Genomic DNA, 72,089 nt, shown 5'->3' with positions numbered 1-72,089 from the left:
ACCCTGAGACAATGCATGCATACATCTCAGTTATTTCTATTTTCACTTGAATTTAACTTCCGTTGTTTTTTTTTTTATCTTTAGGACTTTGAATCTTTTTTTTTTTTAACTGATATTCTGTTCAACTCCTGTCGGGCTCCAGTGCTGAGAGACTTGTTTCTGGTTCTTATCTGGTCCACTGCATTTCATTGCAAGTTGGCCATGAGTTAACATAAAATGAGCAATGAAAATGAACTGAACTAAAAAGCTGACTGTTCTCACAACACCAGGCCAAAAGTGGGCCGGGATGGCCCAATCCATGTCTAGCCACTGAGTTTGTGGCAACACAATCAGACACTCTGCCCTTGGGTGGTGGAGTGTTGCGATAGTGTAGTGGTTAGCACTCTGCATTATGACTGCAGCAACCCTGGTTTGAAGCTGGGTCAAGGCATTGTGTTGTGTGTCTCACTATTGAACAGTGACTAAATGGAAATTTGTATGTAGTTTAGATCTCATTTATCATGGCTCTGCTTGGGTCAGTGGTGCAATGGATAACAGGGCTGACTACAAATTAGAAGATTCTCTGTCAGATGCTTGGCTGACCACAAAATGCTTCAACCAGCAGCTGATTTTCTGGTAGGGGAACACAGATAACTCAGAGTCTGGAGAGCTGTAATCAGAGAAGTGATTGGATTCGGTTCTGGCATCTCCGTAACCCTGGTCAGAATCTGGGTTATATCATTGAATTTTCAGTTTCACTGAGTCACTCTTCATCTCTGAGTTTATCCATGGATTGCAACTGTTAGCATGGCTTGTGAGGGATAGCAAAATGAGAAAGGATCACCACTGCTTGAAACCTTACGTTGGCTTGGTGCACAATGGTTGGTGCGTGTGGCCTCAGATCAGATGCTTCTCGTCAGACGCTTCTCCGGTAACTGTTGATTGGTCCTGCACACCGGCTTGGAGGAATTTTAGCCCATTCCTCCATACAGAACAGCTTCAACTCTGGGAAGTTGGTGGGTTTCCTCACATGAACTGCTCGCTTCAGGTCCTTCCACAACATTTCCATTGGATTAAGGTCAGGACTTTGACTTGGCCATTCCAAAACATTAACTTTATTCTTTAACCATTCTTTGGTAGAACGACTTGTGTGCTTAGGGTCTTGCTGCATGACCCACCTTCTCTTGAGATTCAGTTCATGGACAGATGTCCTGACATTTTCCTTTAGAAATCACTGGCATAATTCAGAATTCATTGTTCCCTCAATGATGGCAAGCCGTGCTGGCCCAGATGCAGCAAAACAGGCCCAAACCATGATACTACCACCACCATGTTTCACAGATGGGATAAGGTTATTAGGCTGGAATGCAGTGTTTTCCTTTCTCCAAACATAACGCTTCTCACTTAAACCAAAAAGTTCTATTTTGGTCTCATCTGTCCACAGAACATTTTTCCAATAGCCTTCTGGCTTGTCCATGTGATCTTTAGCAAACTGCAGATAAGCAGCAATGTTCTTTTTGGAGATCAGTGTCTTTCTCCTTGCAACCCTGCTATGCACACCATTGTTGTTCAGTGTTCTCCTGATGGTGGACTCATGAACATTAGCCAATGTGAGAGAGGCCTTCAGTTGCTTAAGAGTTACACTGGGGTCCTTTGTGACCTCACCGACTATTACACACCTTGCTCTTGGAATGATCTTTGTTGTTTGACCACTCCTGGGGAGAGTAACAATGGTCTTGAATTTCCTCCATTTGTACACAGTCTGTCTGACTGTGGATTGATGGAGCCCAACAATTTAGAGATGGTTTTGTAATCTTTTTCAGCCTGACTAAATAAAATAAAAAATAACAGCTACTTTTCTGGAAAATGCCTGAGTTCTCAACAAAGGCCTAAGCACTTCAAAGGTGGCCTTTACACATCAAGGCTGTCCCATATGGTCTAGTGGTCAGGATCCCTGGTTTTCACCCAGGTGGCCTGGGTTTAATTTCTGGTATGGGAATGTGTCTTTGTTGTGTCACTTGAGTTGCAAGTCACATGACCTTGAGTGAAATCTTCATTCTATAGACTCTTGCTTTCATGAGTCCTTTTGGTGTCATGATGGGACAAGAAGTCTCATGACAGTGCAGAAGATTCCAGGATTCACTCTTGGCTTACTCAGCTTAGCTCTCTCTTACCCCATCTAAGATCCTGGGCCTGGCTTTTTGTTAACTCCAACAAAGGCTGTACTCTGAATCTGACCACAGCAGCTGGTGTTCAGCATTACAGCTATTTTTTTAACATCATGGGCTCAAACCTGTACAGAGGGAAAGGGTAAGGGTCCGGGTTTTCACTACACCAGGCCAAATGTGTGCCAGTGCATCCAGCTGTTCTTCCAACATCTGATGTAGGGGTGGCTACCATGCCCATAAGCATAGTAACCCTTTCACAGTACATTTTGAACACACCAATCTCTGTACTCGACGCCATGTTCTATCTCTGCCCATTCTTCTGAATCCCTGTAACGGTATTGGACAGAGACGATACCAGATACCAAATACAGTGAGGTCACGCCTGCTTTAAACCAGTGGCTCACCGAATTTCTGTTTCTCTGGCGGTGGATTTCCTCTCTGGGGGTGGATTCCACACGTGAAAGAGAGACCGTGCATTGGCGCTACAGAAGGACAGAGAACGAAGAACCAGCTATTGATACCGGACTTTAGCCAAATTTCAATGTATTTGACCTTCGCAGAGTTGTAATAATAATTGAACTTGTTAGTTACTGCAGCCCACGCAGTGTTTCAAAGAGGTGACCGGATTCCTTTTCCCTTTTTCAACATCGACAAATTATAAACAAGATTCCTTCTAGATCATCGGACAGCCAACGGGACACCGAGGACCTTCAGCTGACAAGCTGTAAGGAACAAAACCGTCTTCATCCTGGATCTGCATCCCGGGCTATCTTCAGAGAAGGCACACTTCAATCGCTAACAAGAGCAATCACCCATGTGAGGCTAGCATCTGGGCAAAATGTTTCAGTTTTTACTTGCAGTTAGTTAACAGTGTTCTTTATTTGAATTCATTTATGATTTAAATGTACACATTTTGATTCACAAGAAAGTCGGTCTTAGACCACGTGTTGTTTGATTTACTTTATTTACGATCTGTATTTAGTTATTTTGTGCATGCGTTCTCTCTCTTTTTAACTCCCTCCATCGTACTTCACTCCTGAGTAGAATTTGGGTTTCAGGCCGAGCCAAGACTCGTTTTAAATACAGATTCCTTTGTTCAATTTCGCACGCCCTTTCTCCTCTGACCATCCACTTTTTGGGCACGGTTGCATTCCATTCGCATTCCACACACACACACACACTCACTCACTCACTCACTCACTCTCTCTCACACCCACCCACAAACATGTGGTTTCCCGATCACATTTTTAACATCCACTCACCCCTACACTGCAAACTTGGATATAGCTTATTACTTCTGATCACCATTAGTGCCTTAGTTATCATCATATACACTACTGATTCTTATTTGTACATATTTATCACCAGTTATATTGAACTATTCCTTGGCTGCTATCGTTGCTATATCCGATCAGTATTAGTTCGATAATTTATGTCAGCTATTTCAATAAATGGTATCTTTGGAATAATATCTCTCTCATATATATATATATATATATATATATATATATATATATATATATATATATATATATATATATATATATATATATATATATATATATATATATTTGCTAGCGGGTGGCATGGTGGTGTAGTGGTTAGCGCTGTTGCCTCACAGCAAGAAGGTCCTGGGTTCGAGCCCCGTGGCCGGTGAGGGCCTTTCTGTGTGGAGTTTGCATGTTCTCCCCTTGTCCACGTGGGTTTCCTCCGGGTGCTCCGGTTTCCCCCAAAGACATGCAGGTTAGGTTAACTGGTGACTCTAAATTGACCGTGAGTGTGAATGGTTGTCTGTGTCTATGTGTCAGCCCTGTGATGACCTGGCGACTTGTCCAGGGTGTACCCTGCCTTTTGCCAGTAGTCAGCTGGGATAGGCTCCAGCTTGCCTGCGACCTTGTAGAAGGATAAAGCGGCTGGAGATGATGATATATACTATAAAAGGGTCAGTTGACACCACGACCTTACACCATGAAGGCAGGCTTCAACTTGCACTGAAAAGAACCCCAGTGCATTTCAGGTCCAATGCATTAATCCCTGAGCGGTTGCCAAAATGGAGCAAAGTCAAGGCTGAAAGTGTCATTCCTTGTCTTGGGGCTTTTTTATTACTATTATTTTTATTCGTGGTGAATAAGAGAAGATACAAAGATGAAGACCATCTGTCAGTGATTTTGCCACAAATGATACCCTAAAAATGTCTACGACTAGATGGGCTAGTGTGTCCTCCCTTGCTGTCTCCTGTAGTCCACTATCATCTCCTTAGTTTTACTGACGTTGAGAGAGAGGTTGTTGTCCTGGCACCAGCTGGCTAACGCCTTCACTTCCTCTCTGCATGCTGTATCATCGTTGTCCGTAAGGAGGCCCAATATGGGTGTGCCATCAGCAAACTTGATGATGTTGGCGCTGTATTTAGCAGTACAGTCGTGGGCGAACAAGGAGTACATGAGGGGACTGAGCACACAGCCCAGTGGTGCACCTGTGTTCAGGATCAGTGAGGAGGAAGTGTGGCTACCGATTATCACCACCTGTCCGATTATCTGCCTGTCAGAAAGTCAAAGATCCATCTGCAAATGGTCATCTGCTGATGAAATCATGAAATATTTCGTCATGATTGCATTTTCTCTGCTCATACCAAGGCAGTTTGTACTTATTAAGTGCAACTTTGCACCTAAATCCTTTCAAGATCTTACAACCTGATTTGATTTTGGTTGCTGGTCACAGCCCATGGTCAGACTGTGAGCAGAAGCTTTTTTTGAAGAAGCTCATTTGGGTGATAACAGATAGCGTGATTATAAAATTTTTAATATTGAGTCTGTTTTGTTGATGTTATAAACTGTTCATTGATGGAAACTTGAGTGCAAAACCGTTCATGACAATTGCAGTCCGAAAGTTAGCCAGTCAACTGTAGTCCTCAGCCATAAATGCATCCCTGTACCGACCATTTCCATCCTTTATTGGATGTGTTGTTTTCAGGACAGGAAGAAGCCTTTCCCTTGGTGATCTTCAAGGCTCCAGTCTTTTAAAACTACCTAATTTCCTGACATGGGATCCTTGGCCTGCTTCACCTTCTTTTGATGCATGTTTCAGGAAGCAGATGTTGCTTTATTGTTCACTGAGAGCAATTGGGTCGAGGTTGGCGAGAAGTGGTTCTTTAGAGCACATGGTAGCTTTTGGACCACCATGTTGAAGAAGGGAAGTAGGTGTAGGTTATATGTATGTGCAATTGGTCTTAAGTGATCAATGTCATTAAATCAGTCTCATTAATAATACCATTAATTTTGGTGCTTAATAATAAATTACCAAACAGCTAAATTATGGTATATTCCGAATTGTTATGATCACTACCGTATTACCTAAATACTGCAACCAATGGCGTTCATATACACCTTGGAATTCTTTGAGATTGGATGACTTCAAAAATATGGGAACAACACAGACACAGTTTAACAATTCATTGAATTTATTATAACAAAGATAAAAATGAAAAATAGCAGTTGAAATCTTCAAATGCTCAGCAGCAAACAGTGAGGTATGTTTATGTTTGAGAGCGTGTGTGTGTGTGTGAGAGGAGAGAGAGAGAAAAAGTGTGTGTGAGTGTGATAAAAAAATTGAGTATTGCAGTTGAAATACATTCAAATGGTCATCAGTGATATGTGTGGGTTTGAATGTGGGCGCGGGAAAATGCGCTATAAAGTGTGAATTGAATCAGGGCTTGGAATGTTATCTAAAGTTGAGACAAATGACCTCATGGTAAAGAACGAAGGAGGAGGGGTCACCACGTGTTTTAAGGAGAACAAAGGGTGTGTGTGTGGGGGGGTGACCACGTGGCTGAGACAAAGGTGACCACCTTGTGGTATTCTCACCCACTAGTTATAACGTTACCAAAATCACTGAAATCTTGATGAGGTCAAAATATGTGTAATAATGAAATTAAAGGTTAGAAAGGATAGCAAGAGCATGCAAAAGCCTATCTATTAACCTATCTATCTTTTTTTCGTTTCCGTTTCCGGTTGAGAGTACGTCGTGCGCATTCTGGCTGCTGCTTCTCACCAGAGCTTTTTTTTAATTTAATTTTATTTCTTTTTCAATTTTCATTTTATTTATTTATTTATTTATTTTTTCTGTGTTTGTGTAGTTTGATGTTTGTTTGAGTGTTTTGTCTGCCAGTGGTGGTGTAGCTCCGGACCCAGTTCTGGGCGTTGGTTCCCTCTAGGCCTTGGTTCACTGTGGGTGATGCCTGCGCTCTCAGCTGTGGACTGCAGCGAGCTCGCTGCTCATTTAACATTCGTGGTTGTCCAGTGCTCTGCGCTTTAGTGCTTGGCGTGATGTTCTGAGCGATGTTGCTCGGTGGCGTCGCGGCGGCTGTGCAGGTGGTTTGGGACACACCAGCGCTCTGCGTCGTGGAGCTTCTGTGCTCGCTTTGTGGATCCATGGCGTGGTGTTCGAGCGATGTTGCTGACAGCGTCATGGCGGCTGTGCTGGAGATGTGGGACTCGTTTTCATGCGCCTTTTCGTGGGACTATGGCTGCTACACCACTGGAATTACATCCTGACCCCTACTTGGTGGACTTTTTACTTTTATTTTTTATTATTTATTCATTTATTTATTTTTTATTGTTATTTTTTTTCTTTGTCTATAATTGTAAAGCGTCCTTGGGTTTCTTGAAAGGCGCTATATAAGTTGAACTTTATTATTATTATTATTATTAACAATTGAGAGATCAACACAAATAGAACAATAATCGATTCAACACCGTAAGTAAGTAAGTAAGTATGCCCTTTATTATCCCACAATGGGGAAATTCATGTGTCGCAGCAGTACATCACACAATCAACATGTATCCAAGGATAGACAACATACGTACAAACACAGGACCAAAGTTAAAACTAAAAGGATATATACAAGATAGATACAAAAGGGGGGATGTTATGAAAGTAAAAGTGTTGTTACTAATCGACTAAATAAATAAATAAATACATAGATAAAAAGTTAACAGTACACAGACAGTGCAGTCATATAGCAGCATAAGAGGGGATAAAAAATCCTAGCAGCACAAGATCATCTTCATCACCCTCATCACAAACCCCCTCACCCCACCACCCAACCCCCCCCCAACACACACACACACACACACACACACACACACAGCATCATCATCACCATGGCTACCGCAGAGAGTTGTTAAACAGTCTAACCGCAGAGGGAAGAAAAGACCTGCGGTACCTCTCAGTCTTACAATGTGGGCGGAGAAGCCTGCTGCTGCTCAGTGGGCTCTCCAGGGCTGCCATTGCTCCATGCAAGGGGTGGTGGACATTACCCAGGATTGATGACAGTTTTGTCATCATCCTCCTGTCCCCCACCACTTCCACAGGGTCAAGGCCACAGCCCAGGACAGAGCCAGCTCTCTTGACCAGTTTGTTTAATTTCTTTGCCTCTGCCACTGTGATGCTACTACACCAACACACTACACCATACATAACAACAGATGCGACAACAGAGTCATAGAAGGTCTTCAGAAGGGTGTCTTGCACCCCAAAAGACCTCAGCCTCTGTAGCAGGTGGAGTCTGCTCTGACCCTTCTTGTAAAGTGCCTGTGTGTTAGCAGTCCAGTCAAGTTTCTTGTTGAGGTGGAAACCCAAGTATTTGTAAGAGTCCACAATCTCCATTTCGGTAACGCTTCATATTAAGGTCCTTGTAATAAGCGTTAATAATCAATAGTTAGTAGCTAATAAGGCGTTAATAATCAATAGTTAGTAGCTAATAAGGCCCTTATAAGATATGAAGGTCCTTGTAATAAGCGTTAATAATCAATAGTAAGTAGCTAATAAGGCGTTAATAATCAATAGTTAGTAGCTAATAAGGCCCTTATAAGATATGAAGGTCCTTGTAATAAGTGTTAATAATCAATAGTAAGTAGCTAATAAGGCCCTTATAAGTGCATATAAGATGCTTACTGACATTATGTGGTAATAAGATTATATATGTATTAATAGTTTCATTATAATATAGTTAATAGCAGACTATAAGAACTCATAAGAAGCTTGTTAACTGTGTGTTAATGCTTAAGAACATTAATAACATGCTCGTGAGTATTTAATTATTGTTCATAATAACATACAACACATATTTTGACTCAACTAGTCCAACCATTATGTCTTTGTCATGCCTTTATTAATCTTTATTGTTTGATTTATAAACATTAATACATACTTTACTGCTCATCTAGTATAAGTTAACTCTGCACTTGTTTACAGTTAACTGTGCTTTTTGCAGGTACCAGATCTAAAGCGAGAACAGTGTCTTATGAAGACTGATAAATCTTTTATTGTGCATTATTATGCCTTTAAGAATACGTTTTTGATTGTTTTATTAAAATAAAATGTACTTTATTATGCCCTTATTAGCAGTTAACTATGCACTTGTTAGCAGTTAACTATGCTTTTTGCAGCTACCAGATCTATAGCGAGAACAATGCCTTATTAAGTCTAGTACATCCTCTATTATGCATTTATTTATGGATAATGATTTTCACAAATTCCACATCTGGAACAAACAATACGGATATCATGGAAAGAAAAAAAAAATTACACAAGACATTTTCAACCGTGAAGCCCAATTTTTCATTTATTTATTGCTGTGGCACATTTTCTTAAAAATGTCACAAAAACATCACAACTGACTTTTGAAAAAAGAGAAAAAAAAAGTACATTTTCTAACTTTAAATATTTGGCCACATTTTGTAAAACATCAGTTAAAATGGAAAAGTACAATTTTGCAAAGTGAAACATTAATTTTTATTCCTAATAATTTAATTAAAAAATACAAATCTAATAAAAACAAATATAACAAAGATTACAAAGTACACTCGCTAGAACATATCCTACCCTATTATACCAATCATCAATAAACAAGTGCAACATACAACTTAGGTAGTTTTTAATTCCACTGATCATTTTAGGTTTAAACATTTCACGAAGTACTCTGAAAACATTTGCAATTTGGATCAAAAGGAATGAAAACGACCCCTTTCTAACAGGCAACAGTTTCCCTGTTTTTCCAGAACCTTACTTCTAATATCTGGACAGTGACTATGTGATCCACTCCCACTACTTAGACCTCATTTTAGCCTACCCTGTATCTTTTAGCTATGTCATACAGAAGCCGACCAAGAGGACCATGCTTGTGTTTCCTGCCTAGCCAGTCACTCCACTCAATGAGACAAAGATGGTCAGACAGTAAATTTTCAGTTTGGTTACCTCTTTGCCTCCAAACTTGCTCCTTAATACTCCGCCATGCTCTTTCTATGTGCTGTGTATGGGCACCAGTTCGTGGATCTACATACCACCTTGCATGATTTACAGTCATGTGATTGTAGCCAAGTTGAGGGAGGGAACGATAAGCACGCCATTTATCACTAATGATGTCTGATCCTATCCTGACATGATGTGCAATCAGGGGGATAAGATCTTGCCTTCGTCTTCTCTCTACAAGACGCAGCACTGGCTTTCCTCTGTTGCCTCTCTGCAACTGCACACCAAGCATACCGAAGACCCATTTCCGTCTTTGCCAGGTGCCTCCCATTCTTCCTCTGCCATACTGTTGTGATGATGACCAATACAAAAAGAGAAACAGAAACAGCGCATGGAGTGTGATAAACAACTTACAAGCAAACTATATGATGTTACACAATGATGACCTATAATGAACTAAATTTAAAGGAGCCGTATACAAGATTGTGACCAAAGCTGGTATTGCAATCACATTCAAATTACTGTACAGCGGTATATCCCCTCCCCCTCCTTACTGACTAGAGCACCACCCCTAGAATTTTGCCCGTTTTCATGAATGTCTCGCTAGATTTGAGTCTGTGTTTTCCAGGCTAGTCTAGCCCACTAATTGAGATGCTGTTTTATATTTTACCAATCACTCACTTAGCATCACAAACCATGTACAGCAAACCCATTGGTGCAGTTCACATACCTTTCTCTTATGGCGGAAATGACTCTCATCAATAACAACGAATTCACGAGGTCCACCAATGAGCTGTCCTCGTCGTTCTCTCATTCGCTCAATAGCCCTTCTGCAGACCTTCCTCAGTTTTTTTGCCATCTTTGAGAGGGTTGCAGGACTTGCAGCAATTCTGTCCTCCATCATATCTACCTGTCTGAGACGTAGGCCCTGTGCAAATCTATAGAAAATAACACAAAGTTTTACATTTTCTTTATTTATGTTTTCTTCAAAACAATTTTCCAAAGTAATTATCTAACACTTGTTTTACTGTTGTATGTAGGCTATTACCTATAAAGGAACTGCATCCACTGAAAGAGTGAAAGTCTGGACTTGCTGAAAAGAGATTTTTCCCTAATTGATTTCACTGTCCTAGTCCCTTGGTGGTCTACTCGTTGGCATGTCCTTAAAAGCAGAGTTAGGATAATATTTGATTGGTGAAAATATTTAACAGATTATTGATATTCAGAAAATATTACTACAGTGCATCAATCACTTAACATACACAAAGGCCTAAATCTGGAAAGTGAATATTCAACTTTACAAGGCATTCAACAGACGACTGTAGTCTTTAGGTTGGTAGGTGAAAGAAATCTACTAGTCACCTGTATTATTTTACCAGCATTTTTTTTGTTTGTTTGTTTGTTTAGGATCCACCTGAATAGCTACATTTTGCATCCCTTTTAATGCCTGCTAAATAGGCCTAATTAATATTATGCACAAACCTGCTTAGTCAATAGCTCTAACAGACATTAGCCGAGGAAAAAGTTCTTACCAGCTGTAATGGTCCCTGCCCCTCTTCTTAGTCATCTTCATCTTCTTGTGACAGATGCGGCATTTGATTTTTTTCATGAGGAGTTTTTTTTTTCTGAAGGAATTTAATTAGCTTTAAAGTTTTTCTGGTTGAACTACCTTCAAAAATCAGTTTTCTCACTTCGTTTTGCAGTGTCATCCTGGTAGTCACTTCTCTTTTTTCTCTTCTTCCTTTGCTTTTCGCGGGCAGATCAAAATAAAACCTCGCGAGAAGCGCAAACAAGACAAGAACGTCGTGTTTGCGCTTCTCGCGAGCTTTTACTTTGAAGACAGACGGTAAAACCGACACTTCCAGTTTAACCTAACGACTGAGCCAACTTCTAGACATTCTCTGGCCTTACGTTGAGCGTCAACATTCTGGTCCCGCATGCGAAATGGAGGGAAAGGAAGAAACATCTTCGTCCTCCAGGAGAATGCAAACCCGTTCTGGACCTCTAAAAGATAATGCTGGCAAGAGGGGCCATTGTGATACAGAGGATGACTCTTCTGGTAAGTTTTAACTGCAGCTAACTAGTTTGTGTACATCCAAACATGCAGAGCAGTAGATATGCTAGTTAGCCAAAGCTAGCTAGGCTATATGGAAGTAATAGCTTCTCTCTTTATGTAAATAATATAGCTTCTCTCTTTTCTCTGATATGTTTTTTATGCTGCTGTTTACATTTTAATCAACAGCATGGTGATTTGAATCAAATACGACGGCTGTTATTTGTAACAAAAAGTACCACATGGAAATTAGAATTGGAAGTCTTAGATTACCACTGTATAGTCTAGATTAGAATACACCCTCCTGTAAAGCATAATCCGTGACTAGTATTAAGTTTTAATTTATGTTTTTGTTATTTCTGTCAGGTACTGTGCAAATGGCCCCCACTGCCAAACTCCAGAAGCACAAACATGACCTGGAGCTGGCTAAAATGAAAATAACTTGTCAGGAAGACTTGATCAAAGAGCTAACCAAGGGGAGAGACTTTTTAAAAGACCAGCTGTCTCAGAGTAAGTCAGTGGTGTTCACCAATATGTTGAGTATTATGCTAATTTATTTTATTGCTCAAATCATGGCGTTTTGTTTTTTAGTTGATTTTTTTTCTTAACTGATTTTTTCATACATGTGAATGAATGTATGCGCTCCCTTTAATTTTTGTTTTTAATCTTTACTTTGTCCTATTTAACCTGTGACAATTACATAACGACTCTCATGCTGCTATACAGTGCTGAGTCCAGTACATCTCATCTCATTTAAGTGTAAATAAATATGTACATTTTGTGTCCTAAACAACCGATACCTTCCTGTTATAATAGTTCAGTTGTACACAATCTATTTCCAAACAGTTGAACCTGTCTCCTAACAATCTATTGTGATCAATATTTCATTGTGTTGTCTTCATACAGTATCAAGAAATGTGAGAAACCCATCCCCTGAAGCATCCACATCACATGCTAATTTTTCTGCATCCTCTAAGTCAAGTTCAGAGTCTACCGACCCATCCACAGACACTTCAGACTCATCAGTCTCCTCAAGTTCCTCTACTTCTGATGATAGAGGAAGAGGAAGAAGAAGAACACAAAGAAGAAGAAGGGGAAGAAAGGAACAAGGGAGAGACGAAGCAAACGGAGCAGTATTTTAAGAGGTAATTTTATTCATGTAAATAAAACTAAGATTTAGAAGATACAGTAGTTACTGGCTATTTATTTTTTTGTTGTGTGATTTAATGTTATCTGTTCCAATGATGATGAGTGAACTTGCAGGTAAAGGTGAAGTAACACTATGAAGTCCAACTATGTGCAAGAAAGCTGGTACACTGTTTTGCCTGTTAGAAATGCTGTTAGTTTGTGTTACATAGTAAAATTCATGAATGGTTTAAGGTTATTCAATGGAAGATCCTTTATGTCACAGAGACTAATATCTACTCTCTTCTTTCTCATGAGCTCGTGGACCAGATGAGGTAATTGCACGTTACCGGAAGGTGTTGAAGGCCTATAAGAAGAAGAGCATCACTGCTGCTTGCAAAATAGTGGGAGTAGATCGCAACACAATTACACTGAATGCACCAATTGCAGAGCTTTCCATTGCTGCCCCTGAGAAGTTTGCTGAATTCAAAGAAGAGCATTCCACAAAGCAGAAGCTTGGTGATTTTGCTGGGAAATGTTTGGATGGCATCCGTGACAACCCAGATATTGAGCGTAAAGTGCAGGCACTTAAGAAGGCAAGGCAACTGTTGCCTGTTGGAAAGGGGGACTTTTGAATTGTTTGATACACATGTGAAACATGTTCATGTTCAGTGAAATTAAAATCTACCTCAGATTTATGGTCAATTTAAATGTTCAATCACCTGTTTTAGGTGATTTATGTTTTTGTACATTTTACCTTTTCCTTGTGCATGATGAACCTTTAATTTTTTCTTGAATCGGCTTTGAAAGATTTACCCCCACAGTGTTGCCTTAAATGACTGACCTATTATGAAAGATTAATCAGCAGTAGCCAAATAGGACTGTTCATCATTCATCACCTTATTTCTTTAATTACTCCAATGTCCATCCATTTTGTTGTGCAAGGCAGGTAGTTGGTGTGTTGGGGTGAAAAGAAGCAATTTTTTTCATTATTATTTTATATTTTTAGGAAAATATGCTATAGCAATAAATAAAGACATGTGGCTTCACTGTTGAAAAAATGTTGTCTTAAGCTATTTTTCCTTCCATTATACAGTATCAGCCTTGACCACATGTGTTGTTCGTTCCAGATGTGGAATTTGTGAAAATCATTATCCATAACTAAATGCATAATAGAGGATTTATTAGACTTATTTTAGTAAAACAATCAAAAAAGTATTCTTAAAGGCATAATAATGCACAATAAAAGATTTATCAGTCTTAATAAGACACTGTTCCTGCTTTAGATCTGGTACCTGCAAAAAGCACAGTTAACTGTAAACAAGTGCAGAGTTAACTTATAATAGATGAGCAATAAAACGTATATTAATAAATCAATTAATAAAGATTAATAAAAGCATGACAAAGATATAATAGTTGGGCTAGTTGAGTCAAAATATGTGTTTGTAATGTTATTATGAACAATCAAAATACGAGCATGCTATTAATGTTCTTAAGCATTAACAAACAGTTAACAAGTTTCTTATAAGTTCTTTTAGTCTGCTTTTAACTATATTATAATGAGACTATTAATACATATATAATCTTATTACCACATAATGTCAGTAAGCATCTTATATGCAGTTATAAGGGCCTTATTAGCTACTAACTATTGATTATTAGCGCTTATTACAAGGACCTTAATATGCTTTTAACTATATTATAATGAGACTATTAATACATATATAATCTTATTACCGCATAATAATGTCAGTAAGCATCTTATATGCAGTTATAAGGGCCTTATTAGCTACTAACTATTGATTATTAATGCTTATTACAAGGACCTTAATATGAAGCGTTACCTCAATTTCTACACCCTGAATATTCACGGGTACAAGGGGAGGGGCTCTGCGCCAGCGAAAGTCCACCACCAGTTCTTTTGTCTTTCCAGCATTAATCTGGAGGTGGTTCTGTTGGCACCATGACACAAAGTTCTGGTTTAATTCCCTATACTCCCTCTCGTCTCCGTTGTTAATGAGACCAACCATGGCTGAGTCATCTGAGAATTTTTGTAAGTGACAGTTTGCAGTGTAGTGTGTGAAGTCAGCTGTATAGATAATGAAGAGAAGAGGGGCCAACACGGTCCCCTGCGGTGCCCCCGTGTTACAGACCACAGTGTCGGACATGCAGCCTTTTGTCCTCACATACTGCGGCCTGTCACTCAGGAAGTCCAGGAGCCATGCTGACAGGTTGTGGTGCACTCCTGCTCATACCAGCTTGTCCCTCAGTAGGTCTGGATGGATGGTATTAAAAGCACTAGAGAAGTCGTAAAACATGATTCTCACAATGCTTCCAGGCCTCTCCAGATGAGACAGGGCTTTCTGTGTGAGGAAGATGACGGCGTCCTCAACCCCGATGCCGGGCTGGTAGGCAAACTGCAGTGGGTCTGCAGGTGAGCTCACCAGGGGGCGCAGGTGGTGAAGAACAAGCCTCTCCAGGGTCTTTGCCAGGTGGGCTGTCAGGGCCACCGGTCTGTAGTGGTTAAAGTCACAGAGCCTAGATATTTTGGGCACCGGTACCACATAAGAGGTCTTCCACAGCTGCGGTACTTTCTGCTGTCTCAGACTCATGTTGAAAAGATGCTCAACAATCCCACTCAGTTGTCTAGTGCAGGATTTGAGGAGCCTGGAGCTGATGCCATCAGGACCTGTCGCCTTCTTGACCCTGAGCTTGGCCAGTTCCCTCTCCACCTGCACTGTGGACAGCACCACACTAGGTGAGGGGGGAGGGGGTAGAGGGGAGTGGGAGGCGGGGGGAGGGGTGGCTGGTTGGTCAAATCTATTAAAAAACCTATTTAGGTTATTCACCCCCCTCCTTGAACTGCCACCTTATTGTGATGGAGGGGTTTGTGTGCTTGAATGATCCTAGGAGCTATGTTGTCGGGGGCATTATGCCCCTGTCAGGGTTTCCCAAGGCAGACAGGTCCTAGGTGACAGGCCAGACTAAGAGCAGTTCACCAAAACCCCTATGGAGAAAAATCCGAGGACCGTGACGTCGCCCGGGATGACGCAGCCGGGGCCCCACCCTGGAGCCAGGCCCGGGGTTGGGGCTCGTATGTGAGCGCTTGGTGGCCGGGCCTTTGCCCATGGGGCCCGGCCGGGCTCAGCCCGAAGAGGTGACGTGGGCCCGACCTCCTGTGGGTTTACCACCCACAGAGGTAGCAGTAGGGGACTGGTGCAATGTGGATTGGGTGGCAGTCGAAGGCAGGGGCCTCGACGACCTGATCCCCGGACACAGCGGCTGGCTGTTGGGACATGGAATGTCACTTCGCTGGGGGGGAAAGAGCCTGAGCTTGTGCGGGAGGTTGAGAGGTACCGGCTAGAGATAGTCGGGCTCACCTCCACGCACAGCTTGGGCTCTGGAACCCAGCTCCTCGAGAGGGGCTGGACTCTCCACTTCTCTGGAGTCGCCTGTGGTGAGCGGCGGCGGGCTGGTGTGGGCTTGCTTATAGCTCCCCAGCTCAGCCGCCATGTGTTGGAGTTTACCCCAGTGAACGAGAGGGTCGCCTCGCTGCGCCTTCGGATTGGGGAGAGGGCTCTTGCTGTTGTTTGTGCCTATGGCCCAAATAGCAGTATAGAGTATCCGGCCTTCTTGGAGTCCCTGGGAGAGGTACTGAGGAGTGCTCAGACTGGGGACTCCATTGTGTTACTGGGGGACTTCAATGCTCACGTGGGAGATGACAGTGACACCTGGAGGGGCGTGGTTGGGAGGAACGGCCTCCCCGATCTGAACCCGAGTGGTGTTTTGTTATTGGACTTCTGTGCTAGTCACGGTTTGTCCATAACGAACACCATGTTCGAGCATAGGGGTGTCCATAAGTGCACGTGGCACCAGGACACCTTAGGTCGGAGGTCAATGATAGACTTTGTAGTCGTTTCATCTGATCTCCGGCCCTATGTCTTGGACACTCGGGTGAAGAGAGGGGCTGAGCTGTCAACTGATCACCACCTGGTGGTGAGTTGGATCCGCTGGCGGAGGAGGAAGCTGGACAGACCTGGCAGGCCCAAACGTATGGTGAGGGTCTGCTGGGAAAGTCTGGCCGAGCACTCTGTCGGGGAGGTCTTTAACTCCCACCTCCGGGAGAGCTTTTCCCAGCTTCCGAGGGAGGCGGGGGACATTGAGTCTGAGTGGACCATGTTCTCTACCTCCATTGTGGACGCAGCTGTTCAGAGCTGTGGCCGCAAGGTCTCCGGTGCCTGTCGTGGCGGCAATCCCCGAACCCGGTGGTGGACACCAGAAGTAAGGGATGCCGTCAAGCTGAAGAAGGAGTCCTATCGGGCCATGTTAACCTCCAGGACTCCCGAGGCAGCTGACGGGTATCGGCAGGCCAGGCGTGCTGCAGCTCGGGCAGTTGCGGAGGCAAAAACTCGGAACTGGGAGGAGTTCGGGGAGGCCATGGAGAAGGACTATCGGTCGGCCTCGAAGAAATTCTGGCAAACCGTCCGGCGCCTCAGGAGGGGGAAGCAGTACTCTGCCAACACTGTTTACAGTGCGGGTGGGGAGCTGTTGACCTCGACTGGGGACATTGTCGGGCGGTGGAAGGAATACTTTGAGGATCTCCTCAATCCCACCGTCATGTCTTCCACTGAGGAGACTGAGGCTGATGACTCAGAGGTGGACTCGTCCATTACCCAAGCCGAAGTCACTGAGGTGGTTTGCAAGCTCCTCGGTGGCAAGGCACCGGGGGTGGATGAGATCCGCCCTGAGTATCTCAAGTCTCTGGAGGTTGTGGGGCTGTCTTGGTTGACACGCCTCTGCAACATCGCGTGGCGGTCAGGGACAGTGCCTCTGGAGTGGCAGACTGGGGTGGTGGTTCCTCTTTTTAAGAAAGGGGACCGGAGAGTGTGCCCCAATTATAGGGGAATCACACTTCTCAGCCTCCCAGGGAAGGTTTACTCCAGGGTACTGGAGAGGAGAATTCGACCAATAGGAGAATTCGACCAATAGTCGAACCTCGGATCCAGGAGGAACAATGCGGTTTTCGTCCTGGTCGCGGAACACTGGACCAGCTCTATACCCTTCATAGGGTGCTCGAGGGTTCATGGGAATTTGCCCAACCAGTCCACATGTGCTTTGTGGATCTGGAGAAGGCATTCGACCGTGTCCCCCGTAGTATTCTGTGGGGGGTGCTTCGGGAGTATGGGGTTCGGGGCTCTTTGCTAAGGGCTGTCCGGTCCCTGTACGAACGGAGCAGGAGTCTGGTTCGCATTGCCGGCAGTAAGTCAGACCTGTTCCCAGTGCATGTTGGACTCCGGCAGGGCTGCCCTTTGTCACCGGTTCTGTTCATAATTTTTATGGACAGAATTTCTAGGCGCAGCCAGGGGCCAGAAGGAATCCTGTTTGGGAACCACAGGATTTCATCTCTGCTTTTTGCGGATGATGTTGTCCTGTTGGCTTCTTCAAACCAGGACCTTCAGCATGCACTGGGGCGGTTTGCAGTCGAGTGTGAAGCGGCTGGGATGAGAATCAGCACCTCCAAGTCCGAGGCCATGGTTCTCGACCGGAAAAGGGTGGCTTGCCCTCTCCAGGTTGGTGGAGAAGTTCTGCCTCAAGTGGAGGAGTTTAAGTATCTCGGGATCTTGTTCACGAGTGAGGGAAGGATGGAGCGTGAGATCGACAGGCGGATCGGTGCAGCCTCCACAGTGATGCGGTCGCTTTACCGGTCCGTTGTGGTGAAGAAGGAGCTGAGCCAAAAGGCGAAGCTCTCAATTTACCGGTCGATCTACGTTCCGACTCTCACCTATGGTCATGAGCTTTGGGTAATGACCGAAAGGACAAGATCGCGGATACAAGCGGCCGAAATGAGTTTCCTTCGCAGGGTGGCTGGGCGCTCCCTTAGAGATAGTGTGAGAAGCACAGTCACTCGGGAGGAGCTCGGAGTAGAGCCGCTGCTGCTCCACATCGAGAGGAATCAGCTGAGGTGGCTCGGGCATCTTTTTCGGATGCCTCCTGGACGCCTCCCTGGGGAGGTGTTCCAGGCATGTCCCCCCGGGAGGAGGCCCCGGGGAAGACCCAGGACACGCTGGAGGGACTATGTCTCTCGGCTGGCCTGGGAACGCCTCGGTGTTCTTCCCGAGGAGCTGGCCGAGGTGTCTGGGGAAAGGGAAGTTTGGGCTTCCCTGCTTAGACTGCTGCCTCCGCGACCCGGTCCCGGATAAAGCGGAAGAAGACGAGACGAGACGAGACGAGGTTATTCACCCACTCCTGGTCTCTTGCCAGCTCAGGTCTGGAGTTGTTGTGGCCTGAGATTGTTTTCAGACTCCTCCAGACCCCTCTGACATCACACTGCTGTAGTTGTTCCTCCATCTCCTCCTGTAGCTGTTTTTCCCCTCTCTGATTTTCCTCCTCAGTTCTCTCTGAACACACTTCATCTGCTCCCTGTCCCCCGTCTTAAAAGCTCTCCTTTTGTCCTTAAGGAGGGCCTTTATATCAGGGGTAATCCATGGTTTGTTGTTTGAAAACAGTCTTACTGTCTTGGTGGGTATGGTGGAGTCAACACAAAAGTTGATGTAGTCTGTGACACAGCTGGTGAGGCTGTCCATGTCCTCCCCATGGTCCTCACAGAATACATCCCATACTGTGCTGTCAAAACAATCCCTGAGAGCATCCATCGCCTCTTCCAACCATACCTTCCTTGTGTGCATGGTAACCTGTTGTTTGTGTACCATAGGCTTGTACATGGGGATGAGATGCACCAGGTCATGGTCAGATCTCCACAGAGGGGGGAGGGGGGATGAAATGTATGCCTCCTTAATGTTGGCAAAAAAGAGGTCTAGTGTTTTGTTCCCTCTAGTGTAGCAGGTGATATATTGAGTAAATGTTGGCAATGTGGGGGTTGGGGGGGCATGGTTAAAGTCTCCCGTGATCAGAATGAGGGCTTGTGGGTGCTGTGTTTGCAGTCTACTTACAGCTGAAAGGAGAACATCATGGGCCGAGTCTGCGTTAGCAGAGGGCGGGATGTACACTTCTATCGTGATGACGTGTGAGAGTTCCCTTGGCAAGTAGTATGGCCTAGTGCTAATGGCTAGTAGCTCAATGTCCACACTACACAGTTTTTCCTTGATGGTTATGTGCCCCGGATTACACCATCTGTCATTAACAAACACCGCCAGTCCCCCACCCTTTCTCTTGCAGCTGTCCCTTGTTCTATCAGCCCTTATAAGTTGAAACCCGTCCAGAGTAGCATTGGAGTCCGGTGTTAGCTCTGTTAGCCAAGTCTCAGTAAACAGGATCATGCTACACTGCCGGTATTCCCTCTGATGCTTCGTTAGCGCCGCTAGCTCATCCATCTTGTTGCAGTTGGATCTCATGTTCCCGGTGATGATGGCAGGGAGGGTAGGCTTGAAGCATTTCCTTTTACTGCGGCACATAACCCCCGAGCGGCAGCCACTTCTCCTCCTTTTCAACTCGCGGGGGACATCGGGCCTGTAGCCGGTTAGCTTCCCAGCACCGCACAGGGCTAACAGCTGTTCCCGAGTGTAAACAATCGCATGTCCACTGCCACTGCCTGTTGAGTTGGCTTGCGAGGCGAGAAGGAGCAAAAGAAGCAGGGCCAGCACCACAGTTTTAGTATTCATAGTGTCCCAGGTAGAAAATAAAGTTAGTCCAGAGAATAATCCACACAGATACGCCAGCGAAGCACTCAACAAACATAATCATACAACCACACTCAGAGCTGCTGCAACAGGCAGCCACCAGCGCGGCGCCATTGCAATATTGAATTGAAAGTGTCTACAGTGTACAAAATTAAACCATTCCTGAGTTTAAATTCACACTACTTCATAAAGCTAATTCCTAAGACTAGTCTTTGTGCCCAAAAATGCCAGTCTTACTTCCAGTATCTTGATGATATGCAAGATTATAGAGGCGTTCCAAAACTTCTGAGTCCACTGGAGCACGTGGGTCGTTTCCGTGGAAAGCAGAGAATTCTTGATCCGAACTTCACCGTTCGTGAAGAAACGTCTCTGATCAAACAGTGTGCACAGCGCTTTTAGTCAGAAGGAATCCGGTCACTTCTAACTTTAAATTAACTGCTTTGGACTGCAGTCGTAATGTTACTTAATGAACAAATGAAAAAGAAACCGGTTGTACTCAATCTGAGTTAAATCGCGCAATTCTGGATTTTTTTACCGTGGCCAGTGGTAAACAAAAGAAAACACGCTAAATTATGTTTCTTGCAAGAAAGACATCTTTATCTTGGGGTGCTCTGATGAGCAGATCTCTTTGTGTCCATGTGATGAGCTCACGCGGCGCCAAAAGAGAAAGAGAGTAGCGTGCCTTAGTTACTTATGGAGTCATGGAGGAAGTGATGTAGGTGATCCCGCCCAGGCGTGATGTAGGTCAACACGGAAGTTGGTTGATGGGATTTGTAGTTTCTAGACGGGACGGTGGTGTTGTACTTACATAAGTGTGCATCCTTCTTTCACAATGTTAAAGCTATCCATGCTGACTTTGCTCAGTAGATAGAATATGTTTTTCAGACTGGATGTTGGGATTTTCATCCCCCTGTGTAAATATTTGAGTGGGTCGAACTGAGGGCTTCAAAACAATAATCAAGAGAAAAGACATCTGTTCAAGGGAAAGTCACCGCCTCATCACTATTTAGTGAAGCACCTCAGCAGCCATGACATTTTTTTCCCTTGCTCAGTTGGTTAGAGTGTGGCGCTAATAACACCAAGGTCACAGGTTCGATCCCTGTACTGGCCAGTTCCTACTCTACAGGTCCTGTTGTTTTCAGGACAGGGGAAGCCTTTTTCTGTTGAGGGAAATGTTGTCCAAAACAAGAGATTCTCTGGTTGTTTCGCAAAATGTCAATCGATTCCTTGTATCTGGATGTGCCATTGAAATACAGTAACTCAACTGATTGCAGGATGCAGGAAATTCAAATACACATATGAGATCGCCTTAAAGAGAAGCACTTATGAATCTCTTAAAAATCAGTGATCCTTTTTCAATTCATCTAACTGTGCTTCATTTTGAAAGTAACTTTAATTTCATAAACTCTATAAGGTATCTTTAGTTACTTGAATCACTCAAAACCACTCCAAAACATAGCAATTACCAAAGGATCCAGGAAGGTAGTAGCCATTGTTAGGCAGCTGGGCCATAGAAGGTTCACGCTGCATGCTGCACGCTACACGCTACACGTTCACGTGAAGAACCGGACCCTGGGCCATTAAACTTCAACTTTTCTCGGTAGTCGTCCATTTTATCTCCCTAGACCCGTTCTGATTGGCTGGCGCGGCGGTGACCTTGGGGTCGTGCATGCATTGACTGGAATTTCCATCTTCACGCCTAGAAAAAAGTGTGCATGTTCATTTCTCGCTTCACGCGTGAAGTGTGCAGCGTGCAGCGTGCAACGTGAACGCCGTTCTATGGCCCAGAGCAAGTCATGCTACATTTGTCCACTTTTCTTTACACGCGTGTAGCGTGCAGCGTGCAGCGTGAACCTTCTATGGCCCAGCTGCCTTAGGGTATGATAGACAGATAGATGATCTTTTTCTTTGTATTTTCTCTTCTCTTATTCATCACTAAATAATACAGTCATTAGCTGACTGCTTTTCCAGAAAGTCCATAGTGAGAATTCACCAGTTGACCACTATTTCAGTCTGAGAGGACTGACTCAGGTGTTTTTCATTTAAAGTGCACAGGATCTGATCAGAACTTGATCTTGTTCGCAGCCCAGCCCACACAATCCAATGTGGCAACAGAGGGTTCAATGGATGGTCCATCACGCCATGTGAGCAGACCAAGTGAGTTAAACATTGATGGGCAGTTAGCACTCTGAATTGGTTCTAGGGGCACAGCCAATTACGCTTTCCATCCATCCATACATCCATCCATTATCTGTAACCACTTATCTTGTACAGGGTCGCAAGCAAGGTGGGGCCTATCCCAGCAGACTCTGGGCGAGAAGCAGGGCACACCCTGGACAAGTCACCAGATCATCACAGGGCTAACACATAAAGACAAACAACCATTCACACCTACAGTCAATTTAGACCCACCAATTAACCTCACCTGCATGTCTTCAGGGGAAAAAAGAGCACCCACAGGAAACACACACAGGCACAGGGAGAACATGCATACTCCACACAGAAAGGCTCCCATCAGCCACTGGGCTCAAACCCAGAACATGCTGGCTATGAGGCGACAGCGTTAACCACTACACCACCGTGCCACCGCCAGCTGTTTTAATGCTCCCCGAGCCACCATGTTGCACCCAAATCCAGACCTATAGTGCCCAATATCAATGAAGCTGTGATGGTACTGGAATAAACCTCAGATCCAAAATTGCAGAAGTGGACCATACCTATCTTGAAGAGACCTTGTTCCATGTTGATGGAAACAAAGGGTTTGGGATATGCAAGCTTGCTCAAAAGTAGCCTTCAGGTGAAATATATTATTTCAAAAGGTGCAAACAACAGCTTCAGAGGTTCCACTGAGAGTTGAACTTAGACCACTGGATTCAGAGTGCTAACCATTACACCATGGAACCAAGACACAGTTGCAAGATTGTTTTTACCATCAAATTACTGCCATATAACTGACCTCGCTCTGGCAAAAAATTTAGCACCCACTTGGTCAAAGGGGTACACAAACCACCAATTCCAATACCTGGGACTGAATCAGGGACCTTCAGTCTAATGCACTCCCTACTGAGCTATTTCAACATGCCCTACAGGGTTTAACTCATGGCTTCTTCCATGCAGTCGGATACAGACTTTGGCCCTTGTGAAATGTATGCAGCAAGCAGAAATTTGTTTTTGAGATCACATTCCATTATATTACATTATAGGCAGATGCACAACATCAACTCATCAGACTTGGAGGTAGACTGCTGGATTCAAGCTGCCAACAAAGCCTTCGGTGCTTTAGAAAAGCAACTATGGTCTCGCCATGACATCAAGAGAACCAGCAAGTTGAAAGTATACAACGCCACAGTCTTATCACCTCTGCTTTACGCCAATGAATGTATGATGCTCTACTGTAAACACTTCAAGTATCTGACCAGGCTACAACTGCGACACCTGCATCAAATCCTCAAAATAAGATGGCAGGACAAGGTCCCCGATGTAGAAGTCCTCAGGCGAGCCAAAACAGTAAGCGTGGAAATCCTTATCACAGCCTCCCAACTTCGTTGGGCTGGACACGTCTGGTGCACGCTTGATACGCGACTACCCGAAGCCGTTTTCTATGGAGAACTGAGCCTAGGAAAGAGGCTGACAGAAACAAGGAGGACAGAAACTGAGGTACAAAGACGTTTGGAAGAGGAACATGAAGAATGCCATCATTATCGATCAGACGTGGGAAAGGGATGCCTCAGTTAGAGCAACATCGCGAAGCAAAGTTAAAACCTCAGTGTTTGAAATTGAAGACAAGCATCAAAGGGAATATAGGAGAGCTCACGAAACTAGAGATTCCATAGCACCTCAACCGGGCCATTCATGCCACCGCTGCAGACAACTCTGTCGCTCTGGTGCGGGCCTCGCGGCCCATCTGCGTTTCTGTGCATCCTAATGAAGCAGGCATCATCGCTAGCAATAGACAGCCAACAAAGGGTTGCGGACAACTGGCACCATTGGTGGGGCCCTTTGGCTATTCTGTCATAAGAGCAGGGCTGCCTGAGGTTGATGACCCAGGACTAAGCGTGCAATGGTTGACAGAAATGATTTTGAGTAATCCTGACAAGTCCATCGTGCACTTGTGCAATGAGCTAAGCCTGTTGCATGATGCAAACACTGGTGAGGCATTCCCAAACCCAGTTGTATGGGTGAATGGTTTCAAATGGGACATGGATTGTTGCCAATGAGGCATTCGTGAAACTTATGTTGAAAAGTCCAACATGAGAAGACTGATGGCAAACGACGGGGGGGATGAAGTGCTAGGAACCTGTCTCTATCGCTGTAATGGTCCCTATACGTGGTGCAAATTGACATGGGACAGAAGAAGAAAAGAAACTGGAAACACCTGGATTTGTCTGGACTGAAATGGGCTGACACATATTTACTACTGATTTGCTTCCTCTTGTTTAGCAAGCCAGCCATGCTTCTGCTGCATCCTTGTGTGTACTCTCAATTAATGGGATCTTGGAAATTTTGGTGTTAGAAGAAATCTGCTTGCCCCTTGTTGCTAAACACATGCAATCGCGAATTTCAAAAGCCTCTGGACAAAGCCTTTCTCTCATGAAATTTGACACACAAACACTGGCTTAAGAGTCCAGTGCCTCATCAATGAGGCCACTGCGACATAGACCTTGACCTCAAATGACCAGCATCAATAGCACTAACACTCATGTGAAGGGGAAACAAAAGCCATCTTGGCCATCTTTCTATTCGGGGCATGAAGCCCCTAGTAACCCCCGTTCTATTAGATATCTGCGTGAACGCAGGTTCATGTCACCTTTGCATTCTTCACAAAATCTGTATGGCTTTACTGATTTTACTGCTTTCAACAAGGGCTGTAACTTCATTGTCTTGGTATGTGATTCAAGTTAGGGAGTAGGACCTGTGATTCCCAGGAGAGACGTTACACTGTGTCCAGTATCATAACTAGCAAGAAAATCTTGTGTTTATTTCTCCATGATTTATGACTATTACAATGATTCCATTCACTATATTCTACTGGAAAGAAGGCATCCAAAAAAAAAAAACCAAAAACAGGTTCATGGTGACTTATTGTTTACAGGCCCCTGGGGCCATATTCTGAGTTTCTTTCTGAATTTGCAGATTTTATCTCAGATCTGGTTATTTACTTAGACAAAACTTTAGTTGTCGGAGATTTTAATATTCACTTCGATAACCCAGAAGACCCTTTGAAAACAGCATTTGTGTCCATTTTAGATTCAGTAGGGATTAATCAGAATGTCATAGGACTGACCCATAATGGTCGCCACACCCTCGATCTAATCCTAACATTCAGTTAAATGTAGAAAATATAGTCATACTTCCACAGTCTGAAGTTATCTCAGATCATTATCTCATCTCATTCAAAATATGTCTGAGTAATAATAATGCACATCACCACGCTACTGTATTAAATGTACATTCATGTCAACTACTGCACAGAGCTTTATAAATGATCTCCCAGAGTTATCAACTTTGATTGGGTCACTGTCGGCCCCTGCAGAACTTCATCAGGGAACTGAATGCTTAGAGTCAACGTTCCGCCATACTTGACCTCATTATCCGCCATAAGCTAATGTAGCTCTTCTTAAAAGGAAAATGTTCAGAGTCAAAAAATTAGCACCCTGGTGTAATGAAGACACTCACACTTTAAAACAGACCACTTGAAAATTGGAACATAAATGGTGTCAAACAAAATTGGTAGCTTTCAAATTAGCATGGAAGGAGAGCTTCCTGAAGTATAGAAAAGCTCTTAGTGCTGCTAGATCAACTTATCTCCCCTCCCTAATAGAAGATAACAAAAATAATCCTAGATTCCTGTTTAATACTGTAGCAAAATTAACCAGGAATAAGTCCACTATAGACACGTGCATACCTGTAGTATGTAGTAGCAATGACTTCATGAATTTCTTTTATGACAAAATTGAGAATACCCAACAAAAGACTCAAACTACTAATTTAAGGTCAGACAATGTAAGTGACCCTGTAGTTAACTGATAGAACTGTATCAGATCAGCAATTAGAATGTTTTACTCCCCTTAGAGAAATTGAATTACTTTCATTAATCTCCGCATCAAAAGCCTCAACTTGTGTACTAGATCCCTTGCCTACACGTCTATTCAAAAAGATAATACCTGAAGTAATTGAACCATTTCTAAAAATAATAAATTCTTCTCTTAGGATTGGCTATGTACCCAAATCCTTTAAACTAGCAGTTATTGATTAAAAACCTGAGCTTGATCCCTGTCAGCTGTCCATTATCAAACCTCCCCTTTATCTCCAAGATCCTTGAAAAAGCTGTGGCACAGCAGTTATGCTCATATTTACATAGGAATAACATCCATGAATTGTATCAGTCAGGATTTAGACCTCATCATAGCACAGAGACAGCACTGGTTAAAGTAGTAAATGACCTACTGTTGGTGTCTGATCAGGGCTGTGTCTCGCTGCTTCTGTTGCTTGACCTTCGTTCAGCATTTGATACCGCTGATCATTCCATTCTTCTGGATAGACTAGAAAATGTTGTGGGAGTTAAGGGAACAGCCCTCTCCTGGCTCAGCTCTAATTTAACTGATCTCTATCAGTATGTTGATGTAAACTGTAAATAAACAGGCTTCAACTTGCACTGAAAAGAACCCCAGTGCATTTCTGGTCCAATGCATTAATCCCTGAGTGGTTGCCAAAATGGAGCAAAGTCAAGGCTGAAAGTGTCATTCCTTGTCTTGGAGCTTTTTTCTTACTATTATTTTTATTCGTGGCGGCATAGTGGTGTAGTGGTTAGTGCTGTCGCCTCACAGCAAGAAGGTCCTGGGTTCGAGCCCCGGGGCCGGTGAGGACCTTTCTGTGTGGAGTTTGCATGTTGTCCGCATGGGTTTCCTCCGGGTGCTCCGGTTTCCCCCACAGTCCAAAGACATGCAGGTTAGGTTAACTGATGACTCTAAATTGACCTTAGGTGTGAATGGTTGTCTGTGTCTATGTGTCAGCCCTGTGATGATCTGGCGACTTGTCCAGGGTGTACCCTGCCTTTTGCCTGTAGTCAGCTGGGATAGGCTCCAGCTTGCCTGCGACCCTGTAGAAGGATAAAGTGGCTAGAGGAGATGAGATGAGATTTTTATTCGTGGTGAATACGAGAAGAGAAGATACAAAGAAGAAGACCATCTGTCTGTGATTTTGTCACAAATGATACCCTAAAAATGTCCAGGGCTGCAACAACGAATCGATAAAATCGATAAAAATCGATTATTAAAAGTGTTGGCAACGAATTTCATTATCGATTCGTCGTGTCACGCGATTACAAAGTCACAGACCATTTGAACAAAGTCGTTCTATTATTAAAAAAGTCTCTGGTTTGAGTTGAGCGCGGAGTTCACACTCCGGAGCAGAAGGTGGCGGTAATGCACCATTAAGCTGGATGCCAGCCAAACAAGCAGAGTTGAGCTCGGAGCGGAGTTGTTTAGAAACATGGCAGAAGCAGAGAAACCGGTGCGACCAAAATCATCTAAAGTGTGGGAGCATTTCACGCTAAACAAAATGATATGTGTGTTACTTGTAAAATGTGCAAAAGTGACATGACATGGCATAGGAGCACCACAGTAATGATCCAGCACCTGAAACGAAAACACAGAGTCATTGATGAGGAGGACAGGAGTTCAACAGCAGGGTAATGCTGCATTCATGTGCTATGGGAATTATGGTAAATACCAAACACCGACATGGAAAGCACACATGAACGCCCCCTCTTGTGGTATTTTCCACTGGGCAACTCGTAGAAAATTTTGATACACGAGTTGCCGAGATGAGATGAACTTTAAACTTTCAACATGGCGGTGAGCGTGGCATTCAATGTGTTAAGAAAATCTCTAGTCATGATCAGGAAATATTCAGCATTATTTACCTTTTGACTTTTGATAACTCATATTCCTGCTGCAGCTGATGAACAAGGCAATCTATAATTGTTTTAGCCAAATAACAGGCCTGATTCTGAATCTGGTCCACCATCTTTAATTTGTCAACAACAACAAAAGCATGTGAACACAACACACTGGTAAATACCACTTCCCAACTGGAAAATATCATCTTCCCATAGCACATGAATGCAGCATAAGTCACTATGACACCTATGTTTGTTCCGCTTTGAAGTGATGAAACATAACGTTAACATCCCTCCAAAGCTCGTCTGGTGCTGGTGTTTGCTCGATGTCCAGCTTGACAAGCGAGCCTGAGTCAGGAGCATGTGGACATGCTCACATTTTTGCATTGCAATGCAAAGTGTCTGAGCAAAGGGAGTGAGAGAGAGTGAGTGTGTGTACCGTATGTGTGTGTGAGTTTGTGCAACTGTGAGTGTTTTCTGATTTGTATTTTTCTTTATTTTTTTATAATTTATTTATTGTTCTGACCACTCAGATCCCTTTAAAAAATATATACCTCTTTTTGTGCACTTTATTTTAAAAAAGCCTATACATTTTATTTATTATTATTATTATTATTATTTTATTATTTATTTATTTTTACACTGCTCAGGGATGATCAAGGATCAACATGTTTTTGCACTTTTGCACTAAAGATTTTTTGCACTGATTTTTTTTTTTGAATAAAGGGTTGGAAATTAATGCTTTTTTGTTTGTTTTTTTATCCGATTCATCGATTAATCGAAAAAATAATCGACAGATTAATTGATTATTAAAATAATCGTTAGTTGCAGTCCTAAAAATGTCTACGACTAAATGGGCTAGTGTGTCCTCCCTTGCTGTCTCCTGTAGTCCACTATCATCTCCTTAGTTTTACTGACGTTGAGAGAGAGGTTGTTGTCCTGGCACCAGCTGGCTAACGCCTTCACTTCCTCTCTGGATGCTGTCTCATCGTTGTCCGTAAGGAGGCCCAAGATGGTTGTGCCATCAGCAAACTTGTTGATGATGTTGGTGCTGTATTTAGCAGTACAGTCGTGGGCGAACAAGGAGTACATGAGGGGACTGAGCACACAGCTCAGTGGTGCACCTGTGTTCAGGATCAGTGAGGAGGAAGTGTGGCTACCGAATATCACCACCTGTCCGATTATCAGCCTGTCAGAAAGTCAAAGATCCATCTGTAAATGGTCATCTGCTGATGAAATCATGAAATATTTCGTCATGATTGCATTTTCTCTGCTCATACCAAGGCAGTTTGTACTTATTAAGTGCAACTTTGCACCTGTTTGCATGCTTCTTCAAAGGTAAAATTGATAAAATACGGCAGAATATTGCTCATAATATATCTCAGTTGCAAATAAATGAAAAACTGCAATCACCAGTGACACAGACAGACAATTTCAACACAATGTCAGAATTTTGTTTGATTGATGATGAGACTCTTGAAAAACCTATACAAAATCTCAGTTCCTCAACATCTGAATTGGACATTCTGCCCACCAACTTTTTTAAGTCTGTTCTTCACCTTATAATTACAGAAGTGCTTCAGATCATAAATACATCCCTAGAGACTGGCATTTTTCCTGTGTCCCTGAAAAAAGTCATTGTAAAGCCCCTACTTAAAAAGAATAATGTAGATGCTTCAGTATTGAACAACTACAGGCCAATATCAAATCTACCATTCATCGGGAAAATCCTTGAAAAAATTGTCTTCAATCAATTAACTGCGTTCTTGATACCAAACAGCTGTTTTGATAACTTTCAGTCAGGATTTTCAGTGCTGATTAAAGTTATAAATGACATACGTCTTAATACTGATGCAGGCAAAACACCAACCATTCTCTCTCTCTCTCTATATATATATATATATATATAGAGAGAGAGAGAGAGAGAAAGTTTATTCCAAAGATACCATTTATTGAAATAGCTGACATGAATTAGCGAACTAATACTGATCGGATATAGCAATGATAGCAGCCAAGGAATAGTTCAATATAACTGGTGATACATTATGTGCAAATAAGAATCAGTAGTGTATATGATGATAACTAAGGCACTAATGGTGATCAGAAGTAATAAGCTATATCCAAGTTTGCAGTGTAGGGGTGAGTGGATGTTAAAAATGTGATAGGGAAGCCATGTGTTTGTGGGTGGGTGTCTGTGTGTGTGTGTGGAATGCGAATGGAATGCAGCCGTGCCCAAAAGGTGGATGGTCAGCACAGAAAGGGCGTGAGAAATTGAACAAAGGAATTTGTAGTTCAAACTAGTCTTGGCTCGGCCTTAAACCCAAATTCTACTCAAACCCCAATGTTGAGGAGTGAAGTAAGATGGAAGGACTTAAAAAGAGAGAGAGAGAATGCATGCACAAAATAATTAAATACAGATTGTAAATAAAGTAAATCAAACAACTCGTGGTCTATGACCGACTTTCATGTGAATCAATGTATACATTTAAATCATAAATGAATTCAAATAAAGAACACTATTAACTAACTGCAAGCAAAAACTAACACGTTTTGCCAAGATGCTAGCCTCACTTGGGTGATCACTCTTGTTAGCGATTGAAGTGTGCCTTCTCCAAAGATAGCGTGGGATGCAGATCCAGGATGAAGACGGTTTTGTTCCTTACAGCTCGTCAGCTGAAGATCCTTGGTGTCCCATTGGCTGTCCAATAATCTAGAAGGAATCTTGTTTATAATTTGTCAAAGTTGAAAAAAGGAAAAGGAATCCGGTTGCCTTTTCTCTTTGAAATACTGCGTGGGATGCAGTAACTAACCAGTTCAATTATTATTACAACTCTGCGAAGGTCAAATACATTGAACTTTGGCTAAAGTCCAGTATCAATAGCTGGTTCCACGTTCTCTGTCCTTCTGTAGCGCCAATGCACAGCTTCTCTTTCACGTGTGGAATCCACCGCCAGAGAGGAAATCCACCGCCAGAGACACAGAATTTCGGTGCCGCCACTGGTTTAAAGCAGTCGAGACGTCACTGTATTTGATATCTGGTATCGTCTCTGTCCAATACCATTACAGGGATTCAGAAGAATGGCCAGAGATAGAACATGGCGTCGAGTACAGAGATTGGTGTGTTCAAACTGTACTGTGAAAGGGTTACTATGGTTATGGGCATGGTAGCCACCCCTACATCAGATGTTGGAAGAACAGCTGGATGCACTGGCACCCATTTCACCTGGTGTAGTGAAAACCCGGACCCTTACCCTTTCCCTCTGTACAGGTTTGAGCCCATGGTGTTAAAAAAAATAGCTGTAACACTGAACACCGGCTGCTGTGGTCAGATTCAGAGTACAGCCTTTGTTAGAGTTAACAAAAAGCCAGGCCCAGGATCTTAGATGGGGTAAGAGAGAGCTAAGCTGAGTAAGCCAAGAGTGAATCCTGGAATCTTCTGCACTGTCATGAGACTTCTTGTCCCATCATGACACCAAAAGGACTCATGAAAGCAAGAGCCTATAGAATGAAGATTTCACTCAAGGTCATGTGACTTGCAACTCAAGTGACACAACAAAGACACATTCCCATACCGGGAGTCAAACCCAGGGCACCTGGGTGAAAACCAGGGATCCTGACCACTTGACCATATGGGACAGCCTTGACATGTAAAGGCCACCTTTGAAGTGCTTAGGCCATTGTTGAGAACTCAGGTATTTTCCGGAAAAGTAGCTGTTATTTTTTTATTTTATTTAGTCAGGCTGGAAAAGATTACAAAACCATCTCTAAATAGTTTGGACTCCATCAATCCACAGTCAGACAGACTGTGTACAAATGGAGGAAATTCAAGACCATTGTTACTCTCCCCAAGAGTGGTCAAACAACAAAGATCATTCCAAGAGCAAGGTGTGTAATAGTCGGCGAGGTCACAAAGGACCCCAGGGTAACTCCTAAGCAACTGAAGGCCTCTCTCACATTGGCTAATGTTCATGAGTCCACCATCAGGAGAACACTGAACAACAATGGTGTGCATAGCAGGGTTTCAAGGAGAAAGCCACTGATCTCCAAAAAGAACATTGCTGCTCATCTGCAGTTTGCTAAAGATCACATGGACAAGCCAGAAGGCTATTGGAAAAATGTTCTGTGGACAGATGAGACCAAAATAGAACTTTTTGGTTTAAATGACAAGCGTTATGTTTGGAGAAAGGAAAACACTGCATTCCAGCCTAATAACCTTATCCCATCTGTGAAACATGGTGGTGGAAGTATCATGGTTTGGGCCTGTTTTGCTGCATCTGGGTCAGCACGGCTTGCCATCATTGAGGGAAAAATGAATTCTGAATTATGCAAGCGATTTCTAAAGGAAAATGTCAGGACATCTGTCCATGAACTTAATCTCCAGAGAAGGTGGGACATGCAGCAAGACAATGACCCTAAGCACACAAGTCGTTCTACCAAAGAATGGTTAAAGAATAAAGTTAATGTTTTGGAATGGCCAAGTCAAAGTCCTGACCTTAATCCAATGGAAATGTTGTGGAAGGACCTGAAGCGAGCAGTTCATGTGAGGAAACCCACCAACTTCCCAGAGTTAAAGCTGTTCTGTATGGAGGAATAGGCTAAAATTCCTCCAAGCCGGTGTGCAGGACTGATCAACAGTTCCCGGAAACGTTTAGCTGCAGTTATTGCTGAACAAGGGGGTCACACCAGATACTGAAAGCAAAGGTTGACATACTTTTGCCACTGACAGATATCTAATATTGGATCCTTTTCCTCAATAAATAAATGGCCAAGTATAATATTTTTGTCTCATTTGTTTAACTGGGTTCTCTTTATCTACTTAAGGGACTTGTGTGAACATCTGATGATGTTTTAGGTCATATTTATGCAGAAATATAGAAAATTCTAAAGGGTTCACAAAGTTCCAAGCACCATTGTAAGAGTGATGCAGAACTGAGTGGAGATGTGATCTGTAAGAAAATTTTCCCTCTCTCAAAGGGTTGCTGGTCACAGCCCATGGTCAGACTCTGAGCAGAAGCTTCGAGCTTTGTCAGTGTGAACAACGAGTCTTGTACAAAGTGCTGTATGGGGTAAGAGAGAACCAAGCAGCAATGCGAGAAGCATCTGATCCGAGGTCACATGCACCAACCATCGTGCCCCAAGCCGACCTAAGGTTTCAAGCAGTGGTTATCCTTTCTCATTTTGCTATCCCTCACAAGCCATGCTAACAGTTGCAATCCATGGACAAACTCAGAGATGAAGAGTGACTCAGTGAAACTGAAAAATCTATGACATAACCCAGATTCCAACCAGGGTTACAGAGATGCTAGAACAGAATCCAATCACTTCTCTGATTACAGCTCTCCAGACTCTGAGTTACCTGTGTTCCCCTACCAGAAAACCAGCTGCTGGTTGAAGCATTTTGTGGTCAGCCAAGCATCTGGCAGAGAATCTTCTAATTTGTAGTCAGCCCTGTTATCCATTGCACCACTGACCGAAGATAAGTGAGATCCAAACTACATATGAATTTCCATTTAGTCACTGTTCAATAGTGAGATGGAAAACACAATACCATAACCCAGCTTCAAACCAGGGTTTCTGAAGTTATAACACAGAGCACTAACCACTATACTATCACAGCACTCCAACTCCTAAGGGCAGAGTGCCTGATCGCATTGCCACAAACTCAGTGGCTAGACATGGATTGGGCCATCCCGGCCCACTTTTGGCCTGGTGTTGTGAGAACAGTCAGCTTTTTAGTTCAGTTCAGTTCAATTCATTGCTCATTTTATGTTAACACATGGCCAACTTGCAATGAAATGCAGTGGACCAGATAAGAACCAGAAACAAGTCTCTCAGCACTGGGGCCCGAGAGGAATTTAACAGAATATCAGTTAAAAAAAAAGATTCAAAGTCCTACAGATAAAAAAAAACAGAAGTTAAATTCAAGTGAAAATAGAAATAACTGAGATGTATGCATGCATTGTCTCAGGGTGGTAGTGTGGGGAGGGGGTGTAGCACAAGCACCTGTATTGCACATCGGAAAAATTGACACGTGTGGCTACCAGTAATTGCACTTTGTTGAAGACCAATGAAGTACTGACCATTTAAACAGAGTTTTGATATGGGTGGGTAAATGTGGAAACAGTAAATATGTAAATGCTTTGGTGATATGTAAACAGAGTCTTGAGATATGTTGGTGATATGTAAACAGAGTCTTATGATATAAACAGAGTCTTGTGAGATGTTGTGATATAAACAGAGTCTTGTGATATGTCGATTGCGGACCTGTAGTAGTTTGAAATGATATTTGCCTTCATGCCAAACTTCTTAAGCCTCCTCAGGAAGCACAGCCACTGGCAAGCTTTCCTGACCACAGTGTGGAACTTGAAGCTGCTGACCCTTTCGACCTCATCCTCGTTGATGTAGATGGCCTAGTGTGTCCTCCCTTGCTGCCTCCTGTAGTCCACTATCATCTCCTTAGTTTTCCTGATGTTGAGAGAGAGGTTGTTGTTCTGGCACCAGCTGGCTAACGCCTTCACTTCCTCTCTGCATGTCGTCTCATCGTTGTCCATAAGGAGGCCCGAGATGGTTGTGTCGTCAGCAATCTTGATGACAATGTTGGCGCTGTATTTAGCAGTGCAGTCGTGGGTGAACAAGGAGTACATGAGGGGACTGAGCACACAGGCCAGTGGCGCACCTGTGTTCAGGATAAGCGAGGAGGAAGTGTGGCTACCGATTATCAGCACCTGGGGTCTGCCTGGCAGAAAGTCAAAAATCCATCTGCAATTGGTCATCTGCTCATGAAATCATTAAATATTTTGTCATGATTGCATTTTCTCTGCTCATCCCAAGGCAGTTTTACTTATTAAGGGCAAATTCGCAGCTAAATGCTTTCAAGATCTTGCAACCTGATTTGATTTCTGGTCACAGCCCATGGTCAGACTGTGAGCTGAGCTTTGTCAGAGATAGCTTTCAGAAAACAGGTTTTGGTGGTCTTTTTGAAGGTCGCTTCAGCTTCAGAAAATGCTAAATGTAACTCAAAGAATGTTGAACCTTGGTCCTATCTACTGAGCTTTGCAGGCTCTAAGATGAGCTATATTGAACCATATGATATGTATTTTCTTTTAGAACATGAAGAATTTTGTCCATCAGCTCACTTTGAAAATGTTACCAGAATTTTGTCCATCAGGTCACTTGGAAAATGTTATCACTGGAACCACTTGGTGCATTATGAAATGCAAAATACGATAAAGGAGACTCCAAACGCTTGAGCAACTGAAATCTTATAATCAGGCAAGAATGGGACAACATTTCTCTTTCAAAACTACAGCATTTGTTCTATTCAGTTCCCAAACATTTACAGAGTTTTGTTCAAACAAGAAGTGATGCAGCAAAGTGGTAAACATGCCCCTGTCCCAACTTTTTGAAATGGGGTCCCAGCATCAAATTCAAAATTAGCATATCTTTTTCAAACAACAATAAAATTTCTCAGTTTCAACATTTGATGTTTTCTCCACATTTCACCCCCACACCACTCTGAAAGCTGCTCAGAATGTAGTGATTCATTTTTTGATAGCAACAGCTCTGACAGTATTTCCAGCTGCAAGCCCAAAAGTACTGGAACAGCAAGGACAATTCTGTTTGTTTGTTTTTTTTTGCCATACACTGATGACATTTGCATTTGATGTCAAAAGTGGGTGGCACGGTGGTGTAGTGGTTAGCACTATCATGTCGCAGCAAGAAGGTTCTGGGTTTGAACCCATTGGCCAAGGGGGGCCTTTCAGTGTGGAGTTTGCATGTTCTCCCTGTGCCTGTTTCCCTTGGGTGCTCTGGTTTCCCCCACAGTTCAAAGACATGTGGTTAGGTTATTATGGGTTAGCCATGGCCTGAGGTTAGGCTGAAGTGTCATTGAGCAGGGGCACCTAACCCACAACTGCTCCCTGGGTGCTTTAGCATAGCTGCCCACTGCTCTGGTTATGTTTCTGTGCTCATTGCTCACTTGTGGGTGTGTGTTCACTGCTCCAGATGCATTAAACGCAGAGTTTAAATTCCACTGTGTGCTTAAGAATTACATGTGACAAATAAAGGCTTCTTGGCTTGCCTTCTATATGTGAGAGGTCAGAATTTCAGCTTTTATTTCTTGATATTTGCACCTATATATGTTAACAGAATGGTGTTGGGAGTTTTGCACAGTCAAAAGCAGGGACTTTCAAGTCAAGTCAAGTTTATTTGTATAGCGCTTTTAACAATAAACATTGTCGCAAAGCAGCTTCATAGAATTTAACGACTTAAAACATGAGCTAATTTTATCCCTAATCTATCCCAAATGAACAAGCCTGTGGCGACAGTGGCAAGGAAAAACTCCCTCAGATGACATGAGGAAGAAACCTCGAGAGGAACCAGACTCAAAAAGGAACCCATCCTTATTTGGGCAACAACAGACAACATGACTATAACATTAACAGTTTTAACATGAAGTCAGTTTCGTTGATGTTATAAACTCTTCATTGATGGAAACTTGAGTGCAAAACTGTTCATGGCAACTGTAGTCCTAAAGTTAGCAAGTCAACTGTAGCCCTCAGCCATAAAAGCATTAATGTAAGTGTCCAGAGCATCCTCCAAATGTGACTTTCAACTGTCCACATGGGGCCATCCTCCACAGGAATGATGCGATGAGACTCCAACCAGACACAGGGCACCAGGATGGATCAGGCAGGTCCAAGGAGCAGAAGAGTTCGGCATCTTGATCCCAGGACCGACATGTAACTCAGACGGAAAGATCGGGGGGGTGGGAAGTGAGAGAAAACGCAGGTTGTTAGGTATGCCCAATATCACCTGAATAAGTAGGAACAGTACCCGTATACATATTGCACAGTACAAGCAGGGACTCTGGCAAAAATTAACTATGACAGCATAACTAAAAGGGGAGAGCCAGTAGGTAACACTGGCATGAGGGAGCCCCGAGACATAAAACAGCCAGCCACTACATCGTCAACAGACTCGAGTGAGCAAGCAAGTGGGGACTGACAGCATCCATACATTCCAGTTTACCAAAGACTCTCTGTCTGAGGACCATCCAGATCTACACCTTTACCTCATAAACACAATTAACAAAAGGCTTGACTAAACAGATATGTTTTCAGCCAAGACTTAAATGCTGAGACTGTGTCTGATTCCCGAACACTACGTGGATGGCTGTTCCATAACTGTGGGGCTTTGTAAGAAAAGGCTCTGCCCCCTGATGCAACCTTCACTATACGAGGAACCAGCAGATAGCCTGCACCCTTTGATCTAAGTAGGCATGGTGGGTCATAGAGGAGCAGAAGTTCACTCAGGTACTGTGGCGCGAGACTATTCAGTGCTTTAAAGGTCAATAGTAGTATTTTATAATTGATACGAAATTTGATTGGGAGCCAATGCAGTGTGGATAAGACAGGTGTGATGTGGTCATATTTTTTAGTTCTAGTAAGGACTCTTGCTGCTGCATTTTGAACTAACTGGAGCTTGTTCATGCACTTATTGGAACATCCAGACAGTAAGGCATTACAATAATCCAACCTGGAGGTAACAAAAGCATGAACGAGTTTTTTTCCGTGTCATGGAGTGACATTAAATTTCTTATCTTAGCAATATTTCTGAGATGAAAGAAAGCTATCCAGGTAATGTTATCAATGTGATTTTCAGATTAAAGACTGGGGTCAATAATCACTCCGAGGTCTTTTACTGCTGCATGTGAAGAAACAGAAAGGCCATCCAGAGTTACTGTGTAATCAAAAAGCTTACTTCTAGCTGCATGTGGTCCGAGTACAAGTGCTTCAGTCTTGTCATAGTTAAGCAGAAGGAAGTTAATAAGCATCCAGTGTCTAATGTCCTTCACACATTACTCAGTTCTATTAAGCTGGTGTCTCTCATCAGGTTTTGCAGAACCACACAACTGTGTGTCATCAGCACAACAGTGGAAAATAATACAGTGTTTACGAATAATATCACCCAGAGGTAACATATATAAAGAAAAAAGCAGTGGACCCAAGACAGAACCTTCTAACTTTACCTCAGTATGTCTAGAAAAAGCACCATTTACATCAACATACTGATAGCGATCAGTTAAATTAGAGCTGAGCCTGGAGAGGGCCATTCCCTTCACTCCCACAACATTTTCTAGTCTATCCAGAAGAATGGAATGATCAGCGGTATCAAATGCTGCACGAAGGTCAAGCAACACAAGCAGCGAGACAGCCCTGATCAGACACCAACAGTATGTCATTTACTACTTTAACCAGTGCTGTCTCTGTGCTATGATGAGGTCTAAATCCTAACTGATACATTTCATGGATGTTATTCCTATGTAAATATGAGCATAACTGCTGTGCCACAGCTTTTTCAAGGATCTTGGAGATAAAGGGGAGGTTTGATATTGGACAGCTGACAGGGATCAAGGTCAGGTTTTTTAATCAATAACTGCTAGTTTAAAGGATTTGGGTCCATAGCCAATCCTAAGAGAAAAATTTATTATTTTTAGAAGTGGTTCGATTACTTCGGGTATTATCTTTTTGAATAGACATGTAGGCAAGGGATCTGGTACACAAGTTGAGGCTTTTGTTGCGGCGATTAATGGAAGTAATTCAATTTCTCTAAGGGGAGTAAAACATTGTAGTTGCTGATCTGATACTGTTCTATCAGTTAACTACAGGGTCACTTACATTGTCTGACCTTAAATTAGTAGTTTGTGTTTTTTGTCGGATATTCTCAATTTTGTCATTAAAGAAATTCATGAAGTCGTTGCTACTACATACTACAGGTATGCACGTGTCTATAGTGGACTTATTCCTGGTTAATTTTGCTACAGTATTAAACAGGAATCTAGGATTATTTTTGTTATCTTCTATTAGGGAGGGGAGATAAGTTGATCTAGCAGCACTAAGAGCTTTTCTATACTTCAGGAAGATCTCCTTCCATGCTAATTTGAAAGCTACCAATTTTGCTTGACGCCATTTATGTTCCAATTTTCAAGGTGTCTGTTTTAAAGTGTGAGTGTCTTCATTATACCAGGGTGCTAATTTTTTGCCTCTGAACATTTTCCTTTTAAGAGGAGCTACATTAGCGTATGGCGGATAATGAGGTCAAGTTTGGCGGAACATTGACTCTAAGCATTCAGTTCCCTGATGAAGTTCTGCAGGGGCCGACAGTGACCCAATCAAAGTTGATAACTCTGGGACATCATTTATAAAGCTCTGTGCAGTAGTTGATGTGAAGGTACATTTAATACAGTAGTGTGGTGAGGTGCATTATTATTACTCAGACATATTTTGAATGAGATGAGATAATGATCTGAGATAACTTCAGACTGTGAAAGTATGACTATATTTTCTACATTTAACCCGAATGTTAGTATTAGATTGAGGGTATGACGACCATTATGGGTCGGTCCTATGACATTCTGATTAATTCCTACTGAATCTAAAATGGACACAAACGCTGTTTTCAAAGGGTCTTCTGGGTTATCGAAGTGAATATTAAAATCTCCGACAACTAAAGTTTTGTCTAAGTAAATAACCAGATCTGAGATAAAATCTGCAAATTCAGAAAGAAACTCAGAATATGGCCCCAGGGGCCTGTAAATAATAAGTCACCCATGAACCTGTTTTTTTTTTTTTTTTTGGATGCCTTCTTTCCAGTAGAATATAGTGAAGGGAATCATTGTAAAAGTCATAAATCATGGAGAAATAAACACAAGATTTTCTTGCTAGTTATGATAGTGGACACAGTGTAGCATCTCTCCTAGGAATCACAGGTCCTACTCCCTAACTTGAATCACATACCAAGACAATGAAGTTACAGCCCTTGTTGAAAGCAGTAAAATCCGTAAAGCCATACAGATTTTGTGAAGAATGCAAAGGTGACATGAACCTGCGTTCACGCAGATATCTAATAGAACGGGGGCTAATAGGGGCTTCATGCCCCGAATAGAAAGATGGCCAAGATGGCTTTTGTTTCCCCTTCACATGAGTGTTAGTGCTATTGATGCTGGTCATTTGAGATCAAGACCTTTGTCGCCGTGGCCTCATCAATGAGGCACTGGACTCTTAAGCCAGTGTTTGTGTGTCAAATTTCATGAGAGAAAGGCTTTGTCCAGAGGCTTTTGAAATTCGCAATTACATGTGTTTAGCAGAGAGGGGCAAGCAGATTTCTTCTAACACCAACATTTCCAAGATCCCCTTAATTGAGAGTACACACAAGGATGCAGCAGAAGCATGGCTGGCTTGCTAAACAAGAGGAAGCAAATCAGTAGTAAATATGTGTCAGCCCATTTCAGTCCAGACAAATCCAGGTGTTTCCAGTTTCTTTTCTTCTTCTGTCCCATGTTAATTTGCGCCAGGTATAGAGACCGTTACAGCAATAGAGACAGGTTCCTAGCACTTCATCCCCCCCTGTCGTTTGCCATCAGTCTTCTCATGTTGGACTTTTCAACATAAGTTTCACGAATGCCTCATTGGTGACAATCCATGTCCCGTTTGAAACCATTCACCCGTACAACTGGGTTTGGGAATGCCTCACCGGTGTTTGCATCATGCAACAGGTTTAGCTCATTGCACAAGTGCACGATGGACTTGTCAGGATTACTCTAAATCATTTCTGTCAACCATTGCACGCTTAGTCCTGGGTCATCAATCTCAGGCAGCCCTGCTCTTATGACAGAATAGCCAAAGGGCCCCACCAATGGTGCCAGTTGTCCACAACCCTTTGTTGGCTTTCTATTGCTAGCGATGATGCCTGCTTCATTAGGATGCACAGAAACGCAGATGGGCCGCGAGGCCCGCACCAGAGTGACAGAGTCATCCGCAGCGGTGGCATGAATGGCCTGGTTGAGGTGCTATGGAATGTCTAGTTTCATGAGCTCTCCTTTACTCCCTTTGATGCTTGTCTTCAATTTCAAACACTGAGCTTTTAACTTTGCTTCACTATGTTGCTCTAACCGAGGCATCCCTTTCCCACGTCTGATCGATAATGATGGCATTCTTCATGTTCCTCTTCCAAACGTCTTTGTACCTCAGTTTCTGTCCTCCTTGTTTCTGTCAGCCTCTTTCCTAGGCTCAGTTCTCTGTAGAAAACAGCTTCGGGTAGTTGCATGTCAAGCGTGCGCCAGATGTGTCCAGCCCAACGAAGTTGGGAGGCTGTGATAAGGGTTTCCACGCTTACTGTTTTGGCTCGCCTGAGGACTTCTACATCGGGGACCTTGTCCTGCCATCTTATTTTGAGGATTTGATGCAGGTGTCACAGTTGTAGCCTGGTCAGATACTTGAAGTGTTTACCGTAGAGCGTCATACATTCGCTGGCGTAAAGCAGAGGTGATAAGACTGTGGCATTGTATACTTTCAACTTGCTGGTTCTCTTGATGTCATGGCGAGACCATAGTTGCTTTTGTAAAGCACTGAAGGCTTTGTTGGCAGCTTGAATCCGGCGGTCTATCTCCAAGTCTGATGAGTTGATGTTGTGCATCTGCTTAATGCCTATAATATAATATAATGGAATGTGATCTCAAAAACAAATCTCTGCTTGCTGCATACATTTCACAAGGGCCAAAGGCTTTATCCGACTGCATGGAAGAAGCCATGAGTTAAACCCTGTAGGGCATGCTGAAATAGCTCAGTAGGGAGAGCGTTAGACTGAAGGTCCCTGATTCAGTCCCGGGTATCGGAATTGGTGGTTTGTGTACGCCTTTGACCAAGTGGGTGCTAAATTTTTTGCCAGAGCGAGATCAGTTATATGGGAGTAATTTCATCGTAAAAACAATCTTGCAGCTGTGTCTTGGTTCCGTGGTGTAATGGTTAGCACTCTGGACTCTGAATCCAGTGGTCTGAGTTCAACTCTCAGTGGAACCTCTGAAGCTGTTGATTACACCTCTTTAAATAATATATTTCACCTGAAGGCTGCTTTTGAGCAAGCTTACATATCCCAAACCCTTTGTTTCCATCAACATGGAACAAGTTCTCTTCAAGATAGGTATGGTCCACTTCTGCAATTTTGGATCTGAGGTTTATTCCAGTACCATCACAGCTTCAGTGATATTGGGCACTATAGGTCTGGATTCAGGTGCAACATGGTGGCTCGGGGAGCATTAGAACAGTTGGTGGTGGCACAGTCGTGTAGTGGTTAATGCTGTCGCCTCACAGCCAGCATATTCTGGGTTTGAGCCCAGTGGCTGATGGGGGCCTTTCTGTGTGGAGTATGCATGTTCTGCCTGTGTGGGTTTCCTCTGGGTGCTCTGTTTTCCCCTGAAGACATGCAGGTTAGGTTAATTGGTGGGTCTAAATTGACTGTAGGTGTGAATGGTTGTTTGTCTTTGTGTTAGCCCTGTGATGATCTGGTGACTTGTCCAGGATGTGCCCTGCCTCTCACCCATAGTCAGCTGGGATAGGCCCCACCTTGCTTGTGACCCTGTACAAGATAAGTGGTTACAGATAATGGATGGATAGATGGATGGAAAGTGTAATTGGCTGTGCCCCTAGAACCAATTCAGAGTGCTAACTGCCCATCAATGTTTAACTCACTTGGTCTGCTCACATGGCGTGATGGACCATCCATTGTACCCGCTGTTGCCACATTGGATTGTGTGGGCTGGGCTGCGAACAAGATCAAGTTCTGATCAGATCCTGTGCACTTTAAATGAAAAACACCTGAGTCAGTCCTCTCAGACTGAAATATTGGTCAACTGGTGAATTCTCACTATGGACTTTCTGGAAAAGCAGTCAGCTAATGACTGTATTATTTAGTGGTGAATAAAAGAAGAGAAAATACAAAGAAAAAGACCATCTATCTGTCTATCATACCCTAACAATGGCTACTACCTTCCTGGATCCTTTGGTAATTGCTATGTTTTGGAGTGGTTTTGAGTGATTCAAGCAACTAAAGATACCTTTTAGAGTTTATGAAATTAAAGTTACTTTCAAAATGAAGCACAATTAGATGAATTGAAAAAGGAGCACTGATTTTTAAGAGATTCATAAATGCTTCTCTTTGAGGCAATCTCATGTGTGTATTTGAATTTCCTGCATCCTGCAATCAGTTGAGTTACTGTATTTCAATGGCACATCCAGATACAAGGAATCGATTGACATTTTGCGAAACAACCAGAGAATCTCTTGTTTTGGACAACATTTCCCTCAACAGAAAAAGGCTTCCCCTGTCCTGAAAACAACAGGACCTGTAAAGTAGGGAATTGGCCAGTACAGGGATCGATCCTGTGACCTTGGCATTATTAGCACCACACTCTAACCAATTGAGCTAACTGGACAAGGAAAAAAAAAATGTCATGGCTGCTGAGGTGCTTCACTAAATAGTGACGAGGCGGTGACTTTCCCTTGTACAGATGTCTTTTCTCTTGATTATTGTTTTGAAGCCCTTAGTTCAACCCACTCACATATTTACACAGGGGGATGAAAATCCCAACATCCAGTCTGAAAAACGTATTCTATCTACTGAGCAAAGTCAGCATGGATAGCTTTAACAATGTGAAAGAAGGATGCACACCTATGTAAGTACAATGCCACCGTCCCGTCTAGAAACTACAAATCCCATCAACCAACTTCCACGTTGACCTACATCACGCCTGGGTGGGATCAGCTACGTCACTTCCTCCATCACTCCATAAGCAACTAAGGCACGCTACTCTCTCTTTTGGTGCCACGTGAGCTCATCACATGGACACAAAGAGATCTGCTCGTCAGAGCACCCCAAGATAAAGACATCTTTCTTGCAAGAAACAGAATTTAGCGCGTTTTCTTTTGTTTATCACTGGCCACAGTAAAAAAATCCAGAATCGCGCGATTTATCTCAGATTGAGTACAACCGGTTTCTTTTTCATTTGTTCATTAAGTAATGTTACGACTGCAGCCCAAAGCAGTTAATTTAAAGTTAGAAGCGACCGGATTCCTTCTGACTAAAAGCGCTGTGCACATTGTTTGATCAGAGACTTTTCTTCACGAACGCTGACGTTTGGACCAAGAATTCTCTGCTTTCCACGGAAATGACCCGCGTGCTCTGGTGGATTCAGAAGTTTTGGAACGTCTCTATAATCTTGCATATCAGCAAGATACTGGAAGTAATACTGGCATTTTTGAGCACAAAGACTAGTCTTAGGAATTAGCTTTATGAAGTAGTGTGAATTTAAACTCAGGAACGGTTTAATTTTGTACACTGTAGACACTTAGGGTGTTGAATCAATTATTGTTCTATTTGTGTTGATCTCTCAATTGTTAATAGATAGGCTTTTGCATGCTCTCTATCCTTTCTAACCTTTAATTTCATTATTACACATATTTTGACCTCATCAAGATTTCAGTGATTTTGGTAACATTATAAGTAGTGGGTTATAATACAACGAGGTGGTCACCATTGTCTCAGCCACGTGGTCACCCCCCCCACACACACACACACCCTTTGTTCTCCTTAAAACATGTGGTGACCCCTCCTCCTTTGTTCTTTACCACGAGGTCCTTTGTCTCAACTTTAGATAACATTCCAAGCCCTAATTCAATTCAAACTTTATAGCGCATTTTCCTGCGCCCACATTTAAACCCACACATATCACTTATGACCATTTGAATGTATTTCAACTGCTAATACTCAATTTTTTTTATCACACACACACACTTTTTCTTTCCCTCTCTCCTCTCACACACACACACGCTCTCATACATAAACATACCTCTCTGTTTGCTGCGGACCATTTGAAGATTTCAACTGCTATTATTCATTTTTATCTTTGTTATAATAAATTCAATTAATTGTTAAACTGTGCCTGTGTTGTTCCCATATTTTTGAAGTCATCCAATCTCAAAGAATTCCAAGGTGTATATGAACGCCATTGGTTGCAGTATTTAGGTAATACGGTAGTGATCATAACAATTTGGAAAATACCATAATTTAGCTGTTTGGTTATTTATTATTAAGCACCAAAATTAATGGTATTATTAATGAGACTGATTTAATGATTGAATGATACTGATTTAATGACATTGATCACTTAAGACCAATTGCACATACATATAACCTACACCTACTTCCCTTCTTCAACATGGTGGTCCAAAAGCCACCATGTGCTCTGAAGAACCACTTCTTGCCAACCTCGACCCAATTGCTCTCACTGAACAATAAAGCAACATCTGCTTCCTGAAACATGCATCAAAAGAAGGAGAAGCAGGCCAAGGATCCCATGTCAGGAAATTAGGTAGTTTTAAAAGACCAGAGCCTTGAAGATCACCGAGGGAAAGGCTTCTTCCTGTCCTGAAAACAACACATCCAATAAAGGATGGAAATGGCCGGTACAGGGATGCATTTATGGCTGAGGACTACAGTTGACTGGCTAACTTTCGGACTGCAGTTGTCATGAACAGTTTTGCACTCAAGTTTCCATCAATGAACAGTTTATAACATCAACAAAACAGACTCGATGTTAAAAATTTTATAATCACGCTATCTGTTATCACCCAAATGAGCTTCTTCAAAAAAAGCTTCTGCTCACAGTCTGACCATGGGCTGTGACCAGCAACCAAAATCAAATCAGGTTGCAAGATCTTGAAAGGATTTAGGTGCAAAGTTGCACTTAATAAGTACAAACTGCCTTGGTATGAGCAGAGAAAATGCAATCATGACGAAATATTTCATGATTTCATCAGCAGATGACCATTTGCAGATGGATCTTTGACTTTCTGACAGGCAGATAATCGGACAGGTGGTGATAATCAGTAGCCACACTTCCTCCTCACTGATCCTGAACACAGGTGCACCACTGGGCTGTGTGCTCAGTCCCCTCATGTACTCCTTGTTTGCCCACGACTGTACTGCTAAATACAGCACCAACATCATCAACAAGTTTACTGATGGCAGAACCATCTTGGGCCTCCTTACGGACAACGATGAGACAGCATGCAGAGAGGAAGTGAAGGCATTAGCCAGCTGGTGCCAGGACAACAACCTCTCTCTCAACGTCAGTAAAACTAAGCAGATGATAGTGGACTACAGGAGACAGCAAGGGAGGACACACTAGCCCATCTACTCGTAGACATTTTTAGGGTATCATTTGTGACAAAATCACAGACAGATGGTCTTCTTCTTTGTATCTTCTCTTCTCTTATTCACCACGAATAAAAATAATAGTAATAAAAAAGCCCCAAGACAAGGAATGACACTTTCAGCCTTGACTTTGCTCAATTGACTTTGGCAATCAGTCAGGGATTAATGCATTGGACGTGAAATGCACTGGGGTTCTTTTCAGTGCAAGTTGAACCCTGCCTTCAAGTTGTTAGCTGGTGGTGTCAACTGATGTTCGGTGCAGGAGATTTTATATTGTGTCTTTATTGACAGTTTGTCCCTGCTCAGAGAAATGCTGAAGATTGATTACTAATTTAAATAATAATGGGTCTTTTAGACAGCGCAGCGTGTTGTTCTGCGTGGCTCTTGACTCCCATCATGGACCCCAAACACTTCGGCACTGGCTGAAAAAGGTCTTCAGAGGCTCCATTTCCTGAGGACTCTGAGGAAAGCAAAACTGCCTCAACAGCTGCTGATGAACTTCTACAGGTGCACAATAGAGTCACTGATCACGCACTGCATCACTCAGGCTGCACCTTGGAAGATAAGAGGACCCTGCAGCGCATCATAAAAACAGCTCAGCGGATCACAGGCACTCCACTTCCATCACTGGAAGAAATCCATCACTCCCGGTGCACTCGCAGAGCCAAAAACATTATCAAGGATCCAACCCATCCTGGACACGGACTCTTTACCCCCTGGAAAGCGCTACAGAACTCTGTACGCTCGCACAACCCGGCTGAGGAATAGTTTTTACCCCATAGCTATCACACTACTGAACTCACAGCACTCACTGCCTCCGCCAACTAATCCACAGGTCTGAACAGCACACCTCCACTCACTCACTGCTGCTATACTACTGTGCAATACAGCCCATGGCATTTGACCGGTTCTGTATATTCTGTGCTGTATATTATTATATCAACACTAGTGCAATAACATACTAGTACAATATTCCTCTATGTGCAATACTCATGCACTTTATCATATACATAATCTTACTCCTTCATTTGTACATATTACCTCAATAATTCTGAACATCAGCACTATTTAATTTCTCCTAGGTTTGGTGAGAAAAGCAAATGCTAAACATCTTTTGCAATGCTCAGCTGTAAGTGTAGAGGTACAGTTTTGGTTTACCTATGATATTTTGGTCTAAACAGAGTGTACATGTATATACATTTACTGTAACACAGATTTGAAAAATGATAGGCTTTAACACACCATTTATTGTGAGCATTGTGTTTATAGAAGAGAAAAGGCCTGGGAGTAGACAATGCTGAGTGTGTTCATTAGAGCACTGGCTTTATTTTGACAGATGGGTTTGATGTTTTGCATGTTGGTTTATTTTGCCCGACTGGTGAAATGAATAAGATTTCCCTGTAAATGAAACTTGGAGTGTAAGAATGAGGTTAGTGTTGGTGAAAATGCAGCTAATTTAGAACTTTATAGATTCTGTATTAAATTTTGCATTTGAGAGAGCTGATAAAGTAAGGTCTGATATTTGTTATTGCATTCCTTTCTGTGCTGCTGCTGGTAACTTAAAGAAGTAAGTGGCATTTTAACAATGCTGGGTCATTTTAATTCAGTGAAAAGAGTTATGCATTTCACCTGGCAGGTTGGGTTACTTTAACAAGGCCATTAATTTAAATTTACGTAATGATTGGATTCTTATTTCAACCCAATATTTTGGTTATATTGAGTGCAATGCTGGGTGAAACTTACCAAATCAACGATTTGTTGTTTTTTTATTGGCTCCTTTTTGTCCTTAATTAGTCATTAGCCTAACCATTGTTTATTCATTGTTAATCATGGCTAATCTTTAATGATAAATTATCGTTGGTCACTATTAAATTAAACGTGTTCAATCTGTAAGTGTTTACAGCTATATTGGATATACAGCTATACTGGCCTGTGCCAAATACTCTCATGATCTGACCAAATTGTGCAAGACATTACTTTCATTGTACCAGAATTTTTTTCCCTCTCCTTTATTATTATCCAAACAAAGCATGTCTTATTTTGATTTCCTATAGACCCTTTGCGCACAACCTGATGCATCATGTGATAATTTCACCTGGGTGACAAACAAACACAGTCTTTTGTGCAAGCAAGGCCTGGTCTGTCTTCAATATGGTTCATTTTTGCATTTTTTTTTGGTTGTTCAAATCATTCAAATCAAGAAATAGATAAAAAGGTTTATCATATGTCTGCTATCAAGAAAAATGTGAAAGAGAAGCAAATGCTTCAAGAACAATGAAGAAATGAGTGGTTAGAAAGAATGCGACAAGAGGATCTAAGCCTGAAAACTCCAGAAAAGTTTGTGAATACCCACGTTTGTAGTGAGCATTTTATTTCAGGTAAGAACTTGGATTAAAAAAAAATAAAATAAAAATAGAAAGTTGTAAATCAGTATGGAAGAGTTTGCATAAGAATCTCATTTTATTTCTGTTCGCATTCAGGTTAGCTTCTTCATGAAAGTGTTCGAGTTTCTTCAAGGTGAACCAGCTTCCTTATTTGACAAGGAAAACCCAGATTGGGCAACAAGTGAACAACTCTTTCAAAAATTCACTTTTGTTTGATTGTATTGATATAGTGCTTTGAGTGATGAATTGACATAAATGCAACACCAACAATTCAAGAGTCCAACCAATGACCACGTTCAGATTCTGTTAAGGTAATGGTCATACGCGTGCTGTCTTTCATTTGCGATGTGATTTGCTGAACATTTTGCTCATTTTGAGCATTTGTTTGACATTTGAGCATTTACAGTGCCTTGCAAAAGTATTCATACCCCTTGAACTTTTTCACATTTTTCCTCCTTACAACCATGAACTTAAAAGTTTTTTATTGAGATTTTATGTGATAGACCAACAAAGAGTAGCACATAATCACACACATCACATTATCTCTAGCCGCTTTATCCTTCTACAGGGTCGCGGGCAAGCTGGAGCCTATCCCAGCTGACTACGGGCGAAAGGCGGGGTACACCCTGGACAAGTCGCCAGGTCATCACAGGGCTGACACATAGACACAGACAACCATTCACACTCACATTCACACCTACGGTCAATTTAGAGTCACCAGTTAACCTAACCTGCATGTCTTTGGACTGTGGGGGAAACCGGAGCACCCGGAGGAAACCCACGCGGACACGGGGAAAACATGCAAACTCTGCACAGAAAGGCCCTCGCCGGCCCCAGGGCTCGAACCCAGGACCTTCTTGCTGTGAGGCGACAGCGCTAACCACTACACCACCGTGCCGCCCCATAGTACATAATTGTGAAGTGAAATGAAAATGATAAATGGTCTTCAAAATTTTAAACAAATAAAAATCCGAAAAATCTGGTGTGCATTAGTATTCAGCCCCCTATACTCTGATACCTCTAAATACAATCCAGTGCAATCAACTGCCTTCAGAAGTCATCTAATTAGTTAATAGAGTCCTACTGTAAGTGATTTATGAGGTAAGGTGGCCAAGTGGTTAGAGTGCTTGACTACAAAGTGAAGGGTCCCTGGTTCAAGCCTTGCCTCAGAGGGTGATCTGGGACTTGCCTCCTACCCACCCAGCAGTGAATGGGGACCTGGTGGAAACACTGGGGAAGCTAAAGGCAGCAAGGAAAGGAACTGGCCACCATGCTGATGGCCTAGACAGAGTGTGCTCTCTAACAGGCACTCCCCAACATATGTATGAAAAATGTATATGGGACTTTTTGACTTTGTGTGTAATTTACTCTCAGCATAAATACATTTGTTCTGTGAAGGCCTCAGTGGTTTGTTAGAGAACACTGAAGAACAAACAGCATCATGAAGACCAAAGAATTCACCAGACAGGTCAGGGATAAAGTTCTGGAGATGTTTAAAGCAGGGTTAGGTTATAAAAAAATATCCCAAGCTCTGAACATCTCAAGAATCACTGTTCAATCCATCATTCAAAAATGGAAAAAGTATGGCACAACTGCAAACCTACCAAGACATGGCCATCCACCTAAACTGACAGAGCAAGCAAGGATCAGAGAAGCAGCCAAGAGGCCCATGATCACTCTGGAGGTGCTGCAGAAATCCACAGCTCAGGTGGGAGAATCTGTGCACAGGACAACTATAAGTCATACACTCCACAAATCTGGCCTTTTTGGAAGAGTGGCAAGAAGAAAGCCATTGTTGAAAGACAGGCATAAGAAGCCATGTAGGGGGCACAGCAAACATGTGGAAGAAGGTGCTTTGGCCAGATGAGACCAAAGTTGAACTTTTTGGCCTAAATGCAAAGCGCTGTGTGTGTGGTGGAAAACTAACACTGCTCATCACCCTGCACCCACCATCCCGACTGTGAAACATGTTGGTGGAAGCATCATGCTATGGGGATGCTTTTCTTCAGCAGGGACAGGGAAGCTGGTCAGAGTTCATGGGAAGATGGATGGAGCTAAATACAGGGCAATCCTGGAAAAAAACCTGTTGGAGGCTGCAAAAGACTTGAGACTGGGAAGGAGATTCACCTTCCAGCAAGACAATGACCCTAAACATACAGCCAGAGCTACAATGGAATGGTTTAGATCAAAGAATATTCATGTGTTAGAATGGCCCAGTCAAAGTCCAGACCTAAATCCCATTGAGCATCTGAGGCAAGACTTGAAAATTGCTGTTCACAGACGCTCTCCATCCAGTCTGGCTGAGCTTGAGCTATTTTGCAAAGAAGAATGGGCAAAAATTTCAGTGTCTAGATGTGCAAAGCTGGTAGAGACATACCACAAAAGACTTGCAGCTGTAATTGCAGCAAAAGGTGGCTCTACAAAGTATTGACGCAGGAGGGCTGAATACTAATGCACATCACATTTTTTCAGATTTTTATTTGTTTAAAATTTTGCAGACCATTCATTTTTGTTTCACGTCACAATTATGTGCTACTCTGTGTTGGTCTCTCACATAAAATCTCAATAAAAAACTTTTAAGTTTGTGGTTGTAAGGTGGAAAAATGTGAAAAAGTTCAAGGGGTATGAATAATTTTGCAAGGCACTGTACAAGACAGTACGTTCCTTTAGGAATGTGCAGATTGGTGTGTGAGAAAATGACCCTGTGGCACTCTGAACCAACATAGCTTGATATATATATCACTGACCTCTGTCCGTCTTAAGAGACGATGGGTTTCGGTCATGGTTGGCATCTTCTTTGGTGGCTGAACAAGCCAATTCAAGAGTGGCAGTCTCTGCCACATCCTGCACAACTGAATGTGGTGGTGTTGGCAGAAGGTGCCTTCTGTTGCCGCTGGTCTCTGAGTTGGGATCTGGTAGCTTCAGCTTCCTTCACCCCTGCTTTGACAATTTGTCTCCATGCTGACCGGTCAATTGCTGTTTCCTCCCATGAGTTTACGTCGATGTTAGCCGACTTAAGATCTCTCTTGCACACATCTCTGTACCTCAGGTGCGGGGGACCAGTTGGACGTGAACCGCATTCAAGCTGGCCATATAAGAGATCTTTCGGAACACGTCCTTTCCCTATACGGTGAACATGTCCAAGCCATCTCAGGCAGCGTTCACTGATCGTTGCAAATAAGGTCCTGGAACTGGACCTCTCGAGAACATTAGTTTTTGTTACCTTGTCCTGCCATTTAATTCCTAGGATCCTGCGAAGACACCGCATGTGAAAGGCATTCAGCTTTGCCTCTTGTTTGGCATATGTCGTCCATGTTTCACTGCCATAGGGGAGAGTACTTAGCACACAGGTCTGGTACACCTTTAGCTTGGTGTTTATTGTCAGGTTTTTGTTTCCCAAAACTCTTTTGTTGAGTTTGCTCATAACGAAGGCTGCTTTGCCAATTCTTGTGTTTATTTCAGCATCCAGAGACAAGTTGTTTGTGACAGTGGATCCCAGGTATGCGAATCGATCAGTCACAGCAAGCAAAGAGCCATTGATCGATATTATCAGAGGGCTTGGAGCATCTTGGGCCATCACCTCAGTCTTCTTTATGCTGATTGTTAAGGCAAACTCTTTACAGGCATTTGAGAGCCTGTCCATCGGGCGTTGGAGTGCATCAGGTGTATGACTTGCAAGGGCTGCGTCATCGGCAAATAGTAGCTCCCTAAGGAGCATGCGTGTTACCTTTGTTTTGGTGTGTAAGCGGGCCAGGTTGTAAAGTTTGCCATCATGGCGGGTGTGGATGTAGACCCCATCGTTGGAGGACTGGAAGGCATACATCAAGAGCAGTGAGAAAAAGATCCCGAACAGCGTTGGGGCAAGTACACAGACCTGTTTAACTCCACTGAGAATCGGGAAAGGCTTGGAGGTACTACCCTCAAAGCTGGCAGTGCTTTTCATGTTGCTGTGGAAGGACTTGATTATGCTGAGCCGCTTTGGTGGGCAACCTATCTTCTCAAGTAGCCTGAACAGTCCGCTACGGCTTATGAGATCGAAAGCCTTTGTGAGGTCGACAAAAGCAAGGTAGAGGGGTTTCCACTGCTCCCGACACTTTTCCTGTAACTGTCTCACTGAGAATACCATGTCGATAGTGGAGCGCCCCGCTCTGAACCCACACTGTGCCTCTGGGTACACACGGTCGGCTAGTACCTGTAGTGTGACAAGAACCACATGAGCGAAGACCTTCCCAACTATGCTGAGAAGCGAAATGTTGCAATCGGTTCTATCCCCTTTGTTTTTATACAAAGTCACAATATTGGCATCCCACATGCTCTGTGGCACCTCACCTTCGTTCCAGCATTAGCAAAGAAGTTCATAAAGGTGTGGGAGAAGCGCTGGTTTTCCTTCCTTAACTACCTCTGGTGGGATTGCATCATTCCCTGGTGCTTTTCCACTAGAGAGGGCATCAATTGCCTCCTCTAACTCTGCCATAGTAGGCTGTGTATCTAGTTCTTTGAGGACTGTCATTGATGGAATGCTGTTTATGGCCTCCTCGGATACTGTGTTCTCCGTGGAGTACAGCTCCGAGTAATGTTCAACCCATACAAGGCATACATCAAGAGCAGTGAGAAAAAGATCCCGAACAGCGTTGGGGCAAGTACACAGACCTGTTTAACTCCACTGAGAATCGGGAAAGGCTTGGAGGTACTACCCTCAAAGCTGGCAGTGCTTTTCATGTTGCTGTGGAAGGACTTGATTATGCTGAGCTGCTTTGGTGGGCAACCTATCTTCTCAAGTAGCCTGAACAGTCCGCTATGGCTTATGAGATCGAAAGCCTTTGTGAGGTCGACAAAAGCAAGGTAGAGGGGTTTCCACTGCTCCCGACACTTTTCCTGTAACTGTCTCACTGAGAATACCATGTCGATAGTGGAGCGCCCCGCTCTGAACCCACACTGTGCCTCTGGGTACACACGGTCGGCTAGTACCTGTAGTGTGAAAAGAACCACATGAGCGAAGACCTTCCCAACTATGCTGAGAAGCAAAATGTTGCAATCGGTTCTATCCCCTTTGTTTTTATACAAAGTCACAATATTGGCATCCCGCATGCTCTGTGGCACCTCACCTTCATTCCAGCATTAGCAAAGAAGTTCATAAAGGTGTGGGAGAAGCACTGGTTTTCCTTCCTTAACTACCTCTGGTGGGATTGCATCGTTCCCTGGTGCTTTTCCACTAGAGAGGGCATCAATTGCCTCCTCTAACTCTGCCATAGTAGGCTGTGTATCTAGTTCTTTGAGGACTGTCATTGATGGAATGCTGTTTATGGCCTCCTCGGATACTGTGTTCTCCGTGGAGTACAGCTCCGAGTAATGTTCAACCCATACAAGGCATACATCAAGAGCAGTGAGAAAAAGATCCCGAACAGCGTTGGGGCAAGTACACAGACCTGTTTAACTCCACTGAGAATCGGGAAAGGCTTGGAGGTACTACCCTCAAAGCTGGCAGTGCTTTTCATGTTGCTGTGGAAGGACTTGATTATGTTGAGCCACTTTGGTGGGCAACCTATCTTCTCAAGTAGCCTGAACAGTCCGCTATGGCTTATGAGATCGAAAGCCTTTGTGAGGTCGACAAAAGCAAGGTAGAGGGGTTTCCACTGCTCCCGACACTTTTCCTGTAACTGTCTCACTGAGAATACCATGTCGATAGTGGAGCGCCCCGCTCTGAACCCACACTGTGCCTCTGGGTACACACGGTCGACTAGTACCTGTAGTGTGACAAGAACCACATGAGCGAAGACCTTCCCAACTATGCTGAGAAACAAAATGTTGCAATCGGTTCTATCCCCTTTGTTTTTATACAAAGTCACAATATTGGCATCCCGCATGCTCTGTGGCACCTCACCTTCATTCCAGCATTAGCAAAGAAGTTCATAAAGGTGTGGGAGAAGCACTGGTTTTCCTTCCTTAACTACCTCTGGTGGGATTGCATCGTTCCCTGGTGCTTTTCCACTAGAGAGGGCATCAATTGCCTCCTCTAACTCTGCCATAGTAGGCTGTGTATCTAGTTCTTTGAGGACTGTCATTGATGGAATGCTGTTTATGGCCTCCTCGGATACTGTGTTCTCTGTGGAGTACAGCTCCGAGTAATGTTCAACCCACCGATCCATCTGTCCCTGTCGGTCAGTGATGGTGTTGCCAGTTTTTGCTTTTAAGGGGGCTGTTTTCTTTATGGTTGGACCAGTGGCCTGCTTAATGCCGTCGTACATGGCCCTAACATTGCCAGTCAAGGATGCATGTTCTATGGAGGAGCAAAGCTGTAGCCAATAGTCATTTGCGTATTTCCTTGCTAGTTTTTGATTACTAGCCTTAGAGTTCTTTAGCAAGAGTAAGTTCTGCAAAGTGGGGTCCCTCTTCCATTTAACTAATGCTTCTTTTCTGGCCCGGGTTGCTGGCTCCATAACCATAAGGTTGGCTTCGTACCAGTCAACATTTCTCTTTTCTTTCCTCCCAAATGCGGCAATAGCAGACTTGTATATAGCAGCGCTGGGGTGCTGCCATCGTGTTTCTGCTGACACAACATCCCTGGCCAGTCTCAAGGCAAGGCAAGTTTATTTATATAGCACATTTCATACACAGTGGCAGTTCAATGTGCTTTACAGAAGTAAAAGCAAAGCAGTAAACAATAGAGAATAAAATTACATAAGAAATATAATAAGAATTAAACAATAGTAGAAATAAAATAATAAAATGAAGTAGAAGTTCAAATAGGGGGGAAAAAAACCCACCAGAATAAAATAGAATAAAAGTTAAGTAAAATTTGAAACATGCAGCGATTGTAAAAGTACAGATTATAAAACATGTAAAGAAGACAATATTAATTATTTAACAGAAAGCATCTGAAAACAGCTTGGTCTTTAACCTAGATTTGAAGCTGCCAACAGCAGGAGCATTTTTGATGTCCTCTGGCAGTTGGTTCCATAGCTGCACTGCATAGTAGCTAAAAGCTGCTTCACCACACTTTGTTTTAACAACAGGTTTTAGCAGTACATTTTTCTGCTGCAATCTGGTAGATCTGATTGGGTTAGGCCGCTGCAACATATCAGAGAGGTAATTGGGCCCTGTACCATTTAGAGATTTGTACACCAGCAGCAATGCTTTAAAGTCAATTCTGTAGCTTACTGGAAGCCAGTGTAGGGACCTTAGAATTGGAGTAATGTGCTCTGTTCTTTTTGTTCATGTGAGAACCCTGGCTGCTGCATTTTGAACCAGCTGAAGTCGTTTGATGGTCTTTTTTGGCAGGCCTGTGAAAAAGGCCATTGCAGTAATCAACCCTACTAGAGATGAAGGCATGTATCAGTTTTTCAAGATCATTTTTTGACATAAGTCCTCTTAGTTTGGAAATGTTTTTTAGGTGATAAAATGCCGTTTTAGTGATTGCTTTCATGTGACTGTCAAAGTTTAGCTCGCTGTCAATGAAGACACCAAGATTTTTAACCATTTCTTTAGTTTTAATCCCTTTTGTGTCAAGAATAGTGGTAATCCTGAGTCTTTCATCTTTTTTTCCAAATAGAATTACTTCTGTTTTATCTGAGTTCAGCTGAAGAAAATTTTGTGACATCCAGTTGTTGATTTGATCGATACACTGGTAGAGACATTCAAGGGGGGCATAATCATTAGGTGATAAAGCAAAATAAATTTGGGTGTCATCTGCATAGCAGTGATACAAAATTGAATTGTTATTGATAATTTGCCCAAGTGGGAGCATATAAAGGTTGAATAGTAATGGTCCAAGAATCGACCCCTGGGGGACACCACAGGTCAAGGACATTGATGTTGAGGAACAATTTCCCATGGTAACAAAGAAGCTTCTATCTTTTAAGTATGAATTTAACCAATTGATAACTTTACCAGTCAATCCAACCCAGTGTTCAAGTCAATATAGCAGTATGTTGTGATCAACAGTATCAAAAGCTGCACTGAGGTCCAGTAATACCAGGACAGATGTTTTGCCTGCATCAGTATTAAGATGTATATCATTTATAACTTTAATCAGCGCTATTTCAGTGCTATGATTGGCACGAAATCCTGACTGAAAATTATCAAAACGGCTGTTTGATATCAAGAAGGCAGTTAATTGATTGAAGACAATTTTTTCAAGGATTTTCCCGATGAATGATAAATTTGATATTGGCCTGTAGTTATTTAATACTGAAGGATCCAGATTATTTTTTTAAGTAGGGGCTTTACAATGGCTTTTTTCAGGGACACAGGAACAACGCCAGTCTCTAGGGATGTATTTATAATTTGAAGCACATCTGTAATTATAAGATGAAGAACAGACTTAAAAAAGTTGGTGGGCAGAATGTCCAATTTAGATGTTGAGGAACTGAGATTTTGTACAGTTTTTTCAAGAGTCTCATAATCAATTAAACAAAATTCTGACATTGTGTTGAAGTTATCTATCTGTGTCATTGGTGATTGCAGTTTTTCAATTTTTTGCAACTGAGATATATTATGAGAAATATTCTGCCGTATTTTATCAATTTTACCTTTGAAGAAGGATGCAAACTCATTGCATTTATTAACTGAGAGAAGTTCAGGTGCTAATTGTGGTGGGGGATTAGTTAGCTTCTCTACTGTTGAAAATAGCACACGGGCATTGTTCATATTCCTGTTTATGATGTTGGAGAAGAAAGACTGTCTTGCTTTACGAATTTCATAATTATAATTACAAAGCGTCTCTTTATGGTTTTGATAATGGATGTGAAGTTTAGATTTGCGCCATTTTCTTTCAGTCTTTCTACATTCTCTCTTTAGCAGTTTAACAGCTGGGTACTGTTTCCATGGTGCTTTCTGCTTATCATTGACTCTTTTGATTTTGAATGGAGCAATATCATCCATAATTTGGGTCATATTTAAATTAAAAATTTCCAGTAAATCATCTACAGAGTCTGACATTTTGGTTGAGTTCTGAGAGAGAGCTTGCTCAAAGAGAGCACATGTGTTGTCTTTTATGACTCTCCTACCCATAGTCGTTGAGCTGTTCTGAATGTGAGGAGACATAGAAACATCAGAGAAAACACAAAAATGATCAGATAAGGCCAGGTCAACAACAGTAGTAGAAACAGTAAGACCCTTTGTGATGACGAGGTCAAGGGTATGACCACGAGAGTGGGTCGGCCCCTGTACATGTTGTACTAGGTTGAAGTTGTCAATAAGTGCAAGTAGTTCTTTGGCATAAGTGTTTTCAGTATTATCTACATGCAAGTTAAAATCCCCAGATATAATAAGACAATCAAACTCTAAGCAAATGACTGACAATAGTTCACCAAACTCTTCAAGAAAGACTTTGGCTGAATGTCTCGGAGGCCTATAAATAGTTAATAATAATATGTTAGGAGAGCATGTAACAAGTGCACATAAGTGTTCAAAGGATGTAAAATCACCAAGTGAGGATTGTTTACATTGAAAAGAAACTTTGAATATATTTACGATCCCTCCACCTTTCCCTTGTCAGGTAACATTCAAAAAATTAAAATTTGGGGGAGCTGCTTCAATAAGGGTGGTAGCACTATTTGCTTGATCCAGCCAAGTTTCAGTTAGAAGCAAAAAATCAAGATTGTGTTTGCAGATAAGATCATTAATTAAAAATGACTTGTTTAAAAGTGATCTAATGTTCAGAAGAGCTAGCTTTACAGAAAGTCTAGAAGTAATATCTGCTTGTGCACTCTAATATTGTTTTAAAACAGGAAGGAGATTAGATTGGTTTACCCCCTGGGTTAAATGTGCTCTATGTTTTCTATTTCTTATCAACACAGGAATAGAGAATGGCATAGGCATATTGGGTCCCAGCTGGTTTTCAAAACTACACCCATTTGCAGGGACCCAGAGTACATCAAACAAGACTTTCTAAATGTTCCATTTGGTTTGAGGGTGAAAGGATTGGAGATGACATGTATCTATTAGATGGTGAGCCAGCTGAAAGTCCTGGGCGAACACAGTTTTGATGAACTGGGTACACTGCTTGTCGTGACAGATTTGGGCTGGAAAAAGAGTGTGTAGCCATTTGCAGCAATCTCTGCATACTATTTGGGAAATCCATGCGTGTGGGAGATGGAGATGGTGCAGTCAAGTCAGAAGAGCAAGAAATTGGTGAGTTCTTTGTATGGCAGTTTGTCTCTGATTTTTGGCAGTCTGTCTTTGAATCTTGGCAGTCTGGTAGGTCAGATGTCTGTGTGTCCTTGATGACGACTTGCAAAGATGATTGTTTTGGCTTTGCAGAGGTATTGTTTTTTGTAACTATGTCCGTCTGCGACATCTTATCAACTGTTTTCCTCAATGCTGGCTGAGAAAAGATTGCAAGTCTGTAATGGTCTACTAAGACCTTGGCTCCAATCCAGCTGAGTTGAGTGCTATTTGGCTTGAAGAATTCTCTGTGATTCCAGAAAAGGTTAAAATTGTCTATGAAGTTCATACCAAATGAAAAACAAGTTTTTCCAATCCAGGTGTTAAGACTGAAGAGTCGAGAAAATGCAAAACTTCCTCTCGCTGGGAGTGGGCCACTAATAAAAGATTGTATTCCAGTCTTATAAAGATCAGAAAAAAGTTTTCTGAAATCATCTTGGACAAACAGCTGTTCTCTGAAAACATCATTTGCTCCCACATGCACAACAATACGTTTGATAGTTTTATACTCGGACATGAGTTTCAAAATGCTGTCTTTGGTGTCAGAGATGGATGCATTTGGAAGGCAGCAAATAATCATCCCATGACCTTTTAAATTTCTTACAGTGGAATCACCAAGAACAAGGGTTGTGGGATCAGGTGGTGTTACGAGCTGCTTTTTGCCTCTTCCCACAGCTCTTCGATCTTGGTGCGATCTCTTTTTACTATGTGTTTGTCTGCTTGAAAAATCCTCTTCCACATCCCTGAGGCATTCAAATTTGTTCTGAAGCCTTATGGGCTGTGAATTTTCCATAGGATTGTAAATCCTATTGTAATTTGTAGAACGGGCTGGTGTTGAGGTAATTACTCTTCTGTTTTTATTTTTGGGCTTGCCACCCATCATTTGCCAGTTTTCTGTACTCACATTTTGCCCAGCTTGATCGATGAATTCATCCACTCGATCTGCAATGCCATCTGTCGGAGTGCAATCTCTGCATTCTCAGCCACTGTTTCTGTACTCCTTTCCTGAGATATTGCTTTTAATTCGTCTGTTTTTGGCAGAGCATCAATCTTTGATTCCAGGATAGAAATCCTCTGTTCTAGTTCCATGCATTTTCTGCAGGATTTTTTGCCCCCTGGCATTTTGTTTTAAAAGCTAACTTATAAAGATGAAAAATAAAATGAAAAAATAGTGGAAATTAAATTAAAATTAAATTAAAAGCTGATAAAGATGAAAAATAAAATGAAAAAATACTGGAAATTAAATGAGAAAGTAAAGTATAGAAATAAAGATCAAGAAAGCAGGAGCAAAGCAAAGAAGCGTCCTACTCGCTTGAGTAGGAGGAGCAAATTCTCAGGCCATTGATAAGGGAATGGAATTTGTTTTTGCTGTCAATATCTGTAGTACGGGGCGGCACGGTGGTGTAGTGGTTAGCACTGTCGCCTCACAGCAAGAAGGTCCTGGGTTCGAGCCCCCGGGCCTGGCGAGGGCCTTTCTGTGTGGAGTTTGCATGTTCTCCCCGTGTCCGCGTGGGTTTCCTCCGGGTGCTCCGGTTTCCCCCACAGTCCAAAGACATGCAGGTTAGGTTAACTGGTGACTCTAAATTGACCATAGGTGTGAATGTGAGTGTGAATGGTTGTCTGTGTCTATGTGTCAGCCCTGTGATGACCTGGCGACTTGTCCAGGGTGTACCCCGCCTTTCGCCCGTAGTCAGCTGGGATAGGCTCCAGCTTGCCTGCGACCCTGTAGAAGGATAAAGCGGCTAGAGATAATGAGATGAGATGAGATCTTTAGTACGGGCAGTGTTTATCCTTGGGAGACTCCTAGGCCTCGCATGATGCAGCAGTTTTCTTCCTTGTAGCGCAATTTTGCTGATAACAAGGGAATGATCAGAGTCACAGTCAGCGCTGCGATAGCTCTGTGTGCTGTGCACCATTTGGAGGGTTTTCTTTCTGGTAATGACGAGGTCAAGCTGGTGCCATCGATGTGATCTGGGGTGCATCCAGGAGACTTTGTGCTTTTCCTTGTTTGGGAAATAAGTATTTGTTATACATAAGTTCCTGGCGCAACATAGTTCCAAAAGTCTCTGTCCGTTTTCATTTATTTTGCCCACTCCAAAGTGGCCGATGCATGCCGGCCAGACATCGTGCTCAGCACCAACTCTGGCATTGAAATCGCCAAGCAGGTAGATGTCCTCTGTTGGAGACATTTGACTAATAAGCTCATCGAGCTCATTGTAGAACTTGTCCTTTGTCTCAGTAGGGGACTTAAGCGTGGGTGCATAGACAGACACAAGGTTTACTGGACCGTTTGTGGAGTTTAGACAAAGTCACAGTAGCCGTTCGGTACCGCCAGAAGGTGCTTCTATCATGGTTAGGAGAGATGTTCTTACTGCGAACCCAACTCAGTGTTCAGGTCTGTCATCCTGGTGTTTCCCCTTCCAGAAGAAGGCGTATTGGCTTTCTTGTAATGAGCCATCATTTGCAAGTCTAGTTTCTTGGAGTGCAGCAATGTCCACATTTATTCTGGCAAGTTCAGCATCAATGACAGCTGTTTTTCGGTTGAAATTGATAAGTTGTAAGTCATTTGACAATCCTGTTAACATTGTCCTAACATTCCAGCTTGCTATACGAAGTGCTGGAGACTTCCTTTGCTTTGTGCGAGCAGGTGTGCTGAGTATCGGCCTGCTTGTCAAGCGCGAGCGCCCTAAGCCCCTTACACCCAAAGGAGCAGCAGACCGTGACGGATCAGCACCCTATTGACTGGGGGCTGCCCAGCTTCAGGTGGGCGGTAGCTGATCAGTGGAGCATGGCGGCTCCTCTCACCGTCGGAGTCAGCCCGTGGCGTCCTTTTTCTACGCCAATTGAAATAGGACTTATTACCTGTAACTGCTGACTCCCATATTGTGCCCTGGCTTGTAACCACAAAGATGGAGTGACCTCTCCATGATGCAAAACACCTGGGCAGGGTTATGGAGATCCTGATTTGCCCAAGTGTCAGGACCCCCCTCTCGGCCTCGCTGATGTGGTCCAGAAGAAAGCAGTGCAGTACATCTGCCACAAACTTGGCTGCAGGAGCTGCTGGAAGAGTTGACTGGTAGCCAGGTCAAACTGCCTAACGGGGCTCTGCTCCGAGTTTTCTGTCTGGGTTTACTTCCTGAGCCTTCCACTATCCCTAGCACTCACAAGGCAGTGAGACTATTTACCCATAGTTGGGGCCCTTGACAGGTGCTGTCACTCCAGGTCAGAGCGAGCCTTGGAGTAGTGATAGCTAAGGGGTCACTCCACTCTCCCCACAGCCGGACCATGGCCCTATCACCGGTTGCAGTTTAACGTCATACCCAGGACAAATATATATATATATATAAAGAGAGAGAGAGAGAGTTTATTCCAAAGATACCATTTATTGAAATAGCTGACATGAATTAGCGAACTAATACTGATCAGATATAGCAACGATAGCAGACAAGGAATAGTTCAATATAACTGGTGATACAATATGTACAAATAAGAATCAGTAGTGTATATGATGATAACTAAGGCACTAATGTTGATCAGAAGTAATAAGCTATATCCAAGTTTGCAGTGTAGGGGTGAGTGGATGTTAAAAATGTGATAGGGAAACCATGGGTTTGTGGGTGGGTGTGGATGTGAGAGTGTGTGTGTGTGTGGAATGCGAATGGAATGCAGCCGTGCCCAAAAGGTGGATGGTCAGCACAGAGAGGGCGTGTGAAATTGAACAAAGGAATCTGTAGTTCAAACTAGTCTTGGCTCGGCCTTAAACCCAAATTCTACTCAAATCCCAATGTTGAGGAGTGAAGTACAATGGATGGAGTTAAAAAGAGAGAGAGAATGCATGCACAAAATAACTAAATACAGATCATAAATAAAGTAAATAAAACAACACATGGTCTAAGACTGTCTTTCATGTGAATCAAAATGTGTACATTTAAATCATAAATGAATTCAAATAAAGAACACTATTAACTAACTGCAAGCAAAAACTAACACGTTTTGCCCAGATGCTAGCCTCACTTGGGTGATCGCTCTTGTTAGCGATTGAAGTGTGCCATCTCTGAAGATAGCACGGGATGCAGATCCAGGATGAAGACGGTTTTGTTCCTTACAGCTCGTCAGCTGAAGATCCTCGGTGTCCCATTGGCTGTCCGATAATCTAGAAGGAATCTTGTTTATAATTCATCGACGTTGAAAAAGGGAAAAGGAATCTAGTCGCCTTTTCTCTTTGAAACACTGCGTGGGCTGCAGTAACTAACCAGTTCAATTGTTATTACAACTCTGCGAAGGTCAAATACATTGAAATTTGGCTAAAGTCCGGTATCAATAGCTGGTTCTTCATTCTCTGTCCTTCTGTAGCGCCAATGCACGGCTTTTCTTTCACGTGTGGAATCCACCACCAGAGAGGAAATCCACCACCAGAGAGACAGAATTTCAGTACCGCCACTGGTTTAAAGCAGTCGTGACGTCACTGTATTTGGTATCTGGTATCATCTCTGCCCAATACCGTTACAGGGATTCAGAAGAATGGCCAGAGATAGAACATGGCGTCGAGTACAGAGATTGGTGTGTTCAAAATGTACTGTGAAAGGGTTACTATGGTTATGGGCATGGTAGCCACCCCTACATCAGATGTTGGAAGAACAGCTGGATGCACTGGCACCCATTTGGCCTGGTGTAGTGAAAACCCGGACCCTTACCCACTCCCTCTGTACAGGTTTGAGCCCACGGTGTTAAAAAATAGCTGTAACACTGAACACCGGCTGCTGTGGTCAGATTCAGAGTACAGCCTTTGTTGGAGTTAACAAAAAGCCGGGCCCAGGATCTTAGATGGGGTAAGAGAGAGATAAGCTGAGTAAGCCAAGAGTGAATCCTGGAATCTTCTGCACTGTCATGAGACTTCTTGTCCCATCATGACACCAAAAGGACTCATGAAAGCAAGAGCCTATAGAATGAAGATTTCACTCAAGGTCATGTGACTTGCAACTTAAGTGACACAACAAAGACACATTCCCATACCGGGAGTCAAACCCAGGCCACCTGGGTGAAAACCAGAAATCCTGACCACGAGACCATATGGGACAGCCTTAATGTGTAAAGGCCACCTTTGAAGTGCTTAGACCATTGGTGAGAACTCAGGCATTTTCCAGAAAAGTAGCTGTTATTTTTTATTTTATTTAGTCAGGCTGGAAAAGATTACAAAACCATCTCTAAATTGTTTGGACTCCATCAATCCACAGTCAGACATACTGTGTACAAATGGAGGAAATTCAAGACCATTGTTACTCTCCCCAGGAGTGGTCAAACAACAAAGATCATTCCAAGAGCAAGATGTGTAATAGTCGGCAAGGTCACAAAGGACCCCAGGGTAACTCCTAAGCAACTGAAGGCCTCTCTCACATTGGCGAATGTTCATGAGTCCACCATCAGGAGAACACTGAACAACAATGGTGTGCATAGCAGGGTTGCAAGGAGAAAGCCACTGATCTCCAAAAAGAACATTGTTGCTCATCTGCAGTTTGCTAAAGATCACATGGACAAGCCAGAAGGCTATTGGAAAAATGTTTTGTGGACGGATGAGACCAAAATAGAACTTTTTGGTTTAAATGAGAAGCGTTATGTTTGGAGAAAGGAAAACACTGCATTCCAGCCTAATGACCTTATCCCATCTGTGAAACATGGTGGTGGTAGTATCATGGTTTGGGCCTGTTTTGCTGCATCTGGGCCAGCACGGCTTGCCATCATTGAGGGAACAATGAATTCTGAATTATGCCAGCGATTTCTAAAGGAAAATGTCAGGACATCTGTCCATGGACTGAATCTCAAGAGAAGGTTGGTCATGCAGCATGACAATGAACCTAAGCAGACAAGTCGTTCTACCAAAGAATGGTTAAAGAATAAAGTTAATGTTTTGGAATGGCCAAGTCAAAGTCCTGACCTTAATCCAATGGAAATGTTGTGGAAGGACCTGAAGCGAGCAGTTCATATGAGGAAATCCACCAACTTCCCAGAGTTGAAGCTGTTCTGTATGGAGGAATGGGCTAAAATTCCTCCAAGCCGGTGTGCAGGACTGATCAACAGTTATCAGAAATGTTTAGTTGCAGTTATTGCTGCACAAGGGGGTCACACCAGATACTGAAAGCTAAGGTTGACATACTTTTGCCACTGACAGATATGTAATATTGGATCATTTTCCTCAATAAATAAATGACCAAGTATAATACGTTTGTCTCATTTGTTTAACTGGGTTCTCTTTATCTACTTTTAGGACTTGTGTGAAAATCTGATGATGTTTTCGGTCATATTTATGCAGAAATATAGAAAATTCTAAAGGGTTCACAAAGTTCCAAGCACCACTGAAAGAGTGATGCAGAACTGAGTGGAGATGTTATCTGTCAGAAAATTTTCCCTCTCTCAAAGGGTTGCTGGTCACAGCCCATGGTCAGAAGCTTCGAGCTTTGTCAGTGTGAACAACGAGTCTTGTACAAAGTGCTGTATGGGGTAAGAGTGAACCAAGCAGCAATGTGAGAAGCATCCACGGGCGATTGCTCTAAGACAACGAGGGAGGCTCAGCCTCCTCTAAAAATGACGAACATCGTGTAGGATGAATTGCGCTAGGCTTATGTTATAGCCAACCTTATAACATTGCTATTTCAGATCCAGAATCATAGAAATATATGTGCTCAACCCACTACAGTGCGAAATCATTCCCTTATAACTTTAATGTGTGCGTGAGTTTTTCCCCCTCGTGACAGTGCGATGCAGCGCAGCGTCAGTGGACTTCAATGGCATTTAGGAGCTCTGCACTTTTCAATCTCAAAATGCAATACGGTTATTGGACAAATACTGTGAACACGCCTGCCCACGGAGTCCCACGGACTCCCAGCCTCAGTGGACTTCAATGGCATTTGGGAGCTATGCACTTTTCAATCTCAAAATGCAAGACGGTTATTGGACAAATACTGCGAAAATGCCCGCCTATGGACTCCCAGCCTCACATGGGAGGGACATGGCAGTTTCCGTGAGCAGACTGGTGATAGGTGAAAGCCGACGGATATTTTCTTTGATTGACAGCTCGTTTCAAATATAGACAGGCAGCGGTGAATTTCAGTTCAGTCCCATGCGCATTCGCAAGTGCTGTGGTGTATTGAAAGAGATCAGCTTACATTTCGATTTCATTCATTACATACGGTTTCTACCAGCTTTTTTAGTTTGTATATATTTTCATTGTAAATAAAGTGTAAATAGAGTGTTGTCAAGTTTTCTATCTTAGTTCCAGAAATTTCATTTATTTGAGTGACTGAACTTGAACTTGAGGGGGCTAGTCAGCTAGCAAGAAAGCTGCGCACAGATGCCAAGCATTGCTGATTTAATTTTGGTGAAGCCATTTGCCAGTCTTCCTTTCGAGGAAAAAATTAAAATTAAAGAGCAGGGTAGACCAACGCCTCAAATTGACTTGGTGAAAAAGGTAGGGAATAATACTCGTTCCTTTCAGCTCTCCTGGTACGAGAAAGTGAATTGGCTAACAGCAAGTGACCCACATCAACAACAGTAAATAGGCTACTTTAGTAATATGTCATGGATGGACCAAAAATATAGAATCTATTTAAAATGTTTATGCTGAGTATATTATATTGGAATATATATTTCTCTGGATATGAATTAAACACAGCTACAATTTGGAAAACATTTTTAAACAAAAACACAGCCGAGAACATTTCACACTACAGACCTGGATTAAAAGTGAAGGGTTATCAAAATTGTCAATAAAACATTTCTCAGTCAAAATAAGTAAAACATAGGGAAAGTGTCATTGAGTGAAATGTGTGGCACCCAGCTCTACTGCTGAGGTTCCTAACAAAGAGCTACTTTCAATAATGATCAATTTTTAAACAACATGCCACAATTTTAAAATATAAAATGTTAAAATATACCCCTCCCCCCCAACACCACCATCATGTATATTGGACAGTAGGCTAATGGGCCAAATGAACCTGTTATTTCACAGTTTGTGAAGCTGCCAACAATCAGCCAGATCAGAGGCAAGAGTATGGGCAAAATTTATGTTTTTTCTTTTAAAATCTGGAAATATCATAACCGACCAGCCTCCCCTGTTTGAAAGACTACCAGCTGCCACTGGAAGCATCTGATCCGAGGTCACATGCACCAACCATCGTGCCCCAAGCCGACGTAAGGTTTCAAGCAGTGGTGATCCTTTCTCATTTTGCTATCCCTCACAAGCCATGCTAACAGTTGCAATCCATGGACAAACTCAGAGACGAAGAGTGACTCAGTGAAACTGAAAATTCAATGATATAACCCAGATTCTGACCAGGGTTACGGAGATGCCAGAACAGAATTCAATTGCTTCTCTGATTATGGCTATCCAGACTCTGAGTTATCTGTGTTCCCCTACCAGAAAATCAGCTTCTGGTTGAAGCATTTTGTGTTCAGCCAAGCATCAAACAGAGAATCTTCTAATTTGTAGTCAGCCCTGTTATCCATTGCACCACTGACCCAAGCAGAGCCATGATAAGTGAGATCCAAACTCCGTACGAATTTCTTTTTAGTCACTGTTCAATAGTGAGATGGAAAACACAATGCTGTGACCCAGCTTCAAACCAGGGTTGCTGCAGTCATAATGCAGAGTATTAACCACCATACTATCACAGCACACCGCCTCCTAAGGGCAGAGTTTCTGATCATGTTGCCACAAACTCAGTGGCTAGACATGGATTGGGCCATCCCAGCCCACTTTTGGCCTAGTGTTATGAGAACAGTCAGCTTTTTAGTTCAGTTCAGTTTAATTTCATTGCTCATTTTATGTTAACACATGGCCAACATGCAATGAAATGCAGTGGACCAGATAAGAACCAGAAACAAGTCTCTCAGCACTTGAGCCCGACAGGAGTTTAACAGAATATCAGTTAAAAAAAAGATTCAAAGTCCTAAAGATAAAAAAAACAACGGAAGTTAAATTCAAGTGAAAATAGAAATAACTGAGATGTATGCATGCATTGTCTCAGGGGGGTAGTGTGGGGAGGGGGTGTAGCACAAGCACCTGTATTGCACATCGGAAAAATTGACACGTGCGGCTACCAGTAATTGCACTTTGTTGAAGACCAATGAAGTACTGACCATGTAAACAGAGTTTTGATATGTGTTGGTAAATGTTGAAACAGTAAATATGTAAATGCTTTGGTGATATGTAAACAGAGTCTTGAGATATGTTGGTGATATGTAAATGGAGTCTTGTGATATAAACAGAGTCTTGTGATATGTTGTGATATAAACAGAGTCTTGTGATATGTCGATTGTGGACCTGTAGTAGTTTGAAATGATGTTTGCCTTCATGCCAAACTGCTTCAGCCTCCTCAGGAAGCACAGCCGCTGGTGAGCTTTCCTCACCACGTGTGGAACTTGAAGCTGCTGACCCTTTCGACCTCATCCTCATTGATGTAGATGGTCTAGTGTGTCCTCCCTTGCTGTCTCCTGTAGTCCACTATCATCTCCTTAGTTTTCCTGATGTTGAGAGAGAGGTTGTTGTTCTGGCACCAGCTGGCTAACGCCTTCACTTCCTCTCTGCATGCCGTCTCATCGTTGTCCGTAAGGAGGCCCGAGATGGTTGTGTCGTCAGCAATCTTGATGACGATGTTGGCGCTGTATTTAGCAGTGCAGTCGTGGGCGAACAAGGAGTACATGAGGGGACTGAGCACACAGCCCAGTGGCGCACCTGTGTTCAGGATAAGCGAGGAGGAAGTGTGGCTACCGATTATCACCACCTAGGGTCTGCCTGTCAGAAAGTCAAAGATCCATCTGCAAATGGTCATCTGCTAATGAAATCATTAAATATTTTGTCATGATTGCATTTTCTCTGCTCATCCCAAGGCAGTTTTACTTAGTAAGTGCAAATTTGCAGCTAAATGCTTTCAAGATCTTGCAACCTGATTTGATTTCTGGTCACAGCCCATGGTCAGACTGTGAGCTGAGCTTTGTCAGAGATAGCTTTCAGAAAACAGATTTTGGTGGCCTTTTTGAAGGACGCTTTAGCTTCATCTCATCTCATTATCTCTAGCCGCTTTATCCTTCTACAGGGTCGCAGGCAAGCTGGAGCCTATCCCAGCTGACTACGGGCGAAAGGCGGGGTACACCCTGGACAAGTCGCCAGGTCATCACAGGGCTGACACATAGACACAGACAACCATTCACACTCACATTCACACCTACGGTCAATTTAGAGTTACCAGTTAACCTAACCTGCATGTCTTTGGACTGTGGGGGAAACCGGAGCACCCGGAGGAAACCCACGTGGACACGGGGAGAACATGCAAACTCCACACAGAAAGGCCCTCGCCGGCCCCGGGGCTCGAACCCAGGACCTTCTTGCTGTGAGGCGACAGCGCTAACCACTACACCACTGTGCCACCCCGCTTTAGCTTCAGAAAATGCTAAATGTAACTCAAAGAATGTTGAACCTTGGTCCTATCTACTGAGCTGTGCAGGCTCTAAGATGAGCTATATTGAACCATAGGATATGTATTTTCTTTTAGAACGTGAAGAATTTTGTCCATCAGCTCACTTTGAAAATGTTACCAGAATTTTCTCCATCAGGTCACTTGGAAAATGTTATGATTGGAAACAGTTGGTGCATTATGAAAAGCAAAATATGATAAAGGAGACTCCAAACGCTTGAGCAACTGAAATCCTATAATCAGGCAAGAATGGGACAACATTTCTCTTTCAAAACTACAGCACTTGGTCTCCTCAGTTCCCAAACATTTACAGAGTTTTATTAAAACAAGAAGCGATGCAGCACAGTGGTAAACATGCCCCTGTCCCAACTTTTTGAAATGTGTTCCTGGCATCAAATTCAAAATTAGCATATCTTTTTCAAACAACAATAAAATTTCTCAGTTTCAACATTTGATATGTTTTCTCCACATATCACCTCCACACCACTCTGAAAGCTGCTCAGAATGTAGTGATTCATTTTTTGATAGAAACAGGTCTGACAGTATTTCCAGCTGCAAGCCCGAAAGTACTGGAATAGTAAGGACAATACTGTTTGTTTGTTTTTTTGCCATACACTGAAGACATTTGCGTTTGATGTCAAAAGTGGGTGCCACGGTGGTGTAGTGGTTAGCACTATCACGTCGCAGCAAGAAGGTTCTGGGTTTGAACCCATTGGCCGAGGGGGGCCTTTCAGTGTGGAGTTTGCATGTTCTCCCCGTGCCTGTGCAGGTTTCCTCTGGGTGCTCTGGTTTCCCCCACAGTTCAAAGACATGCGGTTAGGTTATTATGGGGTAGCCATGGCCTGAGGTTAGGCTGAAGTGTCCTTGAGCAAGGGCACCTAACCCACAACTGCTCCCTGGGTGCGGTAGCATGGCTGCCCACTGCTCTGGTTATGTGTGTGTGCTCGTCGCTCACTTGTGTGTGCGGGTGTGTGTTCACTGCTCCAGATGCATTAAATGCAGAGTTTAAATTCCACTGTGTGCTTAAGAATTACATGTGACAAATAAAGGCTTCTTGGCTTGCCTTCTATATGTGATAGGTCAGAATTTCAGCTTTTATTTCTTGATATTTGCACTTATATATGTTAACAGAATGGTGTTGGGAGTTTTGCACAGTCAAATGCAGGGACTCAGGTCAAGTCAAGTTTATTTGTATAGCACTTTTAACAATAAACATTGTCGCAAAGCAGCTTCATAGAATTTAACAACTTAAAACATGAGCTAATTTCATCCCGAATCTATCCCCAATGAGCACGCCTGTGGCGACAGTGGCAAGGAAAAACTCCCTCAGATGACATGAGGAAGAAACCTCGAGAGGAACCAGACTCAAAAAGGAACCCATCCTTATTTGGGCAACAATAGACAACATGACTATAACATTAACAGTTTTAACATGAAGTCAGTTTCGTTGATGTTATAAACTCTTCATTGATGGAAACTTGAGTGCAAAACTGTTCATGACAACTGCAGTCCTAAAGTTAGCAAGTCAACTGTAGTCCTCAGCCATAAAAGCATTACTGTAAGTGTTCAGAGCATCCTCCAAGTGTGACTTTCAACTGTCCACATGGGGCCGTCCTCCACAGGAACGATGCGATGAGACTCCAACCAGACACAGGGCACCAGGATGGATCAGGCAGGTCCAAGGAGCAGAAGAGTTCAGCATCTTGATCCCAGGACCGACATGTAACTCAGACGGAAAGATCGGGGGGGAAGCGAGAGAAAACGCAGGTTGTTAGGTATGCCCAATATCACCTGAATAAGTAGGAACAGTATCCATATTGCACCGAGTACAAGCAGGGACTCTGGCAAAAACTAAGTATGACAGCATAACTAAAAGGGGAGAGCCAGAAGGTAACACAGGCATGAGGGAGCCCTGGGACATCAAACAGCCAGCCACTACATCGTCAACAGACTCGAGTGAGCAAGTGAGTGGGGGACTGACAGCATCCATACATCCCAGTTTACTGAAGACTCTATGTCTGAGGACCCTCCAGATCTACACCTTTACCTCATAAACACAATTAACAAAAGGCTTGACTAAACAGATATGTTTTCAGCCGAGACTTAAATGCTGAGACTGTGTCTGATTCCCGAACACTACTTGGAAGGCTGTTCCATAATGGTGGGGCTTTGTAAGAAAAGGCTCTGCCCCCTGATGCAACCTTCACTATACGAGGAACCAGCAGATAGCCTGCACCCTTTGATCTAAGTAGGCGCGGCGGGTCATAGAGGAGCAGAAGTTCACTCAGGTACTGTGGCGCGAAACTATTCAGTGCTTTAAAGGTCAATAGTAGTATTTTATAATCGATATGAAATTTGATTGGGAGCCAATGCAGGGTGGATAAGACAGGGGTGATGTGGTCATATTTTCTAGTTCTAGTAAGGACTCTTGCTGCTGCATTTTGAACTAACTGGAGCTTGTTCATGCACTTATTGGAACATCCAGACAGTAAGGCGTTACAATAATCCAACCTGGAGGTAACAAAAGCATGAACTAGTTTTTTCTGTGTCATGGAGTGACATTAAATTTCTTATCTTAGCAATATTTCTGAGATGAAAGAAAGCTATCCAGGTAATGTTATCAATGTGATTTTCAAATGAAAGACTGGGGTCAATAACCACTCCGAGGTCTTTTACTGCTGCACGTGAAGAAACAGAAAGGCCATCCAGAGTTACTGTGTATTCAGAAAGCTTACTTCTAGCTGCATGTGGTCCAAGTGCTTCGGTCTTGTCAGAGTTAAGCAGAAGGAAGTTAATAAGCATCCAGTGTCTAATGTCCTTCACACATTACTCAATTCTATGAAGCTGGTGTCTCTCATCAGGTTTTGCAGAACCACACAATTGTGTGTCATCAGCATAACAGTGGAAAATAATA

General features: G+C 42.9%; 1 protein-coding gene and 2 non-coding genes across 3 annotated transcripts; 2 read left to right on the top strand and 1 right to left on the bottom strand.

The window, feature by feature from the left end:
• The first annotated feature begins 11,339 nt into the window (after positions 1-11,339).
• Positions 11,340-13,634, top strand: LOC132868092 (coiled-coil domain-containing protein 106-like). Its single transcript, XM_060901048.1, has 5 exons — positions 11,340-11,454; positions 11,815-11,958; positions 12,355-12,365; positions 12,506-12,593; positions 12,892-13,634. The coding sequence occupies exons 1-5, from the start codon at positions 11,340-11,342 to the stop codon at positions 13,206-13,208; spliced, it is 675 nt and encodes a 224-aa protein (XP_060757031.1). The 3' UTR covers positions 13,209-13,634.
• A 28,263-nt stretch (positions 13,635-41,897) lies between these two features.
• Positions 41,898-41,969, top strand: trnaq-cug (transfer RNA glutamine (anticodon CUG)). The gene has a single exon. It is a non-coding gene; the product is annotated as a tRNA-Gln (tRNA).
• A 1,338-nt stretch (positions 41,970-43,307) lies between these two features.
• On the bottom strand, positions 43,308-43,381 carry trnai-aau (transfer RNA isoleucine (anticodon AAU)). The gene has a single exon. It is a non-coding gene; the product is annotated as a tRNA-Ile (tRNA).
• Between the last annotated feature and the right edge of the window lie 28,708 nt (positions 43,382-72,089).

The sequence above is a fragment of the Neoarius graeffei genome, chromosome 19 (genome assembly GCF_027579695.1).
Source record: "Neoarius graeffei isolate fNeoGra1 chromosome 19, fNeoGra1.pri, whole genome shotgun sequence".
Lineage (NCBI taxonomy): Eukaryota > Metazoa > Chordata > Actinopteri > Siluriformes > Ariidae > Neoarius > Neoarius graeffei.
The sequence above is the reverse complement of the archived record's forward strand: the minus strand, read 5'-3'. Positions and strand labels throughout refer to the sequence as shown.

Excerpts from the sequence above, each read along its gene's own strand:
- LOC132868092 (XM_060901048.1), top strand. The coding sequence starts at position 11,340 with ATGGAGGGAAAGGAAGAAACATCTTCGTCCTCCAGGAGAATGCAAACC. Across the intron at positions 11,455-11,814 it reads TACAGAGGATGACTCTTCTG|GTACTGTGCAAATGGCCCCC; the intron begins GTAAGTTTTAAC and ends TATTTCTGTCAG. Across the intron at positions 12,594-12,891 it reads ACGGAGCAGTATTTTAAGAG|CTCGTGGACCAGATGAGGTA; the intron begins GTAATTTTATTC and ends CTTTCTCATGAG.